Source organism: Micromys minutus (genome assembly GCF_963924665.1).
Source record: "Micromys minutus genome assembly, chromosome: 28".
In the NCBI taxonomy this organism is placed as follows: Eukaryota; Metazoa; Chordata; class Mammalia; order Rodentia; family Muridae; genus Micromys; species Micromys minutus.
The window spans coordinates 30,617,339-30,678,986 of NC_137963.1; the positions used below are offsets into that span (position 1 = coordinate 30,617,339).

General features: G+C 38.7%; 1 pseudogene across 1 annotated transcript; it reads right to left on the reverse strand.

Moving 5' to 3' along the window:
- Positions 1–31,876: 31,876 nt before the first annotated feature.
- LOC308438721 (coiled-coil-helix-coiled-coil-helix domain-containing protein 5-like) lies at positions 31,877–50,469 on the reverse strand (annotated as a pseudogene). Its single transcript has 2 exons — positions 50,330–50,469; positions 31,877–32,194 (listed from the first exon to the last, which is right to left on the reverse strand). The product of its transcript is annotated as a coiled-coil-helix-coiled-coil-helix domain-containing protein 5-like (transcript).
- Between the last annotated feature and the right edge of the window lie 11,179 nt (positions 50,470–61,648).

Sequence of the window (61,648 nt, forward strand, 5' to 3'; positions counted from 1 at the left end):
GAAATGCTGAAATGCTCAAATATGGGGAGAGGCTTCCTCCAGTAGATAGACAAGCCCCACCCCCAGTGGAGGTATGGGGTCACCAACTTACCTTCAAATTTTCTGACCCAGAATCATCCCTGTCTAAAAGGAATACATGGACAACAATGGAGCATAGACTGAAGGAAAGGTCATCCAGTGACCAGCCCAACTTGGGATCCATCCCATAGGCAGGCACCAAACCCTGACACTATTACTAATGCTATATTTTGCTTGTAGACAGGAGCGTAACATGGCTGTCCTCTGAGAGGCTCTGCCAGCAACTAACTGAGAGAGATGCAGATACTTACAGCCAACCATTGACTAAGATTGGGGACCCCTATAGAAGAGATAGAGGAACAATTTAAGAAGCTGAAGTGGATGGCAACCCCCTAGGAAGAACAAGTATTAACTAGATGGAATTCTGGGAGCTCCCAGAAACTAAGTTACCAAACAAAGGTCATACATGGGCTGGTCTGAAGCCCCTGGCAAATATGTATCTCAGGACTGCCTTTATGGCCTCAGATGGAGAGGATGTGCCTAATCCTCTAGAGACTTGATGCCCCAAGGATGAGGGATGTGGGGGTGGAGGTTAGGGGGTGGGGAGGAGCACTCTCTCAGAGGCAAAGAAGAGGGAGGAGGAGATGAAGGACTCTGGGAGAGGAAATCTGAAAGGGGAGGCATATTTGCAATGTAAATAAATACATTAATTAAAAGAGAAAAACAATATCATTTGAAACAACCATTTTTAGATTTATTGTGGAATCTGGACAGAAATTATAAAGAAAGTTAGCTGTCTTGCAACAATACAAACTCATCACAATATCCACGTAGCAAGTTCTTTTTTGTTATCTACTTTACTTGTGCAATACTTCATTGTGTCAGTTATTTTTATGTCCTGCCCTTCATAAGGTTCTCCTGTCTTGGCTTTCCTCACTAGACTGTGAATCAGAATATGTAAACGAAATAAGCCCTTTCCTCCCTAAGTTGCATTGTGTTTCAGCAGCAACAATAATTGCCCCCAAACAATACACCCAATTCAATATGTTAAACTCCCACTTTGATGAACAATAATCCTTCCCCTGTTTACTCTTATTTAGCCTACCTTATAGCTCAGAATACCTTCATCACATGTCAAACCATGTTTCTAGACAGAATAAACACTAAGAAGTCATAGATTCTCATATTCATCCCATATCACCCACAGAATTAGATCTAATTTCTTAAGCCTGATAGAAAGATCTTGGTATCTGCTTGCCTTTTATTACCAGATACATTATTGTTCATAGCTTGCTTGAACTTCAACATGGTGTGACCTGATACTCTGAACAGACAAAACCACATCGAAAAGAAATGAAGTCACAGGAGTAAACAATAGAATGACATTTAAAGTCAGTAAAAGAGAGACACTAGTAAAGTCCCTGATGATTGAGAAACAATGCACTGCAAAAACAATTTTTCAGCAGATGTCGTAGTAAACTAAATTAACATTACTCAGGTCTCCCAGCAAATGTAGTCTAGGATAGACCTCATGATACCAAGGAGGGAGAAAAAGAGGACTGACTCTGTGTCTGTCAAGAAGAGCTGTCAGTAAGATGTTGATTCTTTCCAAGGTATTATTTTTCTAGAACTTCTCTTTGGAAAACTTTTGATAAGATGAGAAAATTAAAACCCTTAGAAAATTATAATGATTGTTCTCTCTATGAAGAGATAATAGCTTTGTGTAAAATTTTACATTTTTCTAAAATTCTTGCATTAAAATAGATTGGCTCACCCAACGATATTAACTTGAAGGTATAATTTATAATAATTTAAAATAATTTTGTTAGAAATATAATTAATATGAGAAAGTATATAAGTTTCATTTAAATTAGCCATAAACAGTCAGCAATAGATTGAAATTTAAAAAAACTGTAATTTTCAATCTCAATAGCAAAGATCTAAATACAAACTTAGCAAGAAACATGAGTTTTATGAAGAAAACAATGTAACTCCCTTTAGTTTCATATGGGGGAATAAATGACTCTATGCCATCCTTGTAAATAACAGTAGTTCTTGAAATATTCTCAGTTCTTTCCACTGTGATTAATAAGTTCAATATAATTTTGCTGAAAATCTAAAGGAAACAGTTAAAGACCTTCACAAATCCATTTAAGTGTTCATTTAGAAACCAAAGTGGAAAATAATGAATATGTAAATTTTGAAAGACAATTATTACAGGGATCCAAACTTTTCAAATATTTTTAAGTGTCTCATAAAGATAAAAACATGATTAAAACACCATGGAATTGAATGAAATATTAATGTACTAAAAATAGCCCAAAAGCATATACCCAAAAGTAGTCCAACATCTAACAAGAACACATGCTCAACAATGTTCGTAACAGCCTTATTTCTAATAGCCAGAAGCCGGAAAGAATCCAGATGTCCTTGAACAGAGAAATGGATACAGAAAGTGTAGTACATTTACAAAATGGAGTACTACTCAGCTATTAAAAACAGGTTCATGAACTTTCTAGGTAAATGGATGGAACTTGAAGCTATCATCCTGAGTGATGTAACTCAGTCACAAAAAAAGCACTCATGGTATGAACTCACTTATAAGCAGATACTAGACCCCCCCCCAAAAAAAAAGTTCTGAATACCCAAGAAATCACCCACAGAACTTAGGAAGCTCAAAAAGAAGGAAGACCAGAATGTGGATGCCTCAGTCTTTCTTAGAAGGGAAAACAAAACAGAGGAGAAAATACAAAGTCAAATACAGGAGCAGGGATTGAAGAAAAGATCTACAGAGACTGCCTCAGCTGGAGAACCACCCCATTGGCAGCAACCAAACCCAAGGACTATTGCTGATGCCAAGAAGTGTTTACTGGCAGGAACCAGTTAGGGATGTCTTCTCAGAGGCTTTCCTAGAGTCATACAGATACAGATGAGAATGCTTGCAGCCAAATGTAAGACTGAACATGGGGACCCCAATGAAAGAGCTAGAGAAAGGACTAAAAGAGCTGAAAGGTTTGCAACCTCATGGAAAGAACAACATCATCAACCAGCCAAGGCACTGAGGTGGAGAGGGAGACTGGGAGAGGGAGCACCTTCATGAAAGCAAGTTGAGGGGGAGAAGGGAAGGGTATGGAGTGGGAAAGGGTATAACATTTGAAATGTAAATACAGAGAATATCTATAAAATTGAAGAAAAATGGGCACTGAAAAAAAAGTAGCCTCCAAAACTAAACTAAATAGAAGAAAAACAAAGCTGAAAAGAGCATTCCAAGTCAGTGGAACAAACACTTTATACCCAGCAGAAGCATCTTTACCGAGAAGCAAAATAAGGTGAGATTTGCTTTCATTCCTACCCAAATTTATCCCAAGCAGGTGAAAGGACTACACTTCTTTGAATACTCTAATTCAGTGGTTCTTAATTCAAAAACATTTTGAAACTGCTAAAGGTGCTAATTGTCAGGACAGCCCCTCACAGACTTCCCCAGTTCAACTTTCTTCCATGTAAGAAGTGTTGAACTAAGTAAAAAGACCAACGTTGATAATGGGTAACTATGCAAAATAATAGCATATTTCATGCTATAAGAACTCAGTTAATGGAGTAATTTTACCAAGTGACTGAGTTTTTTTTTTTTTTTAAGTGTAAGAAATATGACCTTAGTCTGGACTTTAGTTAAAATAGGGAATAGAATATGTCATTCAGGGCCCATTAGTAGATAAAGACCTTTAATATGAAACATTATTGAATATAATTGGACTTGGAATGCTGAGGTGTTAGTCTGCACAAAGTTAAAAATAATAAATATTATTTGTAATATAAACTAATAACTTTGAGGAACAGTCACTCTCCAGAGAGCTGAAACAGGAAAGTCTGGGAGGGAGTCTATTATATTGCTGATGTGAGCTTGCTGGGGAGGGGAAGGTACTGAGAAGTGTCTGAGTCAGCCATCCTCATGGAACTTGCTATAAATCTATCCTCTGGATTAAAACAAAAAAATTACACACAAACATCTGCAGATCCTAAATCACAGTGGTAACGTTTTCTCTCCAAACAGAAACTAGAAAGAAACTATGATTGGTTGGCTGTATCCTTGTTAGATATTCCCCATTGACAGGACCTGGTTTTCTGTTTATCTTTAACTCAAGACCCCTGTAATAATCAGGTTATTTGGGGATGATGAGCTGTATGAAATACATGTGTACTTTAAGGCCTCTGCCTTCTGTTTAAGGAGAGTGGAAGGAAAGGTCATTCAGACACTACCTCAGCTGGGGATTTATCCCATATACAGACACCAAACCCAGACACTATTGCAGATGCCAAGAAGCAGATGCTGACAGGATCCTGTTATAGCTTACTCTTGAGGCTATGCCAGAACTTGACAAATACAGAGGAGGTGGATACTCATAGCCAACCATTGGACTGAGCACAGGAACCTCAATGAAAGAGTTAGAGAAGAGACTGAAGGAGCTGAAGGGGTTTGCAACCCCATAGGAAGAACAACAATATCAACTAACCAGACTCCCCTCCTCCGAGCTCCCAGGGACTAAATAACCAACCAAAGAGTACACATGGAGGGACCCACAGCTCCAGCTATATATGTAGCAGAGGATGGCATTGTATGGCATCAATGGAAAGAGAGGCCCTTGGTCTTCTAAAGACTCAATTCCTGAGTGTAGGGAAATGTCAGAGCTGTGTGATGGGAGTAGGTGGGTAGAAGGGGGAACCCCCTTTATAGAAGCAGGGAGGTGGTGATGAGATAGGGTGCTTCCAGAGGGGAGACCAGAAAAGGGGATAACATTTGTAATGCAAATACATAAAATAACCAATAAAAATACAAATTAGTGGACAGTGAGCATAAAATAATTACTACCTTATACAATTATCATAAGATAGTAAAAATATTGTACATGAAAATTAAAGAACCTCAACTGGATAATAAATAAAAAAAAAAATCACCAAGCTTCTCAGTTTCTAACTCTGGGTAGTTTGTTTCTCTGTTGTTTGTGGGGCAGGAAGGAGCTAAGGTGAGGTTTGGATGGCCTTGAACTCACTCTATAACAAGAACGATGAGAAATGCCAGTGTCCTTGCCTCAATCTATTAAGGACTAGGTGTGTTCCAACATGCTCAATTTTTCATTTCTGATTCTTAGCACTATAATATTTCTGAGTGTTATACACACTTTAAGAAGTCATGCAGAGCTTGTTCAGATGATGTATGCACCATTTTCTGGCTTCCCATTTTTTATCTCAGTGAAGAAGACATTAGTGGTGTCCTGATGCTGGACAAAATGCTCTCATAGATGTAATTTTAGATTTATTCCTTCAGTCAATGATCTAGATGAATTAAGATGTTAGCAGCATTTTAGCAACAGGAAGTCACCAGGGAGCATAAAATTTAAAAATGCAAAATAAATTTTTTGTCTGCCTGAATTAATTGGTCTAATCAGAAGCATGTTGTGGCTGAAGCATGATTACTGTAACACACCCATGGGAAAGCAGAAGCCTTTGTTTGCATTGTGATAAACACTAACGTAGGATTTATTGTAAAATGGCTGACACATTTTCAAAACACTGCATCAAAATTAACAAAAAGCTGTAACCATAGAGTTGAAAAATGAAGATCAAATATTCAGCATACCAAATAGTTTCATGATATAGATTTAAGACCACAATGACCGAAGAGCTTAGAACGTATGAAATGACAGGTATGGTGGCCATGGATATATCATTTTCTTTTGAAAAGCTAGGGAGTCATTATCTCTTTTATGAATAAAAAAAGTATAAACAGAGGACAAGAAAAAATAATGTATTGCGGAATTTTCCTCCAGTATGGCATATATGTAACTGTATGCATATATCCATACTGAGATAAGATGACATTTGATAGTTAGAATCTATTTAAATTCCATACCTTTATGCTTATCCGTGTCAGATGGTAACCTGAGCCTTATAGAAAAAGCAAAGTTACAGAGTGCCTGGTGTTTTAGGTATGTAACTAAGTCAGTTCTATGTTTTATAGTTTATGATTCTTGAATTTCATACATGGTTATATGTATTATTATCTTTACTTCATCTGTAAATATCATTTTAGTAATTGATGGTAAAGTATAGCTCAGGAAAACATATGAACAATTAAACCTCAGAAAGACATATTTTCTTCTTTTGACACACACACACACACACACACACACACACCACACATATACACACACATACACACACATATGCCAGGCTCTCATGTATCCCAAGGAGGCCTAGATCCTTTAGGCATCCTTCAAGTGTGTTAGGCAAGCACTCTACCAACTGAATTACATCCTTGGCCAGACAGGACACTTAATAACTCTTGGGTATTACTTATTTTTAACATATAGAAAAGAGAAATGTGTGGTCTTCTTGCCTTACTTTTAATTTTTTCTTCTTTTTCGAGTTGTTGAGAATCTGGACAGGCCCTGGTTAACACAAAAGAACTTTAAAAAAAATAGTAGATAGCTTACAACTTTAAAAATACAACTAAGCAAGGCAGACTCAGCTTAAAGATGATGCTAGAAATTAAGGAAGCAGGAAGTAACAGAGAGTGTCTTCAGGTTCTTCTGCTTGATAAGCTTGGCCTAGACCCTTGTTTGCAGAATTTTGACTGTCCTACTGTCCAGACAGGTCCAGTTCCTGTAAGACTGTTTGTGGTAAGAATCGCTCCTCTAAACTAAAGTACTAGCCTAGAATAGCAGATGTATCTGTGGACTGCTAATGTCTCTTCCCCTAGATTAGCAGATGTGTCTGTGGACTGCTAATGTCTCTTCTCTCTTCCTTGCTGTTGTCCTCAACTACGAACTGTCCTTTTCTTGTATCATATCTTTTTTTTCTTCTTTTCTGTTGTTTTAAGAACCTGCCTAATAATCTATCCACACTTACTTGCACAGTCACCATCTTTGGCATTACTGTCTGTATGTATGTTCCTGTGGTTTAATTTGCTTTGCCCTTTGCCTGTGTCTTACTGTTCACTGCTAGTCCTACTGCTTTCTTGTCTTCTAATTGCATCAACAAGGTCCTTGACATCTTCTGTTGTAAGATACTACATATGCAGTCATTCACAGTCTTCTTTTGGGTAGTTTGTTGCTTAATATTTATAGAAACTTATGGGATCTTGGTAACATCTCATGTTCTCTAAGGCCATGTTGTCAGCCCATGAACACAAAATGCTGTTTTAAAATCTACACTATTTTCCCATACCCTCATTTGGTCTTTACTGCTTCCTTCCAATGAAGATTTGACTCCATCTCTGCTCTCCTTGGCAGAAGTTGTGGGGCAACAGAAGGAGACAGTACATGTCATGACTGCTCTTTGATGAATCAAAAATAGAATTTAAATACTTAATACATTGAGTAGATACAAATGACAAGTCTTAAAAGAACTCAGTTTTAACCTCTTACAAATGAAATATTCAAACAACTACAAAAGCAGAAAATAAGTCTGTTTAATGTTTCAATAATTAGCAGGCTACTTTAAAGTACTTAAAGATCAACATATACAAACAGAATACTTCACAATCAGCATTTCCCTGAGAAGTGCTTCCAACAATCTGTTTTGGAAAGACCTTCCTCAATGCTACAGATCTCATGCTGCTAAGAACAGCGGTTTAACTCTCCCTGTCATCCATCAATATCTATTCAGCACTGTGGGAGATATGAAGATAAATGAGATACGTGTACATCTAGAATTAAGAACGATAGCTGAACAATGTAAAAGGACTGAGTTAACTTTCAGCCATTTTTGGATAATCTGTCTTTGGATATGTTAAAGCTGGAATGTTAAGATTTCTTCTTAAAGAGTGGGAGAAACAGTATTGCCCTGGAAAGAACACACCAAGAGAATTATCTGTCATCTATGGTCAGCCCTAAAAATAAGCATATGGCTAACATTATACTGACTGGGCAGGTTGTCTATATAAATATTTAGGAACACATACAGCAGCAGTGAAATAAAAGGGAGGTCATGAATTTTAAAGAGCAAGGAAGGATAGAAGACTATAAGACAGGTTTTGGAGGGAGAAAATAGAAGGGCAACATGATATATTATATTATAATGTCAAAAACTGAGATAGTCCAAAGATGATTTCATCTTAAAATTCAAAGAAAATGAAAGTTTTACATGGGTCACACAATGCCCTATTATATTTAACAAATGTACCTTTCTTACCCAAAACATTAATTATATCTAAATGTAAGATTTACAGAACTCACAGCTGGAGTGAGCTCAGTTGGTAGTCACTTACCTTGCAAGCATAAAGATCTGAGTGCAGATAGTCAGGACCCATGTAAAAATCTATGTGGTATCATGCTGTGCTTGTAATTCCAGAAGGCAAGGCCAGAGGAGGAAATAGAATCCTGGATTCAGATAGGACAGCTAGCTTTGGTCAATAAGGTGAAATTCTAGGCCAATATGAGACCCTGTCTCAGTCAAAAAGTAGAGGGTGCCTGAGGACCAACACTAGCCTTTGTCCTTTGACATCCACACCATGTATGAGATGCATACATGTGCACAACATTTTTTTAAATTACAGAATTTGCCTGTTATCAACTTCAAGCTAACCATGTCAAGTTTTTAGTCACAATACATAATGCCAACTTTTAAAACAATCTTACTTTTATCAGTGTGTGTGTGTGTGTGTGTGTGTGTGTGTGTGTAAGGTTGAAGCTAAGTTCAAAATATAAGTTCTCAAATCAAACCTGAAGGAAATTTATCTGAAGTGCACTCTGAGTATTTTCTCTCACAAACATCTATGTGATATTAGGTGATGGTAAGAGTGAGAATCCAGAGAAGACTAGCCAAGAAATACTTCACGTAGAAAAATCACAAACAGACAAGGATTAGGTTCCAATGTAGGCAGAGGAGCACAGTCAACAAACATTTTTTTCATTCAGCAAAACTAGAGAAAGCGTTTCATGTCCAATCTAAAGAAAAGTATCTGCTATGTTACAAGAAAAGATTAAAGTGAACAAACAAAAACCATTTAATATTTCTATTGGGTGCTTGAAATATCTACATCATTAATATTTGGGTTTTCAGGACTTCACGGCAGTATGTGCATAAAAATCTGTATCATGCACATCAAGCTCTTAAAACACAACATAAAACCACATAAACCATAACCAACTATATAGAATACTGGGGCTTTTATCTTGTTTAGTTTTTGTTGATTTTGGATATAAAGCAACAGGATAGGAACAAAGGAAGCAGCTAGTATACTAAGATGATGAGAATCTCCTGTCTTCCTCTTTGAATTTCCTTGATGTTTAAAGCTGTGCAATAAAGTTAAGAAATAAGAGTATTTAAGAACACAGTGAGGCTGAGTCACATCACATTCTATTGGCTAGGCCTGACTCTCACTAAAAGGCTCCAGTGAGTATAGTCTCCAGTAAAAATGCCAGGGTTATTTCTTGAGCTGACTTTTTTTTTTCTTGCATTACTGTGTAGAGGGTAGAGCCAGAGTTTAACTATTTTAAAAAAAAGTCATGCAGCTGGTACTGGGAAATGAGAGATTTGTTTTGGAGACAGACTGATATTGGTTAATCATTTTTTTTCAATATGTGACTAGAATGACTGTTATTGGTCGGGATTTTGACCATTAAACCTACTTAGCTCAGAGCTAGGGCCATCCCACTGCCATCGGTACCCACAGCCTGCCCACAGAGAACTGATGACCCAGGAGTGCTCTTACTCCTGAACCCACAGGTGAGACCCTACTTTCTCTACACTGATTTTCCCAGGAGGGGCGTGCAGGGAACTCTCAGGGTGCAGGAGTCACGGGGATGCCTGGGACTGGAGCCTTCCAGTCTCCATCTGCACTGAGAGCTGGGACCGATCCACTTCCATTGGGATCCACAACCTGCCCGCAGAGAGCTAATCACCAAGGAGCACTCATACTCGTAAGCCCACAGGATCACAGACCCACAGGAGAAACATACTCCAGTAAGAGACAGCAAGACCAATTAACATCACAGATAACAAGAAGGCAAGAGGCAAGTGCAAGAATTTAAGCAACAGAAACCAAGACAACCTGGCAACATCAGAACTCAGTTTTCCCACCACAGCAAGTAGTGGATATCCCAACACTCCAGAAACACAAATCTGTACTAAAAACCATAGCTCATGATGATGATAGAGGACTTTAAGAAGGGCATGAATAACTCCTTTAAAGAAATACAGGGGAACACAGGTAAACAAGTAGAAGAAGAAATACAAAAAAAAAAAATCACTTAAAGAGTTATAGAAAAACACAACCAAACAGGTGAAGGAATTGAACAAAACCATCTGGGATCTAAAAAAAAAAAAAAAAAAAAAAAAAAGGAGGAATAATAAAGAAAACAAAAAAAAAGACAGAACCCTGGAGATAGAATACCTAAAAAAGAGATTGTGTGTCATAGATGTAAGCATCACCAAGAGAATACAAGAGATAGAAGAGAGAATCTCAGGTGCAGAAGATACCATAGAAAACATTGACCCACTAGTCAAAGAAAATGTAAAATGCAAAAAGATCCTTACCCAAAACATCCAGGAAATTCAAGACACAGTGAGAAGATCAAACCTGAGGATAATAGGTATAGAAGAGAGCAAAGATTTTCAACTTAAAGGCCCAGTAAATATTTTCAACAAAATTATTGAGTAAAATGTCCCTAACCTAAAGAAAGATATGGCCATAAACATACAAGAAGCCTACACAACACCAAATAGATTAGACCAGAAAAGAAATACCCCATGTCACATAATAGTCAAAACACCAAATACACAAAGCAAAGAAAGAATGTTAAAAGCAGTAAGGGGAAAAGGTCAAACAACATATTAAGGCAGACTTATCAGAATTACACCAAACTTTTCAACAAAGACTATGAAAGCTAGAAGATCCTGGACAGACAATAGGAGAATACAAATGCTAAGGCTACTATGTCCAGCAAAACTCTCAATCACCATAGATGGAGAAACCAAGATATTCTATGAGAAATCCAAATTTACATAATATCTATCCACAAACACAGCCCTATAAAAGATAATAGATGAAAACCTCCAACAGAAGGAGGGAAACTGTGCCCTAGGGAAAGCAAGAAACTAATCTTACAACAAACCCAAAAGGAGATAGTCACACAAAGATAATTCTAACTCTAATAACAAAAATAACAGGAGCTAGAGAAAAGCTTTGGTCCAGTGAAGGCTCGTTTTCCCAGTGCAGGAGAATGCCAAGTTGATGAGGTGGGAGTGAGTCAGTGATTGGGAGAGGGAGTGCCTTCATAAAAGCAAAGGGAAGGGGGAGAAAAAAAATGAGAGAAGAAGGGGATAACTTTTGAAATGTAAATACAGAGAATATTTAATAAAAATAATAAAGAAAATTGCCAGTCTATGTTTTAAAAGGAATAAAAAAGAAAATAAATGTACTTAGCTGTTACCTCGGACCTCTTACTTCTTAGCCTTCCATTCTTTTAAGGTGCAGTTTTCATTATCATCATCGAAGAAGGAGAAGTTGACCACATAGATATTGCTAAAGTCTGTGGATATTTCTTGATTAATAATTGATATGGGAGGGTTCAGACATCTATGGGTGGCGCCACTCCTCTACAGTGGTCCTGGATTATATAAGAAAGCAGCAAGATAAACCATGTAGAATGCAAGCCAGGAAGCTTGCCCCTGAATGCCTCCATGAGCTCTCCTGCCTCCAGGTTCCTGCCCTGTTTAAGTTCCTGCCTTAATCTCCCTCAGTGGTGAACTGTGGGCAGGGATAGTAACCTTTCCTTTCAAACTTGCTTTTGGTCTTGGTATTTATCAGATCAGAAAGCAAACTAGGAGACCCAATAATTGTCATCACATTCAGGGAGCCAAGTTTGAAGAAATCCATTGGTGGTTAAGAAGACATTTGAAGGTTGAATAATACTTCCTACCTTGTTGGAATCAGGTACTCTTTACATATGAATATATCCAGTTTATAGTAAGTGTTGATTTTATCATCTTGATACATATTAAAGACAGAAAAATTTAATTAGAAGACAATCGATGTCAAATTACCATTTGAGTTTTAGTTTGGAAATAAATATGTGGATGAACCACAAATTTAAAAATGTGATGCAGTTTGATATTTTAAGAAAATGTTTGCACTATTTCCGTATTCATTTGCTTCACCTAGAAATATGATATCGTAGTCAGAATGCGAAGTGACATTAATCAGGAAGGGTGACTCCAGAAATGAAAGAAAAATGTTAAGCAGAGAGAACTGTATTTGTACCTTTCTAATAAATTTGGGCATTATACAAATAAAATATTCATAGGTCTGGCATAAAGTTTCTAACAAATGAATTCTGTACCGTGATAAAGCAGTTTCCAGTGTAGTGTACTTTGGAATTCATTTTTCATTGCCCAAAATTTTGCATCCTGAAATAAGAGTGAAAGTATATCTTTCCCCATGAAGGATTGTGACAATATCTTAATTATAATTGAGGAGCTTTCTAAAAATGAGTGAGTGGGTCATAAGTTATATAACTCTATATTCACCTTCAGGATAAGGGAACAGGTCTTTAGCTGTATATAGATGGGGGGAGAGATTGAAGGTGGTGCTTTACACAGTAAGCCTTCTACCATGGAGGGTCACACTATTGTTAAAGCTGGAAGCTTTAGAGGGGGCTAACTTCTAAAACAAAGACTCAAACTTTCAGAAACATTGTTTCTCTCACATATATAGCAGTGTAATTCTGGTTAGAGGAACATCCTCTGGGAATATTTGGGAAACCAGGCTAAGAACTTCTCATGTTGAGATCTGTCTCCCATGCTTTAACCATTCTTCTGACCAAAGAACAAGATCAGTGAAGGAAAACAAAGGGAACATGCAAAATACAAACACCCTGTGAGGTTTGAACCCTGGCCTGCAGGAGGATTTATATTTGATCATTTGTGTTTCCTTAGTCTGGGAAATGAGAAAGTATCCCAAGACCAGCTATTTACACAATACTGGCCTTATTTTCTATATCATAAGGTCCCTTGCTTAATGTAAACTACTGTGTTACAATATATTACCCCAAAGTTCTTCCCTTGATGTTTTTCAGGGCTACTGGACCTCAATAAAGTTAGTTAACTATGAATAGAAAAAATAAAAAGCACAAGAGAGTGACATAGGATTCAGCACCACTTAAGTTTCTTATTACCACTCATTGGCTTTAGGTGTCAGAAGTATTAACCGCTTATGGTGAGGTTCAAATGCTACTTAGTGGTGGAGCTGAAATCACCCAGTCACATGATGTTGCCTTCGGTGTTCTATCTATACACTGGGTGATCTTATTAAGGGATTTACTTGTAGTACAAATACCTTACTAAATTCGGTATAAATTTAGAAGTCAAATGGAAAAGCAAGTGTTTGAAGATAATAGAAGTGACTTATTTTTATACAATATAAGATGTCCCCGCCAAAGAAAAAAAGTGCTACTTACTAGTAATGAATTTACCATTAATGGCTTATATGGTGAAAAACTCATGGCCAATTCTAAGAATGTTACTGAAGTGAAGATTTTTATCATCAGGTAATCTCTAGAGTTTGACTAAAACAAAACATCATAAAAACATTGTCTGTTTTAATTTTTCCAGCCATAAATTTTAGGTGTATGTGTGTGTGTGTGTGTGTGTACATATTACTATTCTTTACTAATAATCTCACCATGTAAAATGCTATTTTGTTTTTGTTTTCAAAAAACAAGTTCTTAGGACTAGTGAACACTCATGAGTTCAGTCCATAGAATCTAATATCAAGTCTAACAAGATGGGAGCCAAAAAACAGGCTGTACAATAAGGAAGGACGTAGAGATAGAAATATTCCCGAGTCTCACTGGCCAGACAGCCTAACCCACTAGGACAATCCAGGGTAATAAGAAAAGTTCTTAAAACAAAGGTAGATGGGACCTGGGAAACTGCACGCGCGCACACACACACACACACACACACACAGAGAGAGAGAGAGAGAGTTATTAGACCATTCATATCCCTCTCTTTCTCTCTCAAAATTTGATGAACAGCGTAATAAAAATCAAAGCTAAACATGAACATGGTCACATGCTGGTCTGCCTGTCTGCCAGCACTTTGCTCAGGGGAGGCAGAATGCTGCCCGTAATGCTGTCCTTGTTTCCCCAGGTGGAAAACAGAGGAGTCTGGGGTGGTTGTTGTGGTTTCCAGTCTCCTGTGTACCTGCTGAGAGTTGGGAATAGAGTCCTGACTTCCCTTCAGGGGGGTCCATTAGCCAGGCAGGAAGGGGAAAGCAGTATCCTTAATGAAGAAATGGCCCTTGTTTGTCCAAACTGCTTCATCTGATGATGGATGTAAATGTATACACCTTATTCAGGGTGAACCAGGGATTGAATACCTTTTGCAGGAAGGAATATTCAGGAAGGGAAGCTCATACGCTGAACAGCTGGGGCTTAACTAGATAGTTCGTTAACATGGAGAACTTCAGGTTTTCATGCTACATTACTGATTGCTATAATCCGCTCAGAGAGGTGTTGTGATTATAAATTCCAGAGCAGGTAGTTTGGCAGGAGATGGCCCTACGCCTACCTAACTTGATTCTGAGTGTCATGGTGTTTGGACTCACTCAACCTTACCAGTTTCTCTGTCTGGTGGTGTGGTTCATTGGCCCCACAAGATGCAGAAAAAGAAAAAGAAAACAAACAAACAAACAAAACAGGGGGAAAAAAACCTCATTTGGCCTTCCCCAACCCTAAAGAAAATATTATACAAGATACTTGGTGTCATTAGCCCTACCAACAACAATGGTCCATGAAAAAGGAATCAATGGATGTTCTGACCCTTGTCTCTAACTCCGGATGACCATCACTGGACTTCTGAGTCATTTTCTTTCCTTGAGATGTGTTAATGTGCTTAGTGCAACATAAACACAGAAAAGAAGTTGATTTGACAAACTGAATCTAGACACCTGGTGTATCTTAAAGAATAAGTCACAATTTCCTCTATGCTTTCCAATATCTCACTAAGGATGTGTTTGTAGGGAAAAGCAAACAAACTCTGATGCAATAATATATTCCATGGTAGATTTTCTGAAGAGGAAAAGTACTGCATTTAAGCAACAATAGATGTCAAATTCATTTCAAGATTATTCTCTGGGCCAAGGTCTTATTTTCCCACAATATTCTAATCTGACTTCTTCAGTGTCACAAATTAACAAACATTTCAATGTACTGAGAAACCATATGTAACTTCAGTAGGATGCCCTTTGTTACAAGTGTAGCTATGACAGCAAGACCCTCTCTCATGAATAGAAGTGTGCAGTGACACATAATGAAATTAGCATTTTGAATCATTTTCTCTGTCACAAAGTAGCTTTCTGTTCTTTAACTTTGCAATGCCTCTTGATTATGTCTCTGCTCTCTAGTAAAAATGGAAATGCCCTATACTTGCTTGCAGTGTTTAAATGCATTTAACTTTCCTATTATCCTTTGACAATCATTTTTGTAGAGACATGAAGGTGGAACTTTTATAGACAGTAAAAAATAAGCCTAAGATATTAATGTAGATATAGCTGACTCCAAAGACCCATCTTTATAATGTTCAAATGCAAGAAACGTTTGTGAAACTGAATTATCGCATTCTCTCCTTTAAATTTCATCACAAAAACAAACCTGTTATGGAAAGCCATCTTAATCTATTCTCCCCATGAACTCTCCAGAAGACACAGAGCTCAACAAGGACAAATAAAACTACCCCTACATGTGCAGCTTAATTAAAAGACAAAGGACACTAGAGACAATTTATATGCATACAGACATTTAAAAATGGCATACATAAGACAATCCTTCACATGAGGACATGGTGTTTTATGTGAGACACAGCTAAAACTTAGTGAAGAAAGATAAAATTTGTTAACTTTAGGCAACAGGAAAAGAAAGTCTATGCAGCAAGAAGATATGGTGGGATGAGGGCTCATTTTTGTTGTTGTTGTTGGCTATTGGTATTTTTGAAGAAAACTCAGCCATGTATATAATTTGTTTAAAGTAGTTTGTTCTATTTAAGAATCATGATATATAAATGCATGTTTTGTAATTTTATAAAGGACTCTAAGAATAGGAAAGTGCCACATTTTTTAGCATATTCTATTCAGACTCTGGCTTTAAGCAAATTGAGGAAAAGCACAAGTATTCCTTAATTATACAGTACTTAAAGCTGCCTTGCTTACATGTTTGGAAATTCTTCAAATCTCAAAAAACATAGCAGTTTAGATGCTTTTATCTATGCACATTGGTGGGCTATTTCATCTTTGCCAAATACTGAAGACATTAGGATATTCCTGAAATTTTAATAATGTGCTATTAAACAAGATTTACATATTTTGTGGAAATCACTAACATTCAGTTTTTATATTGCATGTTCTAGGAGCTGCAAGGTGCATCTCTGAAAAGCACTGATGCTTGTCACAATCCTTTTTAATCAGGATGTCATGGAGGATTTTTTCAAAGTTTATTGTAATGATGTGTGTTTTCATATATTTTTATATAAATCATAATATAATTACAAATAACTCTCTTAGTTGTATAGGTTTACAAATTGTGGTTTTGTACATTAACAATGGAGAAACCCCTGAATATTTGTTGTTTGTAAAATGAGCTTAATTATTCTCAGGATTTTATTGAAACATTACTCTCTGAGAGTTAATGAAGAACTAACTGCAAATCAGGTAAGAATGGCTAGAAAGAGATGACCAGGGCAAAGAGTATACTTGTAAATGTCCTGCTAAGGGAACTTTAGAATGCAGTAAATAAATTTTGCATAGGCTTGAAAGGATAACATAGCTAAAAGTCTGTCCATATGCCTCTGCAGGTCACCCGAGGTCCTCATGTCTCTGTATGTAACCTGAGGTTCCCAGGTCTCCTAGAGAAGTCCCTTTTACACAGAGGTCCTGAAAGCTGTGCTGTCCTTTGGGTTAATTTTTCTTTTTTTGAATAGGTGTTTTGGCCTGTATGTATCCCTGCAATCCATCTGTATGTAGAGCCCTCAGTAGTCAAAGGAGCGCAGGGGATACCATGAAATTGCAGTTTCAGATGGCTTTGAACTTCCATGTTAGTGTAGGGAATCAAACCAGGTCCTCTGGAAGATCAGCTAATGCTCATAAACAGTGAATCATTGCTCCGATTCCCAAAGATTGTTTAATCTATGTTTGGCCAACTTATGCTTTCTTTCTTTTTTCTTTTCTTGGATATTTTCTTTATTTACATTTCAAATGCTATCCCCTTTCCTAGTTTCTCCTCCAGAAATCCCCCATCTCATCCCATCTCTTCCTGCTTCTATGAGGCTAATCTATTGCAAGCCAAGGCAAAATCTGTCAGAATGATTAGCTATGGAAACACAGAGTCAATGGCGCCTAAAGAGTACAGATTATCAAGTCTGAGGACAGAAGCAAAGTCACAGAGCATCTCAACCATTAGTTGCAATATTGACTGTGGAGCTGAACACATAAGGGAAAGTAGGCAGCCTTGAGAAAGAAATGCATAGAGCAGGAAGCAAAACTGACAGATTAAAGGATAGATTGAAGAAGACACTTGAGAGATTCACAAGTTTATCCAGGATAAGGGTCTTTCTCAACACATTCCACACAGGTAGTGAGTCTTTTGTGCTGAGTAATTATTTTGAGTGAGATAAATATATAAGGCAGACATTAAGCATTATACAACCTGAGCCACCATATATAAGCTCTGACTTGTGTTAGATAGGGTCTGTGTGGTTTTCATATGTGAAATTTAAAGAGCAGAACTTGTGTGGGAAACATAGAACGGTGCTGAAGGGTGGAGAAATGAGGAAATGTTGGCAAAGGGGCATAGAGTTTCAACTATAAGACAGTAAATTCTACACATCTATAATATAGTGTCATGACTAAAGTCAATGTATTGTATACTTGAAATTTGTCAGCAGAGTGATTCTCATGTGTTCCTACAACACACAGAGAAATACTAACTATAGGAAATGCTGGATATGCTAACTAGTTAAATTTAGGTGGCCATTTTATAATATATGCATTTGCCCAAGAATCAAGTATATGTAATTTATATTAGGCAATTATTTTCCAGTAAAGCTGCATAAATAAATAGATAAATAAATAAATGGAATAAAATTGGGGTGTTGTTCTTTCTCTTTGTTTTTTCTGAAGCTTTGAGCTCAGAACTCATATTATTTTCTTTATATCTAAAGAACTTCTCTTAACATTTCTTCTAAGCCATGTCTCCTGACAACAAATTCCTCAAATTTGTCTGAAAAGTATTTTTGCTTTCACTTTTGGAGGGTAATTCCACAGGGTACAAACTTCTAGGTTGATGGTTTTTTCTATCAGCACAGTAAATATTTCATTCCACTCTCCTCTTGCTTACACAGCTTCTGAGAGAAATGAGCGTAATTCTTCTGTGTGCTCTTCTGAAAGCGAGGTGATTTTTTCTATGGTTACATTCAGAAAATGCCCTTTTCTATTTCAGATTTTCTATAACTTAAAAATGCTATGACTATGTGCAGCTTCCTGATGTGTAGTTCACTGTTCTAGATCATTGGATCTGTGTTTTCATGTGTAACATTTAATTGAGGATACCCTAACCATTTTCTTTCAGTGGTCTCTTGTTCCTTATCTTTTCTCCATTGCTATTTCCAGTATGTGTGAGTGCATTCCAAAATTTTTTACCTGATCTACAATGCTTACATTTGTTTTGTTGCAGGCTGTATTAGGGTTTTACTGCTGTGGACAGACACCATGACCAAGGCAACTCTGATAAGGACAACATTTAATTAGGGCTGACTTACAGGATTGGAAGTTCAGTCCACTAACATCAAGGCAGGGACATGGCAGCATCCAGGCAGGCATGATGCAGGAGGAGCTGAGGGTTCAACATTTTCATCTGAAGGCTACTAGTGGAAGAATGGCTTCCAGAGGGCTAAGATGTGGGTCTTAAAGCCCACACTCACAGTGACACACCTATTCCAACAAGGTCACACCTACTTTGTACTAGCTGATTTTGTGTGTAAACTTGACAGAAGCTAGAGATAATCACAGAGAAAGGAGTCTCAGTTGAGGAAATGCCTCCATGAGATCTGTCTGTAAGGCATTTTCTCAACTAGTGGTCAAGGGGGGAAGACCCAGCCCATTGTGGGTGGTGCCATCCCTGGGCTGGTAGTCTTGGGTTTTATAAAAGAGCAACCTGAGCAAGCCAGGGGAAGCAAGCCAGTAAGTAACATCTCTCCATGGACTCTGCATCAGCTCCTGCTTCCTGACCTGCTTGATTTCTAGTCCTGACTTCCTCTGGTGATGAACAGAAATATGAAAGCTGAATAAACCCTTTTTCTCCCCAACTTGATTCTTGGTTTTAATGTTTTGTGCAAGAATAGAAACCATGACTAAGGCATACTTCAGCAGGGTGACACCTTCTAATAGTGCCACTCACTGGGCAGAGAGTATACAAACCATCACACATGCAGTTCATTATCTCTTCTCATTGCTTTTCAGTTGTGAGCTTTTCCACAAGTGCAACAATACTTTCTTCAGTTGTGTTCACTCTCATATAAGCCCATCAAGATACTTCAGTGATATATATCACAAATAGGATATATGTTTTATATGTGTGCGAGTGTATGAAATATCATGATACAGGAGTGATACAAGTTGCACTGAATCAATAGAACTACTTTAGTTAAATATTCATATTTAAATGCACAACTCTGGCCTCATTAAATCGCTTTATTATATTTACTTTACATTTATCTCAGGTGAGAAGTTCACTGTTACATATAGATATGAAAATGCCTGAACGATGCAGGTACAGTACAGAAACACTCCTGCACTCCGATGGAAGCTAGATTGCTAACCCTGTCTGTTAGCAATCTAACAAGCAGCAACATGCCCTCTTCTGACTGTCCAAATCTCCCTCGCACATGTCACCTAGAGGTGGTGTATCCATTTCTTGTAGAAACACTGAAGGCACCTCCTATACTGAGAAGTAAACATCTCTGTTCTACAGCACTGGATCAAAGACATGACAGTCCCTTCATTTTCTATATTATTTCCTCTTAAAGTCTTTTCTTTCCCGAATGGCACTGACATGCTAGGTACCTTTAGATGTGTACCTAGAAATATGTTGAATTACCCTGACTGGCTAGTTTTCACAGTACTGAAGGGTGCTATGCTAGCAGCTGGGGAGAAAACTGTCAATGGTCTTTCACTCTTTTCATGTTAGAACACTGGCTAATGGGCAATGGGGTTAACCAACTGCCTTCCTGCTTGGCTTTGGACCTCGCTCTATAGGAGAGAATTCTAGCTGTACTGTAATATAAACAGGATTAAAACCATGGCAAGAACAGTTTTAGGCAGAAGAGCGGCATCTACTAATGTTGCTCTGATAAATAGTCCCATATCAAACTGCCTTCTAAGAGGTTTTGTTTCCATTCACAGATGTTTTGCTGTTCTAACTTGTATCATAGAAGCTTTTGATAGCAGTTGGTAATGAATGAGTACTTAGCTTTATTTAGATTATGTTAATCCACTACCCAAGGCCCAGAGAACAGCAAGTAGAGGTGGGGGGGGGCATCAAAAATAATTTAAGAGATAGAGCATGCGGGAGAGTGCTGTTAAATTCTGTCCTCTGGACCGAATGGATGGTGCTCATACGAACTCATAGTAGCTATAATTACATGCACAAGATCAATCTAGTTAAAAATTCCAGTAATGAGCTAGAAAGGGCTCCTAAGATCCTACCCCCAGCTGAGGAACTGTTAGCAGTTGGTGGATGCCTGGGAAGGATGAGTCACTTTTCTTGCAGGGAGGGTGGCCTCTGGTAGGCATGACACCCATGTGCATATGGGCAGCCCTAATTGTATTCCATGTGTTATTCTAAGGGGATATTTGAGCACAGGGTGAAATGAAGTTAGTCAGGGGAAAATCCAGTTATATGGAGCATAAATTTCAATGCAGAAGTGAAATTCCCCAAGGCTGAGACAAGTTTTCTGTACTGAGGAATAACTCCTTGAAATGATGTCTGGTTACAAATGAGAGCTCGGCCACAGCAGAATTAGAGGGAGAGGAACTGAGATCAGAGGAGTCCTGAGCCCTCAACTGTCGTGGAAGCTCCTGGGAGGGTTCTCTCAACAACCATTGAAGTCAGATCAACAGCTACAGCAAGAGCTGGGCTGAGTCAAGGATTTCTTTCAACCCAGTAAAAGCTCTCCAGGGACTATGTCAGTGCTTCTCGGAGATTAATGCCATGTGAACTGCTTGAGGATCATTACAGCTCAGATCACGTAGGTCTGGTGTGAAGTCTGAAGCAGAACATGCCCTTGTACGAATAGCTGCTGCTCCTGTCTGAAATGATATCCTCAAGTCGGGGTCACTCTCATGCTCAGGTCTAACCTCCTTTACACATCCCGAAGAGCTTTTGGCTTTATCTCTTGTTTCCTGCTCCTACCACCCATCTTCTTGCCAATGTGCTCCAGGTATGTAGCTTTGTTTATTACCCAAAAGAGTTCTTATCCCTTGGCCTTCATACAGTCAGAGACTTTGCCTAGAGCAAACATCTCTGTATTTATTAGGCTTTTACTTGTTTGCCTGTTCCCAACTTGACTCTTAATTCCCTAACATGCGGGTTAGCTGCCTTCCCACAAGGTATCAAAGTACCCCACATCTTCCACAGCACAACCTTCATTTTTTTTTCTTGGACTTTATCTCATTTAGTCTTGTCCATGGGGAGGGAAAGGAAAAATCATGACTCTATCTCATTTTTATAATCCTAGTAAATGTAAAGTTTAAAACAAAAGTTCCCAACACAAATTTAGTGGGCAAATGTCTGACTGAAAGAGTTAACTCAACCACCCTGTATCAATCTATAGAGAAACAGTATTTTTCTAAAACATGGCAGACTCTAACAATTATGTAGGCTAAAAATATAATGAATAATTTTTCAGTAAACAATTCAGCATCTTGACAATATTTCACTGTTAACTAGATGAATTAACCTCATTAAATTGAATGATACATTGTGAATCACTTTTACATTTTAGTAAAATATGATAAATAACAAGAAGTACTAATGCGTTATTTAAAAAAAAACTACTCAAATGTCTTCTTTGCAAATGAAATCACCACTCCATAAATATATTCCATTGTTTTTATAGTTGACTTAATGAAATTGCCAAGACAGTGAGTCCAAAATAAGAGATCAAGTAGAAAATCAGACAGAAGTTAATGTAGTCTTGATTTGAATCACCTACAAATGGAGGAGAATCTGACCCTGATGTCTATTAAAGAATTTCTTCCTCAAATCACAATTTTTATATCTCAAGTCTTTTGGTGATTAGACAAAGGCTACTTCATCATGAGAATGAATCTTTACTTAAAAAAACAACTGGTTATGACTGCTAATCACATCTACAAAGTGCTGTCATAACAATGTTTACACAATTTTTGATTAAGTAACTATAGAGTACATTCTAGGAGTACTGACAAGTGAAAATAATTGTCAGTCTGAATAACAGTTGGCAAGTATCTACAAATAAGAGACACAGAAATTAATAATGACCTAAAGTACCAGCCATCAGCCTACTCCTTATATCAATGTAGTAATGTAGCCCTGTAAGTGGGAGGACAGCCAAGAACTGGTTACCTGGGAAGAATCTAGCCTCTAATGTAGGAACTCGGAAACACAAATGGCAAACACTAAGTAATGGAACACTTAGCGAATGGCAAATACTGTGACAGGATGCTTGCTATAAAGAGGATACAAATGAAATGATGAGATTTAGAGTCAGAGATCATGAACATAACAAGTTATATCTGTAATCCAGACACCTGTATCAGAAGAACTGGGAGATGGCTACACAACAAGTTTGAGGAATAATATAAAATATATATTTAAGATAGTTTTCATAACAAATTTTCATCGGTTTTTAAATTATTAGTTATTTTATTCATTTACATTTCAAATGTTATTGTCCTTCCCAATTTCCCCTCTGGAAACCCCCTATCCCACCCCTCCTCTCACTGCTTTTATGAGGGTGATTCTCTGCCCACCCACCCACTCTTGCCTCATCACCCAAGTATGATTCTCCTGCACTGGGACATCGAGCCTTCACTGGACCAAGGACCTACCTTGATACCAGACAAGGCCATCATCTGCTACATATGCAGCTGGAGCCATGGGTCCCCCCATGTGTACTCTTAGGTAGGTGGTTTAGTCCCTGGGAGCTCTGGGAGGTCTGGTTAATTGATATCTTCAACTTTTAAAAACCTCCTTTCCTCCTGATTTTGAAGAGAACAACGTGAGCCTGGAGCAACTGAGGTCCCACGTAAAATCAGAACCAATGACAATTGTTCTCAACTCTAACCTGATATAATGAAGGATCTTCTTCGCCTCCCCATTTTCATTTTTCCGAGAATCTGCAGCTGTTTCTCAGTAAAGGCAAGGTATAGCCCTGTCTCAGTAATAAAGAGGAAGCTGAAAATTTCTTATAGTTTAAAAATTCATAGTATCACTAAATAACCCTATAACACCTAAAGAAATAGAAGAAGTCATCAAAAGCCTCCCAACCAAAAAAACCCCAGGTCCAGACGGGTTCAGTGCAGAATTTTATCAGATATTTATTGGGGATATAATAACAATATTCGCCAAACTATTCCAAAAGATAGAATCAGATGGAATATTACCCAATTCATTTTTTGAGGCTACAATAACCCTCATACCTAAACCACACAAAGACCCTACAAGGAAAGAGAACTTCAGACCAATCTCACTTATGAAAATTGATGCAAAAATACTCAACAAAATCCTTGCAAACCGAATCCAAGAACACATCAAAACGATCATTCATCATGACCAAGTGGGCTTCATCCCTAGGATGCAGGGATGGTTTAACATAAGGAAATCCATCAACGTAATCCACCATATAAACAAACTCAAAGACCAAAATCACATTGTCATCTCACTAGACGCTGAGAAAGCATTCGACAAAATCCAACAACCCTTCATGTTAAAAGTCCTGGAAAGAACAGGAATCCAAGGTCAATACTTAAACATAATAAAAGCAATATACAGCAAACCAACAGCCAACATCAAACTTAATGGCGAGAAACTTGAAGCAATCCCACTAAAATCAGGAACTCTACAAGGCTGCCCACTCTCCCCCTACCTATTCAACATAGTACTGGAAGTCCTGGCTGGAGCAATTAGACAGGAAATGGAGATCAAGGGATACAAATCGGAAAGGAAGAGATAAAAACATCACTCTTTGCCGATGACATGATAGTGTACTTGAGTGACCCCAAAAATTCCACCAGAGAACTCCTACAGCTGATAAACAAATTCAGCAAAGTGGCTGGATACAAAATTAACTCAAACAAATCAGTAGCCTTCCTATGCTCAAAGTACAAACATGTGGAGAAAGAAATTAGGGAAATGATACCCTTCACAATCGTCACAAAAACTATGAAATACCTTGGTGTGACTCTAACTAAGCAAGTGAAGGACCTGTATGACAAAAACTTCAAACCTCTAAAGAAAGAAATTGAGGAGGATCTCAGAAAATGGAAAGATCTCCCATGCTCATGGATTGGAAAAACCAACATCTTAAAAATGGCCATCCTACCAAAAGCAATCTACAGATTCAATGCAATTCTCATCAAAATTCCAACCCAGTTCTTCATGGAATTGGAAAAATCAATGTGCAATTTCATTTGGAATAACAAAAGACTTAGAATAGCGAAATCCATCCTCAACAACAAAAAAACATCTGCGGGAATCACTATCCCTGACCTCAAGCTATATCACAGGGCAATTGTGCTGAAAAGTGCATGGTAGTGGTACAGAAATAGGCATGTGGATCAATGGAATAGAATAGAAGATCCAGAAATGAGCCCTCATGTATATGGTCACCTGATTTTTGACAAAGGAGCAGTAAACATTCAATGGAAAAAGGACAGCCTATTCAACAAATGGTGCTGGTCCAACTGGCACTCAGCATGCAAAAGAATGAAAATAGACCCGTTCTTATCTCCTTGTACAAAGCTCAAGTGTAAGTGGATCAAAGATCTCCACATTAAACCAGATACACTGAAACTATTAGATGAGAAAGTAGGGAAAACCTTAGAACACATAGGCACAGGAGAAAATTTCCTGAACAAAACACCAATGGCTCAAGCTCTAAGGTCAAAGATTAATAAATGGGACTTAATGAGATTGCAAAGTTTCTGTAAGGCTAAGGACATCGTCAAGAAAATAAAACGGCAACCAACAGAATGGGAAAAGATCTTTACCAACACCACATGAGATAGAGGCCTAATATCCAAGGTGTACAAGGAACTAAAAAAGCTAGACACCAGAGAATCAAATAACCCTATTAAAAAATGGGGTACAGAGCTAAACAAAACGTTTTCAGTTGAGGAACACCGAATGGCCGAGAAACATCTGAGGAAGTGCTCAACATCCTTAGCCATCAGGGAAATGCAAATCAAAACAACCCTGAGATTCCACCTCACACCAGTCAGATTGGCCAAGATCCAAAACTCAGATGACAACAGATGCTGGCGAGGCTTCGGAGAAAGAGGAACACTTCTCCACTGTTGGTGGGGTTGCAAGCTAATACAACCACTCTGGAAATATGTCTGGCGATACCTCAGAAAATTGGATATAGTACTACCTGAAGACCCAGCTATTCCACTTCTGGGCATATACCCCAGAGACACTTTAATACACAACAAAGATATATGCACCACAATGTTCATAGCAGCTCTATTTATAATAGCCAGAAGCTGGAAGGAACCCAGATGTCCTTCAGAAGATGAATGGATACAAAAATTGTGGTACATATACACAATGGAATACTACTCAGCCACCAGAAACAATGACTTAACCAAATTCTTAAGAAAATGGCTGCATCTAGAGAATATCATCCTGAGATAAGCCAGTCAGAAAAGAACAGACATAATATGCAGTCACTGATAGTTGGATGCTAACCCCAGAGGCTTGCACTTTCCCAGAAACAACTCACAGACTGTATGAAGTCCAAGAAATAAAGAAAACAAAACAAAACAAAAAAAATATTTACAAAACAAGAAAACTTTGACTATTTCCATGTTACATTCTGTTTTACATGTACTTTAGCTCATTGTAACTATTAAGTTTTCAAGGCATACAACCAAACCTTGAAAAAAATCAAGTACTGACTAAAAAATATATTCATATAGTTTTATGTAAAACTTATGTTAAAATCTGAAAAAAATACTGACAAAAATGTATAATTTTAGGCAAAAAATGTTTAAAATCTGTACATTTTTCCTTGTTTTGTAAAATAAAGTTGTTTTATAAATAAATAAATAAATAAAATGCTTTGCAAAAAAAATTCATAATATCAAATTTGAGTTGATAGCATGAATCCCATATGTCTCCCAGTCAGAAGCTTCTAGATTCTAATTCAGTACTTACTGAGCAGGGCGGTAATTCCTGTAACATCATCATGATATGGACCCAGGTGGGGATCTAAGAACTAACATTGTAACTGTAAGACTCATTTCAAGGATGAACACACTGGAGTTCTGAAGGGTTATCTAAGAGAAATAATTCCTTCAACTTGTTATCCAGGTTGGCCATATGGTCCAAACTCTCTGAGATAATTCTCCCACGAGGGAATGGTCCAGGGTCATTTCACATCATTCATGAGAGCCACCTGGAGGCACAAAGTGTACCTGACTCATCACAGTATTAAAGTTGGGAACAAAGAGAAATTCCGGAAAAAACATCAAAGGAGATAAGGTGGCTTTGCTGTTTGGACACAGGCCTTTTACCAGTTATTAAGATATGTATAAAAACGTGAGAGCAAACGAAGGCATCTGCATCATCCCACTCTGTACATCCCTAACAACTTCCCAAAAGAATATGCAGCAAAACAAGCCATACGACAACCAGAAAGCCATGAGCACAAGTGCACTGCTGTCATACTACTGCCAATGGCTGCAGGAAGCTGTGAGGATTCTACGTGTATATCGACCGGGATGCAGAACACGCGGTTCCGTGAGAAGCACTCCAGCTCTGTGTGGTTGACTTCCGTAAACATTAAGGAAGGTGAGGTGGAAAGAGCCATAACCACCTTTCATATACCGTTCATCTGTCACAATTTCCATCTAAGTGTTTGGCTTCGTACTTCATGTTTTAGAGTTGTAATCATTGGTTGACATTTCATTCTCTGATAATTTAAACACAGTGATTTTTCACTTTAACAAAGGTTTAAAATTGTTACATGTCTTGTTAGTAATGCCTTTTGTTGCATTTTATAATTCTCCAGATTATAGAAGATAAGTCTTTCCTTAATACATACAGAAAACTAATAGGAATCTGACTGTCAGTGGCACAGAGGGACATCTGCTGCAAATGGAAAAGGAGTCATTGCAATGGAGACGGTCCAATGCCGCCCAGGCTCCTAGTGTAATGGGTACAGACTGTTTTATGCACAGGGATGATACATGGACAAGATAGCCCTTTCTGGGAATTTTTAAACTTTATAGATCTTTTATTTATAAATTATGTTTTCCAGTTTTATTGGGGTTTTTGTGTGTGCAAGAGTGTAAATCTCTGAATCAGTGTGTCTCTACATCTATCTCTGCATCAGTGTATGTCTCTGCATCATCTGTCTCTGCATCAGTGTGTGTCTCTGCATCAGTATGTGTCTCTGCATCATCTATCTCTGCATCAGTGTATGTCTCTGCATCATCTGTCTCTGCATCAGTGTGTGTCTCTGCATCAGTGTGTGTCTCTGCATCATCTATCTCTGCATCAGTGTATGTCTCTGCATCAGTGTGTGTCTCTGCATCAGTGTATGTCTCTGCATCAGTGTGTGTCTCTGCATCAGTGTGTGTCTCTGCATCATCTATCTCTGCATCAGTGTGTGTCTCTGCATCAGTGTTTGTCTCTGCATCAGTGTGTGTCTCTGCATCAGTGTGTGTCTCTGCATCAGTGTGTGTCTCTGCATCAGTGTTTGTCTCTGCATCATCTATCTCTGCATCAGTGTATGTCTCTGCATCAGTGTGTGTCTCTGCATCAGTGTGTATCTCTGCATCAGTGTTTGTCTCTGCATCATCTATCTCTACATCAGTGTTTTTCTCTTATCTCTTCTTCAGCTCTTTCTTCCGTTTGTTTTGCCCTCATCTGGTTTGTTGTAGTTGTTTGCTTGTTTGCTTGTATTTTCTTCTTGGTTTCTTGATTGTCTCTAGTTGCCTGATTGTTTTCTAATGAGAGAAAGAGAGAAATATATGGTGTGAATTTGGGTGTGTGGAAGGGTGAGGATAATCAGAAAGCATCTGGAAAACAGTGATCAGAATATACTGTACGAGAAAAACCTAGTTTCAATAGAGATTAAAATTATATAGAAAAGCAAGTTAATAATTAAATCTGATGATTTCTTTTTATTGCCTGAAACTTATATGGCTTTTGAGTGTAGTTTTTGGTAGCTTTCAATGTAAAATGCTTTCATAAGATTTGTTTAAGTTAACAAATCACTTTATTAGAAACCTAATATATTGCTTGCTTGTTCGTCTGACTCCTTCTTCTCTCTCGGATCATCATAGACGTTCCTAACCTTCCACTTTCCCATTTCTTAACTCCTGCCATTGACTCAGCTCTTGTTTTCTTCTGCACATTGAAGAATAGTGAGCGCTGTATGAATCAATGTGACTTTCTACTGTCCTTTATACACCTTCTTGGGAATAAACATGACAAAATCAATCAGCTTAGTGAGCACAGAAGATAATGTTCTTAGATGTGTATGACTTAGAAAACACCACCTACAATCACAGAGTCAGAAAACAAATAAATCAGATGATTTTTCAATCACAACTATTAGTATAAGCCAAAATTTATGTAGGCATAAGCCAGAACTATATGTTGTTATAAAGAATAACCACAGAAAGATGAAAGGGCTTTTTTTATTTGGAAAAGCTTCTTTGAGAATGTGATACCTAAGGTACCTGAAATAGAAGCCTGTCCTGAATAGGATAGGGCAAGGAGTGTTCCATGTGGAGATGACAGCAAAGAGGGCAATCCATCTTGAAAAGTTTGACAAAGAGGAAGGTGCCCAGTGAGTCTACAGATGACAGTAACAGAGATAACTGCAAAACAAATCTGGAAGGTACACAGAGGCAAAGTTACTTATTGAAGCATGGAAAGCCAGGTTAAATAGAACAACAGTATTTTATTTGATCTTGAAACTATCATTCTTTCTTTAAAGAAAATGGCTCAGAATGAGGCCAGTAGAAATAAAGCACCAATTAGAAAAATGTTTGTCTTCATGTGAGAAAAATATGGTGATTAAAAACAAAAAACAAAACAGGTCTCGTTCCCTTGCTCTTGCTATCTTGCTCTCTTGGTCTCTCGCCCTTGCTTTCCGCACCCCCCACCGCCCCTCCTTCCCCTCCTCTCCATATTCCCTTCCTTCCCTCTCCACATGCTCATGGCGGGCCTCCACTTCTCTACTCCTCTCTTCTCTCTCTCTGCCCCTGAAAGGAAAATGAGATATCTGGTCCTAAGGAAATCTAATCTCCTCACACAGGGCACCAATGTTGTTAAAAGATGTTGTCCCAGGTTTTGGTACCAATGTTAGGAAAAGGATGAAGAGAGTGGGGGGGCGCATAGGGAAGGACATGGCTCATGGAGGTGTGGCAAGGCCTGGAGGCAAGGTAACTGACTCTGGGGGGCCCATGTTGGGAATCCCTTCTTTTTGAGGAACCAGCCACACGATGGTATAGTATACAATAGAGTTTATTTAGGTCATGGGGGAGTTAAAAAGGTAGTATAGGCAGAGAGAGAGAGAGAGAGAGAGAGACAGACAGACAGAGAGAGAGAGAGAGAGAGAGAGAGAAATAGAGGAATATAGGCCGGCCATGAGCACGTGGATGAAGAAGGGGGAATGGAAGGAGAAGAGCAGGGGTAAGGAGGGAGAGTAAGAGCAAGAGAACAAGAGAGGCAAGAGAGGGAGGAGGGGGCAAGAATCCCCTTTTATAATGTCAGGTCACTGGAGCAAGCACACCTGACTATTGCAAGGTAACTGAGGGGTGGGGTTTACAGAATCCCAACAGCCCCTACTACCCTCTTAACTCCCTTCCCCACACCCTGAATAAACTCTATTCTATCCTAAAACAAAAATCAACAAGAAAGAAAACAAAAACAAAAACAGAAATCATTTGGAAGCCTAGGAGATATTTCATGCATATTCTGTGCACATTTTCACTAACGGGAGTTAATGATATGTTGGTCATGACATGAGGAGGAAAAGAAAGGAATCAAAGGTGATTCAATATTTTGACTCAAAAACGTAAGGCAGCTTGCAATTGGCTGAAAGCAGGGAGATGTTTAGTTGTTGGCTGAATCTTTAGAGCTTCTCTTGGGGCACATTAAGTTTCAAATGTTTATTACAATTCTGGGTGAAGATGACAGTTGATTCATCTAAATTTAGACACAGAAAAAGGCTACTGTATATGTTAGGAAGTTATCAGAGTGGAGATGCAAACAATGAGATGTGAGATTTAAACCCCCCCCCCAAAAAAAAAAGAAAAAAGAGAAAAAGAAAATAAAGAGGCGAAAAAGATGAGAGTCAGCCTACAGTGATGGCTGGAACCCATCAACATTACAGGACTACTAAAAAAGAAGGCAACCGAGAGAACTGGAAAGAGACATCAGATGAAGGTGGAGGGAGGGCTGCATCAAAGATGCAAAGAAAGAAGCACTAAAATGAATGGTTTTAACAGCTGACAAAGACTGTGGTAATGTAGGGACTACCAGATGGGGCAAGCTGAAACCCACAGGTGGTGGTAGCACTGTGGCTTCTGGGAGCTGGACAGCTTGAGGCAATGTCACTGTTATTCAGAGTAGGTCATACAATTAGTCAATACTTCCACAGTTCTGCCAGCTACTTGACATTTACTCTGTTAGTATAATGCAAACTTACAAGATAATTAAGAAACAGTCCCTGCCATTGAAAATGTATTTTAGATAACTCAGAATGGCCAGGAATATACCATTCTGGTGTGCAGGGCTTTGTTTTGTTTTATAATGCCCTTATTCAGTTTTGTTTCTACCAAAAAAAAAAAAAAAAAAAAAAAAAAAAAAGACTTAACATGTAACATCTCCCACACACTTTATTCAATGAAGACTGGGACTAATGCTTGACTTACTCACTCAGCTTTGTATGTTTGTGTGTGTGTGTGTGTGTGTGTGTGTGTGCCTATCTGATCTTGAAGACCATGGGTAGGGGGGGTCTTAGGAATTAAGAGTCTTGGTCTATCATTGTACATTAAACTACATTAAGTGCCATACTGAGCAGATCTCCAACATGTTTAAGGGCTAGTACCTACCCAGTATATCTGAGTTAAACAATCTGTCTATTTTTAATTATCTGGTTTACATTTTACTTTGCAAACATAAAACAGGAGACTAAATAAAGCTTGATCTTGAAATTAAATGTTTCAGTTCTTAGTATGAATATATATAGATATAGATATAGAGATAGAGATAGAGATAGATATAGATATCTTAGCATGAATATACATCATATTAAAGGATTTGATCATTTATAAGGTTACTGACTATAAACTTGCATTTCCTAATTATAGTAGCTTTCATGAGACTAGGACTTTAGGTTCCATTCCTTAAAGGTTTGAGTCTTTTTCCCCCCAGTACTCAGTCTTTATTTATTTATCGTCCTGATGTCCAGGAGAGACACACCCACAGCAGGGTCCTCAAGACTCCAAAACTCTTGTCACTCTTTTAGACGAAGACATCAAGTGTGATAGTCATCCATATCCATTTTCTCAAAGTGGAAGGTGTTGTCAGGAGGCAGGCAGGAGCTGTGCCTCTCCAGTTCTGGGTGAGCTTGGTGGCTGCACCTGCTCGGCACTCTGCATGTGTTCCGGCACAATTGCCAACTGCTGCCTCATTCAAACGAAGACACTCTTCAAAGGCTTCAAACGGTTCACCACCGGTCTGCCTGATCTGGTAAATGATGGGGTGGGAGGACATGGCGAGCAATGCTCATCTTAAGATAGTGACAATCTAGATGCCACGACTCTGGCTTGACTGCCACACGTTGGCCATACTGATCCGGCTCCCGGCTGCAGTATGGAGCAGTGACTTCCAGGGCTGCCTGCCTGTGGAACAGGGTAAGCTGAAGATAATCGCAGGAGTAAGCAAGACAGAGCTCTGATTTTGGTATGTGATTCGACTAGGGATCCAGTCTGGACTGGAAATTATAAAAATCCTGTGATAGGGACAACCAATGAGGGGAAGAAATAAGCCCAATCCCTGGGCGCTGTGGAACAAGGTGGGATTTCCCAGGAGACAGTGTAAGTTCTAAGACAATGTCTGCTACTGTGAGGCAGGCTTGCAGTATCTCCCAAGAGTCTTGAGTACAGTCATTTCACGTTGGGGACCATACAGCCTGACAAGTATGATCAGAGTTCCCGAGTTGTAACTCACATCTCCAGGTGAGTTCAGGCGCCGATCTGTCAGGCAAAGGTTTGAGTCTGAAATATCATGATTTTGAATTGAAGATACTCCAGAATCAAAATAAAACTGTTCAATCCATAACCATAGTCCATATAGAGAATGGAAACTTTTCTGATCTATATATGAAATGTCAATATGGAACATACCAGTTTTCCCTGTAATTAAGCTTAAATAAATGTTTGAATGATTAAGTTAAGCTGTAGGTAGTGTCAGGACAGAAAAGACTTAACAAGTTGGGAAAATGGCAAGGACCTTCGATGAGGAAGCTGTTATCAGACGGTCATCGATTGTAGCTTATTTTGTAAAAATTAGCTTTAGGAAAAGAGGAGCAGATGTACACTGGACTGAGAAGAGGGGTCTGCTGGAGCCTTGCTCAGGAAAACTAAAAGAGAGGGGTTAGAATTTCAGGAGCCATTGATTCTTAGCAATTTAAATAGTGTTAACCTCTACATTGTTTTAATCTCTGAATTGTTTTATTTGCTTGTTTGTTTGTTTATTGGATATTTTATTTATTTCAAATGTTATCCCCTTCCCAGTGTCCCCTCTGAAAATCCCCTATCCCATTTCCCTCCCCCTGCTTTTATGAGGGTGCACTCACACCCACCCATCCACTCCCACCTCCCTGGACTGGCATTTCCCTACTCTGGGGCATCAAGCAGGAACAAGGGCCTCTCCTCCAATTGATGCCCAACAAGGCATATGCAGGTGGTGCCATGGGTCCCTTCATGTGTACTCTTTGGTTGGTGGTTTAGTCTCTGGAAGGTCTGGGGGGGTCTTGTTGACTGATATTGTTGTTCTTCCTATGGGGTTGCAAAGCCCTTCAGCTCTTTCAGTTCTTTCTCTAACTCCTCCATTGGGGACACCCTACTCAGTCCAGTGGTTGACTACATGCATCTTCCTCTGTATTTGTCTCAGGAGAGAGTTATACAAGGCTCCTGTAAGCAAGAACTTAGTATCCTCAATAGTGCATTTTGTGTCTGTATATGGGATAGATTCCCCAGGTTGAACAATCCCCAGGTAGGCTTTTCCTTCAGTCTCTACTCCAAACTTTGTCTCCATATTTCCTTTAGAAAGAAGCAATTCTGGGTTAAAAATTTGGAGATGAGTGGGAGGCTCCATCCCCCAACCAGGGGCCTTGCCTAACCTCAGGATATGGTCTCTGCAGGTTCTCCTTCCCCTTTCTTGAGAATTTCAGCTAATGTCATCCCCATTAGGTCCTGGGAGCCTCTTACTTTCTTGGCACCTGGGACTTGCTAGTGGGTACCCCCAGTTCCCCATCCCCCATTGCTACACACCTGGCCCTCTGTATATCATCCCCATCTCTTTCCATACCTGATCCTGTACCCCTTTTCCCTCCTCATCCTCCACTCTTCCTCCCATGTCCCTCCCACCCTCTACCTCCTTTGATTATCTTTTTCCCCTTCTATGAAGGACTCAGGCGTCCACACTTTGGCCTTTATTTTTGAGCTTCATGTTGTCTATGAATTATATCTTGGGTATTTTGACCTTTTGGGCTAGTATCTGTTTATCAGTGAGTGTATACCATGTGTGTTCTTGTGACTGGGTTACCTCACTCAGGATGATATTTTCTAGTTCTGTCCATTTGCCTAAAAATTTCATTAAGTCATTGTTTTAATAGCTGAGTAGTACTTCATTGTGTAAATGTACCACATTTTCTGTATCCATTCCTCTGTTGAAGGACATCTGGGTTTTTTCAAGCTTCTGGTTATTATAAATAAGGCTGCTATAAAGATGGTGGAACATGTGTCTTTCCTATAGATCAGAGCATCTTTTGGATATATTCCCCACAGTGGTATAACTGGATCCTCGGGTAGTACTATATCAAAGTTTCTGAGGAACTACCAGACTGATATCCAGAGTGGTTGTACCAACTTGCAATCCCACCAGTAGTGAAGGAGTGTTCCTATTTCACCGCATCCTCACCAGCATCTGCTGTCACCTGAGGCTTTGATCTTAGCCATTCAGACTGGAGTGAGGTGGAAACTCAGGTTGTTGCGATTTGCATTTTCCTGATGACTTAGGATATTGAACATTTCTTTAGGTGCATCTCAGCCACTCAATATTCCTCAGTTGAGAATTCTTTGTTAAGGTCTTTTTTTAAACGACTTTATTGTGCAAAACAAAGATAAATGTAAAGATTTTAAACATTTTTTGCTTAAAATTATACATTTTTGTCAGTACTGTTTTTTCAGACATTAAAATAAATTTTACATAAAACCATGTGAATATGTTTTTTAGTCAGTACTTGATTTTTTTCAAGGGCTTGACAGTATGCATTGAAAACGTACTAGTTGCAATAAGCTTAAAGTACGTGCAAAACAAAACGCAACATGAAAATAGTCATAGTCTTCTTGTTTTGTGAATATATGTATATTTTTTGTTTTCTTTATTTCTTGGACTTCATACAGTCTGTGAGTTGTTTCTGGGGGAGTGCAAGCCTCTGGCGTTAGCATCCCACTATCAGTGACTGCATATTATGTCTGTTCTTTTCTGACTGGGTTATCTCACTCAGGATGATCTTCTCTAGATGCAGCCATTTTCTTAAGAATTTGGTTAAGTCATTGTTTCTGGTGGCTGAGTAGTATTCTATTGTGTATATGTACCACAATTTTTGTATCCATTCGTCTTCTGAAGGACATCTGGGTTCCTTCCAGCTTCTGGCTATTATAAATAGAGCTGCAATGAACATTGTGGTGCATATATCTTTGTTGTGTATTAAAGTGTCTCTGGGGTATATGCCCAGAAGTGGAATAGCTGGGTCTTCAGGTAGTACTATATCCAATTTTCTGAGGTATCGCCAGACAGATTTCCAGAGTGGTTGTATTAGCTTGCAACCCCACCAACAGTGGAGAAGTGTTCCTCTATCTCCGCAGCCTCGCCAGCATCTGCTGTCATCTGAGTTTTGGATCTTGGCCAATCTGACTGGTGTGAGGTGGAATCTTAGGGTTATTTTGATTTGCATTTCCCTGATGGCTAAGGATGTCGAGCACTTCCTCAGATGTTTTTCGGCTATTCGGTGTTCCTCAACTGAAAATGAATTGTTTAGCTCTGTACCCCATCATTTAATAGGGTTATTTGATTCTCTGGTGTCTAGCATTTTGAGTTCCTTGTACACCTTGGATATTAGGCCTCTATCTGATGTGGTGTTGGTAAAGATCTTTTCCCATTCTGTTGGTGGCCGTTTTGTTTTCTTGACGATGTCCTTAGCCTTACAGAAACTTTGCAATCTCATTAAGTCCCATTTGTTAATCTTTGACCTTAGAGCTTGAGCCATTGGTGTTTTGTTCAGGAAATTTTCTCCTGTGCCTATGTGTTCTAAGGTTTCCCTACTTTCTCATCTAATAGTTCCAGTGTATCTGGTTTAATGTGGAGATCTTTAATCCACTTACACTTGAGCTTTGTACAAGGAGATAAGAACGGGTCTATTTTCATTCTTTTGCATGTTGAGTGCCAGTTGGACCAGCACCATTTGTTGAATAGGCTGTCCTTTTTCCATTGAATGTTTACTGCTCCTTTGTCAAAAATCAGGTGACCATATACATGAGGGCTCATTTCTGGATCTTCTATTCTATTCCATTGATCCACTTTCCTATTTCTGTACCAGTACCATGCAGTTTTCAGCACAATTGCCTTGTAATATAGCTTGAGGTCAGGGATAGTGATTCCCGCAGATGTTTTTTTGAAGTTGAGGGTGGATTTCGCTATTCTAGGTCTTTTGTTATTCCATATGAAATTGCACATTGATCTTTCCAATTCCATAAAGAACTGGGTTGGAATTTTGATGGGGATTGCATTGAATTTGTAGATTGCTTTTAGTAGGATGGCCATTTTTAAAATGTTGATCTTTCCAATCCATGATCATGGGAGATCTTTCCATTTTCTGAGATCCTCCTCAATTTCTTTCTTTAGAGGTTTGAAGTTCTTGTCATACAGGTCCTTCACTTGCTTAGTTAGAGTCACACCAAGATATTTCATAGTTTTTGTAACTATTGTGAAGGGTACCTTTTCCCTAATTTCTTTCTCCACATGTTTGTCCTTTGAGTATAGGAAGGCTACTGATTTGTTTGAGTTAATTTTGTATCCGGCCACTTTGCTGACCTTGTTTATCAGCTGTAGGAGTTCTCTGGTGGAATTTTTGGGGTCATTCAAGTACACTATCATGTCATCGGCAAAGAGTGATGTTTTTATCTCTTCCTTTCCGATTTGTATACCCTTGATCTCCTTTTGCTGTCTAATTGCTCCAGCCAGGACTTCCAGTACTATGTTGAATAGGTAGGGAGAGAGTGGGCAGCCTTGTCGAGTCCCTGATTTTAGTGGGATTGCTTCAAGTTTCTCGCCATTAAGTTTGATGTTGGCTGTTTGTTTGCTCTATATTGCTTTTATTATGTTTAAATATGGGCCTTGGATTCCTGTTCTTTCCAGGACTTTTAACATGAAGGGGTGTTGGATTTTGTCGAATGCTTTCTCAGCGTCTAGTGAGATGACCATGTGATTTTGGTCATTAAGTTTGTTTATATGGTGGATTACATTGATGGATTTCCTTATGTTAAACCATCCCTGCATCCCAGGGATGAAGCCTACTTGGTCATGATGAATGATGGTTTTGATGTGTTCTTGGATTCGGTTTGCAAGAATTTTGTTGAGTATTTTTGCATCAATGTTCATAAGTGAGATTGGTCTGAAGTTCTCTTTCCTTGTAGGGTCTTTGTGTGGCTTAGGTATGAGGGTTATTGTAGCCTCAAAAAATGAGTTGGGTAATATTCCATCTGATTCTATCTTTTGGAATAGTTTGGCGAATATTGGTGTTATATCCCCAATAAATGTCTGATAAAATTCTGCACTGAACCCGTCTGGACCTGGGCTTTTTTTGGTTGGGAGGCTTTTGATGACTTCTTCTATTTCTTTAGGTGTTATAGGGTTATTTAGATGGTTTACTTGGTCCTGGTTAAACTTTGGGACCTTTTATCTGTCTAGGAATTCGTCCATTTCCTCCAGATTTTCCAATTTTGTGGAGTATAAGTTTTTGTAGTAGGATCTGATGATTTCTTGAATTTCCTTAGTTTCAGTTGTTATGTCACCACTTTCCTTTCTGATTTTGTTAATTTGGATACTCTCTCTTTGCCCTTTAGTTAGTCTGGCTAGGGGTTTATCAATCTTGTTGATTTTCTCAAAGAACCAACTCTTTGTTTTGTTTCTTTTTGTTTCTATTTGGTCTATTTCTGCCCTAATTTTGATTATTTATTGCTGTCTACTCTTTTTGGGTATATCTGCTTCCTTTTGTTCTAGGGCTTTTAGCTGTGCTGTCAGGTTGCTGATGTGAGCTCTCTCCAGTTTTTTCTTGGAAGCACTTAGGGCAATGAGTTTTCCTCTTAATACTGCTTTCATCGCATCCCATAGGTTTTGGTATGTTGTGTTATCATTTTCGTTGAATTCTAGAAAGTCCTTAATTTCTTTCTTTATTTCTTCTTTGACCCTGCTATCCTTTAACAGAGTGTTGTTTAGTTTCCATGTTTATGTGGGCATTTTGTTGTCTTTGTTGTTGTTAAAGACCAGCCGTAGACCATGGTGATCTGAGAGGATGCATGGGAGCATTTCAATCTTCTTATATCGATGAAGGCTCGTTCTGTGTCCAATTATGTGGTCAATTTTCGAGAAGGTGCCATGGGGTGGTGAGAAGAAGGTGAATTCTTTTACTTTGGGATAGTATGTTCTGTATATATCTATTAATTCTAGTTGGTTCAAAGTCTCTGCTAGGTTTGCAGTGTTCTTGTTCAGTTTCTGTTTCCCTGATCTGTCCATTGGTGAGAGTGGGGTGTTAAAGTCTTTCACTATTATTGTGTGGGGTGAAATGTATTTTTTGAGCTTTAGTAGAGTTTCTTTTATGAATGTGGGTGATTTTTTATTTGGAGCATATATGTTAAGGATTGAGAGTTCCTCCTGACAGATATACCCGGTAATGAGTAAAAAGTGTCCTTCTTTATCTTTTTTGATAACTTTTGGTTGGAAATTTACTTTATTCGATATTAGAATAGCCACTCCAGCTTGCTTCTTGGAGGTGTTTGCTTGGAAGTTTTTTTCCCACCCTTTTACTCTGAGATAGTGTCTGTCTCTGTCTCTGAGATGAGTTTCCTGTATGCAGCAAAAGGCTGGATTTTGTTTATGTATCCAGTCTGATAGTCTATGTCTCTTTATTGGGGAGTTGAGACCATTTATGTTAATAGATATCAAGGAATAATTGTTTCTGTTTCCTGCCATTTTTGCTTTTTTGGGTTGAGTTGTGTCTGTGTTTTTTTCTTCTTTTAGTTTTCTTGTTTAGGAGTTTTCTTGTTTTTACTAGGCTGTATTTTCCCTCCTTGTATTGGGTTTTCCACCTATAATTCGTTGTAGTGCTGGGTTTGTGGTCAGATATTGTGTGAATTTTGATTTGTCTTGAAATATCTTCATCTCTCCATCGATGGTGATTGATAGTTTTTCTGGGTATAGCAGCTTGGGCTGGCACTTGTGCTCTCTTAAGAAGTACATGATGTCTGTCCAGGCTCTTCTAGCTTTCATAGTCTCTGTTGAGAAATCGGGTTTGAGTCTGATTGGTCTGCCTTTATATGTTACCTGACCTTTTTCCCTTACTGCTTTTAGTATTCTTTCTTTACTTTGGGCACTTGATGTTTTTACTATTATGTGTCGGGAGGTATTTCTTTTCTGGTCCAACCTATTTGGAGTTCTGAAGGCTTCTTTTATGCTCGTGGTCATCTCATTCTTGAGGGTAGGGAAGTTTTCTTCTATGATTTTGTTGAAGATATTTACTGTGCCTCTTAGTTGATACTCTTCTCCCTCTTCTATTCCTATTATCCTTAGGTTCGGTCTTCTCATTGTGTCTTGTATTTCCTGGACATTTTGGGTTAGGAGCTTTTTGTTTTTTGCATCTTCTCTGGCTGTTTTGTCTATGTTTGCAATGTTGTCTTCTGCCCCCGAGATTCTCTTATCGATCTCTTGTAATCTGTTGGAAATGCTTGCTTCTGTGACTCCTGATTTCTTTTTTTGGTGTTCTGACTCTAGGGTTATCTCTTTTAGCGCTTTCTTTATTGTGTCAATTTCTGTTTTAATTTACCTCTTCCATTCCTTTATTTCGTTGGTTCTGTTTTCGTCTCGTTCTTTGAGTTCTTTGAGTGTTTTTCTTGTTTCTTCTTTAAAAGCTTCTGAATCTTTTTGCTTTTCCTCCCTTTCTTGTTTAAGTAACTCTATCAGCATCTTGAGGCATGATTTCAGGTCTGTGTCTTCTTTCTCTGGAGTGTTTGGCATTCCAATGTTTGCTGTTATGGGAGAGCTGTGTTCTGGTGTTGCTAGATTGTCTTGGTTTCCTTGGGATATACTCTTTCTCTTTCCTCTTGCCATTTTGTTGTCAGTGATATGTTCTTTCCTTTTCCTTGTATCTAGTCTGTGTCCCTGGTACATTTTCCGTGTGCACTCCGCAGAGATCTCTCTACTCCCCGGCAGCCCAGGTTCCAGGTGGCAGCTGGGCCAGGCTCCGCTCTGCGTACTGAAGTCGCCTCGGGTGGGAACAGACGTTCCTAAGATCTGTTCCTGATCACAGATGCTCAGCCTCTCCGAGCCACCTTTCTGGCTGGCAGGTGGGCCAGGCTCTGCTCTGTGTCCTGAAGTCGTCTCCGGGTGGCAACAGAAGTTCCTAAGATCTGTTCCCGGTCACAGTTGCTCAGCCTGTTCAAGCCGCCTTTCCGGCTGGCTGTTGGGCCAGGCTCTGCTCTGTGTCCTGAAGTCGTCTCTGGGTGGGAACAGAAGTTCCTAAGATCTGTTCCCGGTCACTGGATCGGGGAGGACAGGGCAGGTCAGGGCAGGGGGTGCCCTTTCCGTGTGCACTCCGCAGAGATCCCTCTGCTCCCCCACAGCCTAGGTCTCCCACTCACCAGTTGCTCAGCCTGTACGAGCCGCCTTTCCGGCTGGCAGTTGGGCCAGGCTCCGCTCTGCGTCCTGAAATCATCTCCGGGTGGGAACAGAAGTTCCTAAGATCTGTTCCAGGTCACAGTTGCTCAGCCTGTACGAGCCGCCTTTCCGGCTGGCAGTTGGGACAGGCTCCGCTCTGCGTCCTGAAGTCGTCTCCGGGTGGGAACAGAAGTTCCTAAGATCTGTTCCCGGTCACAGTTGCTCAGCCTGTACAAGCCGCCTTTCTGGCTGGCAGTTGGGCCAGGCTCTGCTCTGTGTCCTGAAGTCGTCTCCGGGTGGTAACAGAAGTTCCTAAGATCTGTTCCAGGTCACAGTTGCTCAGCCTGTACGAGCCGCCTTTTCGGCTGGCAGTTGGGACAGGCCAAGGTTAATTTTTAATCGGGTTATTTGGTTCTGTGGAGTCTAATTTCTTTATATATATTGGATATTAGCCCTCTATCAGATGTAATATTGGTAAAAATCTTTTCCCAAAGTATTGTTGCCATTTTGTCTTATTGACAGTGACCTTTGCCTAGTGTCTGTCTTCAGCAATTTGAAGTTCTTCTCATAGAGATCTTTAACATGCTTTGTTAGTCACACCAAGGTATTTTCTATTATTTGTGACTATTGTGAAGGGTGTTATTTTCCTAATTTCTTTCTCATCCTGTTTATCCTTTGAGTAGAGGAAGTCTAGTGATTTGTTTGAGTTAATTTTATATCCAGCTATAAATCTTCAAAGACATAATATCAATACTTTTCAAACTATTCCACAAAATATAAACAGAAGAAACATTACCCAATTAGTTCTAAGAAGCCATAATTACGCTTATACTTAAACCACACAAAGACCCAACAAAGAAAAAGAATGTCAGAGTAATTTTCTTTACTAACATGATGCAAAAATACTCAAGAAAATCCTTGCAAACTGAATCCAAGAACACTTCAAAACGATCATCCATCATGATCAAGTAGGCTTCATCCCAGGGATTCAGGGATAGCTCAAAAAAAAAAAAAAAAAAAAAAAACCAAAAAAACAAAAACAAAAACAGAAATTTATCAATGTAATCCCCTATATAAATAAACTCAAAGAAAAAAAAAACACATGATCATGTCATTAGATGCTGAGAGAGCATTTGACAAAATTCAACACCCATTCATGTTAAAAGTCTTGGAAAGATCAGGAATTCAAGGCCCATACCTAAACATAGTAAAAGCAATATACAGCAAGCCAGTAGCCAACATCAAACTAAATTGTGAGAAACTTAAAGCAATCCCACTAAAATCAGGGAGTAGACAAGGTTGCCCACTCTCCTCCTACCTATTCAATATAGTACTGGAAGTACTAGCCAGAGCAATTAGATAACAAAAGAAGGTCAAAAAGATACAAATTGGGAGGGCAGAATCCAAAATATCACTATTTGCAGATGATATGACAGTAAACTTAAGTGACCTAAAAAATTGCACCAGAGAACTTCTCCACTTGATAAACAATTTTGCTCACCTTTTAAATTCTTTGCCTTTGAGAATTTTTATTCATTATTTTTTTCATGGCTAATATACATTTAAAATATCCTCTTGTGGACTGAAGTTAAATATAAGAAGGCTATTTACACAAAGTCTTTCTCTAACAAGTTATCTTCATTTGCTCTGGATCTTGTCCTAAATGCCTTGGCAGTTTGGGGTCAATAACTGACTATGAATAGATAATGTAATTAAATCCCCTACTTTTTCAGTAACACCAGAGAATTCATTATAATAAATGAGACTTTCTTAGTACAGTAATTAGAGCATTTGACAATGATTTCCTATGCTTTGACAATTGCTGGCATTTCTGTGATAAAAATAACTATCATATTTTGAGAATGTTTTAATAATAGAAAAATATACAAGATTGAAACATAGATGTTTCAACTATTTTGTTAGAAGTTGTTAACTATTTTCTCTATCACTTGAAGCTATAGAGGTGTTCTTTTCCTTCCTTCCTTTAGTGAAGGTAGAATACATTTTCAAAGATGATTACTTTTAATTTAAAGATGTTGTGTATTGTTTTTACTGATACTAGGCAAAACTCAAAAATTTTGACCAGATAGAATCAATTTGTATAATATTCTACTATGCATAGACCTGGATCCCACCACCCAACACAAGAAAAACCTAAGTTTTGTGGTATACTTCTTTAATCCCAGGATTTCAAGGTCGATTTTAGATTCATAGTAATTTTTAGACAACTCTGGAATACATGTGACTCCTGCCTCAATAAAGATTTTTTTAAAGCATCCAATGGCCTCATCAGAAATAATTACTTTTAAAAATGTTTTATATATGACTTCTTATAAAAATGGTATGCTTATGACTTTAAGTTTCAAAGCTAAGCAAAAGCAGACCTAGCTTAATAAAATAGCACTTAGTGTTTTTCTTTGATTGCACTATTTTTTGTAAGAAATCCAAATTCGTAAAGAAGCCTCTCGACATCTATCTTGTCACTGTTATCTTTTACAAGAGCATCCTTCCAGGATTTTGCATTCTTAGTTATGACACTTTATAATGGAGTGAAGATATAGTACGGTCTTTCCATGGCTAAAACTTGTCATTTAGTCCATTAGTGTAGAGCATTTAAGTTCTTTTCTGTGACTTTTGGTGTTTAAATTGCAGGGAACAATCTTATATTCATATCTCATCAGATTATCAACTGTTTTTTTCTTTTATATCAAAATAACTCTTCAATTATGGTTCAGCTGCTTTTAAGATGCAGATGATGGTGGCAGTAAATATTTGTGATATTAACATTTTCTCATAGGGTATCTTGGTTCTTACCTCTCCTTAGTTTTCTTTCCTAAGGATGTGTGAGCACGGCCATAATGACCATGGTATTGAAACATTAAGGATGAGTAAGAGGGGACCTTGTGTTGTTGATAAATGAGTAAGAACTTACTAATTTCTTGTATATAAATTGCTGCAAATGCAAATAAGTCTGTAGAGGCAGGAGCCTTGTTTTGGTAGGACCTAAGGGAGGAGGGGAATTATGGATGTGAGAGACTTTTGGGGGTGATGACTATAGTAAGCAGTGCTACAAGTTAATCATCTGTACATTGTACATCATGTGTCAATCATATCTTCATATATCTGTTTAAAAAGCTAAGAAGAAACATTAGTAATTTTCAGTGACTTTTCAAGTAGAAGATGAATTATTATCCACTACATTTTATTTTTCAGCATATAATGTTATTTTCATCACAATTTTCCCTTTTTTGTCATACTGACAGCTTGGTGGAATGTTAAGCAGAAATCTTATTCACATACACAGATGAGAAACTGAGATTTAGGAAAATGAAATTTCCCTAACACAGTAAGGGCTTAAAGACAAGCAGGATGGCTCATCAGGAAACAGACCTGGCTGGCAAACTTGACAGTTGCAGTCTGATCCCCCAAAGACCATATGAGGAAAGAGATAACAGACTTCTGAACAGTTGTGTCCTGAGCTCCATTCCTCCAACATAATACCTACTTTCTCTAAGTACGTGAATAATAGATGCAAAAAGGGCCTTTTTAAGCATTTGCTTTAACTTTTACACTGTAGTGACCTTACATTCTGGGTAGTTTTCTACCACACACTGTCACTAAACGAACACATCTTGGTTCTCCTTGTGGTCTCTAATCCCAGCTATTAGGCTGTATTTGAATTTGGAGTTTTTAGCCAGGTGTGGAATCACATATTGATAATTCCAGCACTAAAGGAATTGGAGGAGGAAGATTGTGAGTTCAAGACCAGCCTAGAAGAGTTTGAGCTGCATAGGAGAAACAAAGGGAAGAAAAAGCCCCAGAACTGAAAAAAAAAATCATTACCAAAGCTTACAAAGTTTTTATCTATAATAACTAAAACATGTGCTTTAAAAATAAGTACCTTTCACCTATATTCACAGCATCCATATTAGCTAAAATACCAACAGACAGAAGCAACCCAACTGTTGAGTGTGACAACCATGGTTGAACAGCTGAAATGTGGTATTTGCATGACTGGAATGAAATCCAGCCTTGAAGACGCTCACTATGGAGACCAACATGACATTTTACTAAGTAAGATAAGCCAGTTACAAAAAAGTAAACGTTATTCTGCTTTTACAGGAGATGCTTAAAAATTCCAGAATATTGGGGAGAGAAAGTAGGACTTTGGTGTCCAGGAATAAGGAAGCAAGAAATGGGCACTGAGTTTCAGTTTGGTAAGATAAACAGAATTTTGGAGATAGATAGTGGTGACAGTTGCATGGCAGTGACATGCCATGAACTGAGCACTTGGAATAGTTAAAATGACAAATTTTGTGTGTTTTACAATAATTAATTTTTTAATATGTGAGCTGCATGTGAACTGGGATATTTTGTAAGCATGTTGGTCTCACTACAAAATAGATACAAAGCCTTAATTATTATTATTTTTCTCTCCATATGCACTTCTGAACCATGATAGAACCCTCTAAACACCTCAGGCTATGGTGGTGGCAGGTAGAATGGGGCAGCATGCGCGTGCCCTCTGCTTGGTGTGAAGAATCTCGTGATTTGGAGCCTTGTTCAATGGCAAAAGTCAAAGTCAGTTGCTTCATCAATCCTACCACAGGCTTTAACTGAAAAATACCCATAATATTCATCCATTTCTCTGTGTCACTTGCTGTCACACCAAGCCAGTTCATCATCATGTCTCATGTAGACACAGCCACAGTTCTTACTTTACCTTCTCAGCCTCCTTTTGTCTAAGTTCTTCATACAGCTGGACGTTCTCTTATATCACCTTCTGCTTCCTGTCTTTTAAACTCATGGAGGCTAAGGTTAGAGTTCCTCTTGCTGCCAGTCTTAGCACCTTATGCAGCTGGCCATGTTTCATCTTTTCCAACTCCACAGGCTCCTCCCACAGGACATTGTAGATGCTAGCATTGTCAGAGAAGCTCTGTCCTCCATGTTTCTGATAAGGTATCTGTGTGTTTGGATCTCAAATATTTACTCTAATCAAGGTTTTACTGAACACTCCCTGTAACTTCAGATCTCTTGTTATTCTCTGTCTCTTCCTGTTTATTTCATAACATTTAACAGAAGTAGATTAACTTTGTTTTCTGTTCCTACTGTTGGAGGTCTGGAAATATATTTGTTTTATCCTCATTCTGTGCCAAACAGAAAAAAAGTACATAATAGAGAATTTGTGAGCTCATTATATAAATCAATCAATCAACAACAATAAAGTGACACTTAAGTGGACATTAGTGAAGACATGCTTTGTCTACTAACAATTAATTATTAAATGAGTGAGAAATGTTTCTGTGTTCTATTGTCAAAAAGAAAGTTTACACTACAGTGTACTACAGCAACATTTTTATAAAGTTTGAACAAGCATGTATAAATATATATACATATACATATACCTAAATATATACTTACATATGTATAAGTGAGGAGGCAGATAATACTAACACTAGTTATAGTCAGAAAAAAGAATTATTTCAGAGAAGTTAGGAATTGGATGATAGCAGATTGCAACTTTTTATTTTATTTATTTTTATTACATATTTACTCCAGTAATATTTAGTTTTGTGTGTTTGTAAGTCAGTTATCTGTTTTGCAAAAAAATTACATAAATTAAGTAATCAAAAGCAGGAAAACATTATCCAAATCAACATATGGTGTAAAACAGGGTTGTTATATTTAGTAACTAAGGCTTTAACCTGAGATTGTTAGATAATAATAAATTTTTAAAATAATTTTCACAGTTTTACTGCTTCAAAGAAAAACCAAACTGTTTGTCACTGTCCAGAGTTTTAAAGCCTGAAATATTGATTTTTTTTATTCCAACAGAAAATAATTTGTGAGTTTTTACATTTATTCAGCAACACTACCATTGATGACAGGCAGACATGAGAAGATTCTACAGTCAGGCAAAGACAATCTGGCCTGTCACATTTACTGAACTTCTAAAGCAAACTATCACATAAAACTTTTACCTATGTATTTAGGATGTTGGCTCAGTTTGGCAATAACACATACAACCTTTACATAACTATGAATTCAAATAGAAAAGATGATTGAGGAAATTCAGTGTGGGTTTCCTGAAAGCATGTTAAAGGTCATCACAACATATGAATTGGCGTTATCTTTATGTATTTTACTATGGATTCCCCATCCCACAAACATCACAAGCTATTGCCAAAGCCATTGGTTATTCTCCACAACTTGATGATTAGGATCTTAGGGCCTATTGCTAATACTAACACTTACTTATATCAGGGAACATGGAGAAGTTAGCTGGTACCCAACCAGAAGTTTCACCAACTACTGACTAGTATTTATGGTACTAGAAGGTACACTGCATGCTACCTGAGGAGACAGGTAATCATCAGTGTCACCAAGCTTGCAAACCTTGCAACCTAAAATCTACAGTATCCTGCCTGCAAGATAAACTGGTGCGATAATGGTACAAATGTATTGTGAGTAGATAACCCCTTTCTACAATGGAATTTAAGGCTCACTCTGCAAGGTGTGCTTGATACTGCTAAGTAGCCAAAAACTTGAAACTAGATGAGTTATAGACTTAGGGAAAACCCCAATACTCTTATTCTGCTACAGAGACATGTCAACAAAGTGGCTTCAAATAACATGTTGCTATACTGATCAATTAAAATTACTTCTAAGTGCCCAGAGGCATTGCAGGTGTGGCTGTTGTGCCACCTGTGCATCAGAAGGTGGGAGAGAGGAGTGAGAATATTTCTACACTCAGTGTCCTGACCTGTAAACAGCTGAATGATAAGCAGTCTAACACTTCCTGAAAAAATCAAGCCTGAGAAGCCCTCCAGTCGAGTGCTATGCAAATACAAAGGAAACAAACCAGAGAGTAGAAAAACACCAGTGGAGTGAGCACAAGTTGACCACCAGTCTGGATAGGGAGCTAGCCTGAGATGATCATCTCAAAGGGCGAGACCATGCCTGAGAATACCTCTGATCAAGTGGGGCATAACACTTCTGAAACCACTCCTCAAATGACCCTAGATTCTTAGAGACCCTGGGCACCACTAAGAGAAAGAAGCAAGTAGGTGGTGGAGAAATGGACAGAACAAGGGAAGAATGTGGACACAACAAAAAAGAGGCAAAACTGGAGGCTAGTGAGGAAGAGCCTGATGTGAGGAGCCAGTGACACCATCTGGGACCATGGTGGAGTCCTGGCCTGTGATGCCACTGGGGGCCACATCTGGGTTCTTATCCCTGAAGCAACAGGGTTCTATTACCATCAAAGGGCAGGCAGATGTGCTGATCTAGGTTGCCACCCAGGGACAAGTTGATATCTCCAAGCTATGCAGAACTGGCCCTACCTATCTCCTGGGCATGCTGGGAGAGCTGGTCTTGCAAAGCATGAGAGCAGGAAAGATGAGTCCTACCTCAAGCCAGCTGTAGTACTCTGCACATGGCCCAGAACCACCCCCTGGGCAGCACAGTAGAGCTGGCCCTAATGGCATGAGCATGGACAAGCCAGCCCTGAGGGCATAGGAGCAGGAGAACTTGCTCGGATGACCAGGCTCAGATCCAGGGCTTTAAATTGGCCCACCCCAATACCTACCCCATTGATGAGCTGCTTGAATGCATAATGGGGCTGGCTTTACAAATTCAAAACTACAGGATCTGCATGACTCGGGCAACAACAGGATATCTGAGAGGAGTTCCAGTACTGATAATGTAGCAGAAGCCAGAGGCCTTGAACCAAACCAAAGACTCATCACAATGAACATTTGCAAGCAAAGAAGGTAGGTGAAAGGGTGAATTGTGGGACACACTGTGCCACACTGCAGCTTCCACAGGATTTTTTTTTTTTTCTTTTCTGGGACAGGCGAGTTGGTTGGGCACATGATGTGAAAATCACAAACAACCAATAAAAAGTTTTAAAAGCGTATCTTAAAAATAAAATTAGACAGCCAACTCATCAGTCAATCCCTTCAATTTAGTATAATTATTATCTAGTTATGTCTTTTTAAAGAGAACTCCACTTTATTGACAGAATTTGAAATGTTCACTTTCTCATCTAGAACAGGTACCTGTTTAAACCTCAGTGCTTGAGCAAGATCATCAGGCTGCCCTGGGGACTTCTTCAGTGATAATCTGCAGGCAGCTTCATTTGCCTTTATCTACCCCCCTGTCCCCCAGGAACAGAGTCTCTCTTTAGTCCTTTTCATTTTTTCAAGTTTATTTGAAGTCCTTTTCATTTTAATTGTTGTGAGCAACAGCTCTGCCCACTTATGTGTCTAACTAGCCTATTTGAAGAGAAGGACAAGCTTCCTACTATCCCTTTAATGTGCTGAAAAGAGGATCAGACCCTGATGTTAGGGGAAGGATGAAGAGAGTGGGGGGCATATGGCCCATGGAGGTGCGGCGAGGCCTGAGGGCAGGGGAGATGCCTCTGGGAGGTCCATGTTGGGAATCCCTTCCCTGAGGGACCAGCCACACAACAGTATAGTACGGAATAGAGTTTATTCAGGTCATGGGAGAGTTAAGAGGGTGGTAGAGGCAGAGAGAGAGAGAAGTAGAGGAGTAGAGGCCGGCCATGAGCACGTGGGAGAGAGGGGGGAAGGGAAATGGGAGAGCAAGACTGCAAGAGCACAAGGGCAGGAGAGGCCAAGAGAGAGAGGAGGGGTCAAGCAGCTCCTTTTATAGTGTCAGGTCACTGGGGCGGAGCATACCTGGCCACTGCTGGGTAATTGAGGGGTGGGGTATACCTGGCTGTTGCTAGGTAGCTGAGGGGTGGGGTTTACAGAATCCCAACACCTGAGACTAGAGACACAACATAGCTCATAAATAGTGAGTGCTTCGTAGTCCCAGGCTAAGTGACAGTGGTAGGAAAGGACAGTTTAATGGTGCACTAGAAGAACTGTCTAAAACCAAGCTACACCATTTCCAGCCTTCATCAGAGCTGAACAGACTCCAGCACCGTGTAGCTCACTGGTACCTTTAAGAACTTGGGTTTGTAAAGAGTGCTTTCTAATTGAGACAGAAGGCAAATGAAATCTATATCCTCCAATTGCTGACTGTAGGAACAGGAATCCTCCCATGAGTCCTCCAGCCAACTCTTAGCCAGCAGATACTACTTTCTTGAACATATTAGAAAAAATTCTCTGCCTCTCCCCACCTCTTGCTCATGCAACTTACAGAAAGAAGGTCTTAACAATGCAAGAATGTTACCAAGAGGTGGGCTGCCACCCTTCTCTAAGAACTTGCTGCCACTAAAGTTATATACACCCATTCCCTTCTTTTTAGAGGACACAGGATTGTTCTAGTTGTTCTCTGCCTGAAAGGACAGCTAAATTCAATTTGGAGAGAAAACAACATGAGTTTCTTCAGACCTTGACTCCAGGCTACAGACATTTTCCCCATCCAAAGTAACATTGGTCAACATGGTAAATGCATCTTCTTATTTCTTTCGTATTACTTAATATTTCTTATTACTAACAGTGTAAAACCCCATGTGTTATGTGTAAAATAAACATTAGACTGGAAAGTCAAGAGAAGAAATGCAGACCTGCTAGAGTCCAAAAGACTCAAAGAACAAAATAATGGTGAATTTATATCTAGTATGATTGATTTGGAAATCTAGTAACACCAGTGAAGGCAAATAGTCAAAACACATAAGCCACATATCACCAGACGCAGAAGAATTTGAGACATCCCTACTCATTCATAAGCCAGTTGAAAGTGTAAGCTATAGTTAGCTATATGTCCCCAAGATTGACATGAAAGTCTTCAGCCCTCCAAAAAAAGACTAAATAGAGATCTGAGATTGTATCCCAGTAGCCATGAGCTACCTTTGCTTAATCACATCACTGGAGGCCATGTGGAGACCCTGCTCTCCCCTCCCTGGCTTGGTGGCAACAAAGCATCTCTTTCCTTCACTGCTGGTATCGGACAAGGTGGAGCTCCCATCACCCAGGGTTGGGAATGCCATCCTCACCCTCCCTTGCTAATCATTACAGGAGAATCAGAAATGCTGTGTCCATTTTTCTCTCAGCCATGGTGAGATCAGTAACAGTTTCACAGACAAAGCCTCAATCATTCACTAGCTGTAAGACAGCCCTGCCCTAGGCATAATGTGTCTCATAACATAGAGTACAAAATGCTCAGGCTTCAATAAAACTCACCCATTACACCAAGGACCAGAATTATCTCAACAACAAAAGAGAATCAATAGGCGTTAAGAGACAGGGCACAGATATTGCAGTTGTCTTGTTGGATTTTAAAGCTCATACTTCTGATAACTTTTCAGAACAGCTTGAAGGGGGAAATATAGTCCAGAATGATGGATAGGTCTGTGGTAGGCAGACCACACATTAATCAGGATGGCCATGTGATGCACACCTCTTGCCATCTCTTTAAACTTAAATCTCATTGCAGAACTTGGAAGATGGACTTAGAGGTTACTTTACTCTTTATTTTTCCTTTTTCCAATGTGGCCACACTGCAGAGATCTCTTCTTTCTGCTTTTCACTACTAATTGTATCTTTAATTGTTCTATGGAGGGCAGGTGGATGAGCCTAGGGCATTAGGGCTGCCAGAACCAGAGAAATCAGACTGCCAAGGGAGTTATGGTAATGTTGTGGGTAGGTGTCTGCCTTGAGGCACAGCAGATCTTAGAGGGAGGCAGAAAATTAAAAAGGCAACCACTGGACATGCTTAAGAATTATGTACATTTTCAAAACTTTCTTGTGAGATAGGAATAGCTTTTTTCATTTAAAAGTAAGAAGTGATATTTAAACAACTCATTCAACTCTATGATCTGATATACTGTGTATCTCTCCAAATATTTGCTTCAACAATTAAGTAATTGAATGTGGTCTATATTTGGTGTAATTAAGTATGCATTGTCTTTCCATATGTAAGTTAATTGACTACAGAAATTGTTTGCTAGTGCAAAAGAAATGACTTTTCTCTCCTGAGATGCCAAAGGCTAATTAGGATTAGGAACTAAGTAAAGGACTGTTTAGGATTGGAGCTCAAGAGCTAAGTAAAAGGACAAGATTCCTTTTCCCAAGAGGCTGACAGTATGCTTCCCATCTGCCTTGGAAGAATGTTCTTCTGCCTTGATCTCTGTGGTTCAGACAGACAGTGTTATCTTGGTGTTCTGAGGATACAGCTCATGACCCTAAATTCCTGTTTTTGCACAAACTGCACTTGAACCAAGACTGCCTCGCCTTTCTGTCCACTTGATGTAAAAATCTAATACAAAGAACATGTCTTGCTTGCATGTGCTGTCTACACCTTACCGATGTCCTGGAACATACAAATCAGCTTGCAAATGAACTAAGCAGGGAGAATGAGAACTGGGCTATGGAGAGTACACTCTCCGAGGGTAGGGACTTGACACTGAACTAGGCTAAGTATTAGAGGCAGACCAAAAAGAAGTTCAGAATAAATATTGCTGACAAAAATGTGTGGTGTGCACCTCACAGAGATGGATTTGTCCCTTTGAGTTGCCCTTAACGCTGTAAACGGCACACGGAGCCATCCAAAGCCTCCTTTGTATTTGTTTTTATTTAATAATTTTGTCGGGTTCTTAAGCCATCTTACTTTTTGTGTTATTCCTCCTTTTTACCAATTTACAGTGAAAGTGCTCCAATCAATGACACTGATAATGAGGGAACATATATGAGTTTTTGCCTTAAAGAATGAATGCATTTATTTATTTTTCATGAGCTATTATTTGCTTAAAAAAACTGACTAGTCATAGAGTGCACATCAAAATGTGTTGTTCTCAACACTCCACCTTCTGGATCACACCCCATATTTATTTGGAGTCCCCTGCGTATGCTGCTAGCTAAGGCATTGTAACAGACATCGTAGAGGCTACGGAGATGAATAAATTATAGTTTCCAGCATGAGGAAGTTCTTAAAAGTACAGAAAGATAATAAAATAATACATATAAGACACCATGATAAAGTTATGTTGTAGAACAAAGAGTTTATTATGGGCTTAGGATTTCGGAGAAAACCTGTCCTGACAACAGGGCAGGGGTAGCCAGTCGCAGGTGGCTGGAGCAGCAGCTGACAGCTCACATTCTGAACAGGAAGCCCTAGGAATGGCAGAAGGCTTTTGAAGTCTCATAGCCTTCCTCCGGGTGCCACACCTCCTCTAAAAAGGCCACATCTCCTAATTTTTCTAAACACTTCCATCAACTGGGGACCAGTATTCATACATGGTCTATAGAGGCCATTCTCATTCAAACCACCACATAGTCAAATATAACAAAAAATTCTAAGTCCAAACCTAACTGCTCTCTGCTAAAGAGATGAGAAAACTCACTTCTGATTTAAAAAACAGTAAGAAGTCCTTTCTGATATTCTTTTTTATTGTTTTCCTATGAAATATCAATAGTAAATGTCTTCTATATATCAGCTCATATATTTCATAGTTATAATCTGTAAATAAAACTGGTCTACACCCCATAATCTTTGTGATACCACCTCAGTATGATGATTTTAAAGTAATATTTCATTTTGTATATAGCAAGACCTTTAAAAGGTGTCACAGTGTACAGTTCAGGGGGATGTGGTGGAGCAGTGGTTACTGTGGACTAGAGCCGCTCAGCTCAGAACTAGCTGGAGAGCTGTCTTGTACACTCACAGCTCTTCTGTAGACTTTTAAATACCAGTTGATTACTGTAGATTGGAATTTTTTACATACAAAGTATAAAGAAGGTTGCCACACTGCAAAAGAAATTCCTTCTTTAAAATACCAAGTATCTCCAGGGTGAGTTCTTCTTTTCCCCAGAGACAGCTGATTCCCTCCCACCAGGCCTTGTCTGGAGAAGCTTCAAGCTGTCTTCTGCAGAAAGGTAAAAGACACTCGAGTCATCTCTATGTTCAGGCTTTCTGTGTTGACAATATTTCAAGGCAGCCTTTATATTTCAGGGCAGCCTTTATATTTCAAGTATCCTACCCTCCTGAGTTCTCTAAGCATGGCTATTTCCCTTCATTCCTGACACTTGGCAGTCATTCCCTCTATCTCAGAGTTAGTAACTTCCTTCTTCATGATGATACACTGCAATAAACAGCCCAATCTCCCCATCTTCCACATTGTCTTTCCTTCTGTATCTGTTATGGTATGGCCATAAAGTATCTCACTAGAAGGCTCTTGGGTTGAAATCTTTGTTCTGTGCTGATGTATCAGTTATTGAGAAGAGAATACAGTTTGTTGAGGTCCAGCCTAACTTATGGGTTAACCTGCTGATAAATTCATAATTTGATGTCAATATTGGGGATTGACACCTTTGGAGGTGAGGCCTAATCAGAGGAAATCACTGGGGCTGTGTACTGGGGGGTTGCAAATACTGACACAGGTCTCTTGGCCTTTTTCTGATTCTTGGTTATCATGCAATAATATGCTTACCACCACAGACCCACAAACATGAGACTAAGCAAACATGGGTTTAAACTCCTGAAATCCAAGTCAAAACATTGCTTTCTCTTTTGAATTAATGCAGCAATGACAGTGTGGTTTGTCACACCAGAGCATATCTCGGCTAACAGCTCCATTGAGTTTCCATTGTTGATACACAAGTTTGTTCTTCCTCATGTGTGGTCTTTGCATTCCCAGGAGCAGTGTTAAAACAGCAAAACTGCTATTACACTATGCATTTAGGAGTTATGCTAAGCTCTATGAGCCTGATGATACTTTGCCATTTCGACCTGCAGACATGGCTGCTCTTGCTTATATTTCATTTTACCCTAAAACTACTACTCACAATTCTGTCAAAAAATATGAACCAAGGAGGGTGGAAACATGACCTAGTGAATAAAGTGCTTGCTTTGAAAGCACAAGCACCTCAGTTCAGCTCTCCTGGCACCCATGTGGAAGCCACGCATAGTGGTTCAGTCTGTAATTCCCAGATTGGGAGGGTGTAGGCACAGGTGGCTCTCCAAAACAGTGAGGTCCAGGTTCAGTGGAAGATGCTGTCTCAAGCAATAAGCTAGAGAGTGAGAGAGAAATACACCAAATGTCAACCTCTAGCTTCTACCCATTCATGTACTGTCAAGTATGTCCACAGACACACATGCAAAACCACACACAGACACACAGACACACAGACACACACACACACACACACGCATGCATACCACACATTTCACTAAGAGATACTCTGCTCACCAAATATTTTTGAACATTTATATTAGAAAATATAATTGTTAGAAACTCTATTGCCACTGGGTGATCACTTGTCTATAGGCAAATGGAAACATGCTATTTCATGTAAACATGAAAAGGACAGGGCTCTTGATAGTACAACGATAGATGGTGGAACTTTAGACTGGTCTTCTGATTATACAAGGAACCAAATTCTCATATCAATACATCATGTCTTAAAGAATGACTAAGGTGCTAATTTCAGCCTTACTTACATAGTCAGATTAAATAAGTTTGCAGAGGAACCAAAATCAAGGAAAGTAGAAAGGAAACACAATCCCATTTAATCCAATGCAAGAGCTGTGTCCTCCATGCTCTAAAACGATGCTACTTCCCTCCTAAGTTTCCATGTGGCTCATTTTTCAAGGTGACTTTGACTTCTCACCAGTTTGTGTGTGGGGTGGGAGATTGCACATGTGTGACTGTATAATTATTTTAGACTCTTTTCCCCACTGGTTTACTGTATTTGTAGGCATTTTTTTTAAATCATATTAATTTATGTGTGAAAAGATCCTCACTGCTAATAGCCAACAAGAAAGTGGAAATGGAGGTATAACATCTCACCCTTTAGGAAGGCCATGAGCAAGCACACAAAAGATGACATACATGGTAAAATTGTAATTGACAGTGAGAAAAAATGAGGGAACTGGAAACCTTATATTAAGAAGGTAACACAAGATCAGAAAGACAAATAGCATGTTCTCTCATGTGTGGAGTTTAACATCTGGACTGCTTAACATGTGTAACTAACTGGGAGAAAATGTCAGTTACGTCCAAAAACACTACAAAGAAGACCATGAGACCGGAAAGAGCAAGCACTGGGAAAGAAATGGGAAAGATAATAGTACAAAGAAGCAAAGGGGAGATGCTGGGAGAAAATGGGGGTCACAGAGAGGGAAAGGTAGATTGTTTAAAAATTAGGGTCCAGGCCCAATTTACCTTGCTTGGAATAGTCGTCTATTCATAAAGGATGATAGATGTTTTGTAGAACTAGAAAGGATATGCCTAATCTTCATTAGGTGATTGATATATGTAATGAATTTAATTAGAGATCCAGTTTGGTCCCACTTGGATATTTATGTACCTACAACAGGCATTCAGATATTAAAAACTCCTACTTCCAAGAAACAATCTACCAACATGGAAAATGTATAAAGATACACACAGAGAAATTTGCTTCTCTGGAAGCCAATGTAAAAGAAGAGACAAGAGATAGTATTAATGAGGGATTTCTTTAGTGTTTTGGCAGATGATAAAAGGTAGTAGCTAGGATAGAAAACAATATAGAAGTTCCTTGAAAACTAAAAGAATTGACATACAAACCTAGCAGTCTCACTTTGGGGTATATATTTTAAAATATGAAATCAGTATTTCAAAGAAGTAACTGCATTTTGCTATGTGATTGCAAAATTATCCCCAATTAAGAGATTTGAATCAATGTAATTGTTCAAGGACAAATGAATGGATAAAGATCACATGGGGGGGGGGTTAGTTACAGGAGAAATAGAGATGATAAATATCATCCAGCCATAAAAACATAAGCCATCCATTTGTGAGACCTTCGGTGGACTTTGGGAATATTATGCCAAGTAAATAGGTGGGCAAAGAATATTCTGTGTTATTCATTGATATGGACTCAAAACTCAGAGATCTCATGCAAGTGCAGGGAGAACTATGGCTGCTAAGAGGATGGAATTAAGAAAAATAGGGAGATGATGATCAGAGGGCACAAAGTTTCAGTTTTATAGTGAGCTCTGGTAGAATGCTATCCATCATGCCATATTTAATACTGCTACTAAAGTGTTTACTTGAAGTTCAACAGAAAGATTTTCTGCATCTTCAGAGCATACACAGAATATCTATGGGCAGCAGGTTACATCAAACAGTATTAACAATTCCTTTTCATCAGCTTTACAAACAGCATGATTCAGATAATGAAATAGAATAATCTCACTTTTTACATAAAATGTCTTCCTCCAGAATGAAAAGAACACTGTTATCAAAGTGAACATTCATTTTAAGAAGTGTGCATCTGGGAACCTGTTCTTTTTAGAAGACCTGAGTTCAGTTCCCAGCACTGGATCACAACTGCCTAATTCCAGTTTCAGCCTCACAGGATCAAATGCCCTCCGTGGTATCCACAGGCTACTGCATTCCTTCCCTCAAACACACACACACACACACACACACACACACACACACACACACACACACACACACAAATACACACACACATACACACACACACATACACACACACACACACACACACACACACACACACACACACACACACAACAGGCACACACGCAAGCCAGAGAGGACATTTGGAAGCTGCCAGCTTCTAAAACTAAGAAAATAAATGTTGGTTAAACAAGCAAACAAAATCTGTTGTCATCTGAACAATCAGACTCCACTGGAGTCTGCATTTACTATTCAGTCTGGTGATCTATAAATGCTCTTTTGTACATTTATAAATCACCAGGCTCTTGGTTTAGGTTAATTACAGAAAAATGTCTCAGTAGCAGTACAAATATAGAATCATTGTTCTGTAGATTAATGTTCTTGGGAATAGCTACTGGCCAAAGGTGGCAGTAGCTGACCCTCAATGAAAGCACTGGCCTATGCCAAGATCTAAATGCCTGAAAACCATTTCCTCGATCAATAAATATCTCTGAAGTCATATTTCAAATACAGAGTTTTCTAGCGAATTGATTAGTAAAACAGCAGGGTGAAGGCCAGACCATACCTACTTGCAAAATTTGTGTTTAAATACCCAGGGACTTTGTAATCAAAAGACATGAGGATTGGAAAATGGTTTGGATAGAATTATTTAACCTCATAAAGTCTAGGCTTCATCATTTCCAAGTTGAATAATTTCTCCCAACAATACTGTGAGGTTTAAATAAAAATATTTTGGAACACTTATAGATACCTGTTAAAACAGCAACAACAAAAACTACACTGGCAAAACCAGTAGCCAAAAATGGGAAAATATGCAAGTTCAGTGAGCCCTTGGATATCTTAATTTATAATATACTTCTATTTTTTATGACTTTTGCTTTTTATTGAGAGGGACATACACTGGAAAATAATACCATGGTAGAAATGAAAAGACACAGGCTTCTAGTCCAGCTGTGATGTGTAATAACCCTGTCTGGTTTATTACTTTAACTGAAAAGCAAGACAGTTATGACCTTATATTTTCTATTTCTAACACACAAACTTCATGATGAATCCAGCATGAACCAAGAACAGCATCCCTCACCAAGACTGCCTTTTCAGTCTTTAAGTATCCCTGCTGCAGGTCAGCAGCAAAGTCATGAAGGCTCCAGGAGAGAACTTGGAATGCTACAATGTAAATTTCAGCATAAACTGTTGCCCATAAGGCCACTGGCAAACACATCTGTCTCTTCCTCAATTTCCTTATCATGTACTGGGTGCTGAACTAATTGTGTCTGATTTACTAGATGTCTCTAGTGACATCCAGGTCACTGGCTAAGCTTTTACATTATCCTTAAAATCAGTAATCCTTAAGTCCCTCTGGTCTTCAGTCTGGGCCTTGGGTATCATATAAACATCATTCACCTTGATTATCTGAGCTGGTGACCCTTTTTTTGAACTCGTTAGAGCTTCTGGGATGTTTTCTTTTCATGCTCCCAAGTGAAATATCTTTCACAATTGAGATCTCAGTGCCTCAGATAAGAAACAATCTAAGGTACTTTAGGCTCATTTTTTTTTCTTCAAGAAGATATTATTCCCATAATATATTATTTTCTTTCAACAGAATTTCCCCCATGAGACCTCTGTGTATCTCTCGGTACCTTTCAGTAGAAGCATTTTAAATTTAATACAAAAGATCCACACTGACAGTCCATGCTAGAAGTCTAAGTTGCTTTGTAGATTATGTTTATAAATTTACCAGGTGCCTCTAAAATTGATTGAATGTTTCTTTTTTTGGCTATGAGGCCACTACATTAACTTTGTTTATTTCCTAACTGAAATTCTACAATTTATTTATGAGGCAACATGGTAAGGAGGAAATAGCCTATTATTTTTGACTTATGAGTTGAACACTGGGGTCTATATGTTCTAGAAAGTTTTCAGCAGAGAAAACCCAGATGAACTCTAACAGCAAAAGGCCCTGCTGCCAGCGAGGTTTCCATCATATGTGTGTTGACAGGATAAAGTCCAAAGTATAGGATTCCTATGAAAGAAAGAGCAGCTGCACACAACCTAAGACAAGGTTTCCGCTACACAGTCCGGTCTCTCCAGTTGCTGTGTGGAAAATAGCCCAGAAAATGGGTTTCTCCAAGAAGAGGCTGGAAGGTTTGACCAACTGGACAAACTGTGGCCTCTCAGTGTGGGTATGTGTGCATAATTTCCTGGCAGTATATGTATGTTGGTGAGTGAGGCCAGGAGAAGAGAACAAGGGATCTGTGAAATCCTGGAGGTGATGTGCTATCTGTGGGCACATGGATAACAGCACACACAACTTCTCATTGTGATGTTTGCAGTGCTACCCAGAGATGACATTTTTCCAGCCCTGTCTGGTCTAAACCTAAACAACGCAACCTGGAATAGAATACTCCTTCCTTCTATGGGTCTTGGTTGAGCAGAAGTGAATTCAAGGTCTAGTGTGACTGACTATAGACCAGAATAGTGGTCTACAGTGAATTAATTCCCTCTACTTTGTATCTCTTGGTTTTGATCAGGCAAAATAAACTAAGTCAAATAATAGTGGATTAGACAAAATAACAACGTAAGTAAGTGTGAGGATTAAATTGCATAGCATGTGTAACATACATACAGAAAACTGTAGTTTTTAAAAAATGATAGCTCAGTTGTAATACGGAAAAGACAGGGGTGAAAGATAATACTGAATTTGAAGATACTTGGCACAACATTCATTTTAGCCCTGTGGCTATTACCTCAAACCAAAATAATAGTATATACTGCTTACAGGCTTTTTCTCTAAAGCCCAAAAGAAAAAAATATTGCATATTTCACTTACAAAATTGTCAAAATAAGTTCTTCAAAATCTTCTCCTCACAAGACACCCTATTGTGTTTTGAGATAGGACATGAAATTGGAATTTAATATAGTTAAATTCATTTGGCACTATTGTTTGGAAATTCACAAACTCATGTTAGAGTTATCTTTCTCTGATATTCAAAGAACATTAATTGCACCCTTTATTACTTTTGCCTCCACTGAAATTATAATTAGTAGCTACCACCTGAGAACACTTACCATGAGTGGGTATACTATCTCATTTAATCCTTGCAAGTCCATAAAGTGATTACTATCACTATTCTCAATTTACAGATAAGTGTAATTTGGCTAATAATAATAATATGATAAATCTAGACATGTAGGCAATAGGGCAGAGTTAGGATTTAGATTTCTGAGTCTTATATCTTTTCTTATACTCATTAAGCCATTAAATCTCAGCAAAGATGGAAACTCTACCAAAGTTTATACTCTTAGTGAGCTATAAAATAATAAAAATTGAGTGCATCAAATGTCATCTTGTTCATTAAGACACAAAGTACAAACAATATAAAAATGATAAATCACAGTTGACTTCTTTTTACAACCTTGCTGTTCCGTGTGAAAACTAAACTCATCAATCTTCCTCCCAACTAATCTTTTCAACATTAATGATTTCCTAAAGTAAATTAGGAACTGGGAATTAATGAGATTTCCTTCTTAATGACACAGCTTCATATCATTCCATTTCCAAAACAAATTGCTGTTAAAGTTATCAAAGAGTGTGTGGATCACAGTCCTCTTTGGGCTTTAGTTAAATATACACATTAATAATTAAAATTTCTCACTAAAGTGGACACTTTTCATTCTTAAGAAAAATTATGAGCTTGAGCACAGAGGCCTCATTTCCTGAGCAGTGTGAGGATGTCTGTTTCTTGTCATGTGTAACTTGGTCCACAAACACATGCTTTCAATATAAAATATGACTTGAATACATTTTTAAATACACAATTATAATTTTCAATGAGCCATATGCAAGAGATGCATTGATTCCTGTCATCTTCCTGAAATGCCAGTCAAACTGGCAGCTTGTTCACCCTTTTGCTGTCCTTGAAGTTGAGCACAGAATGCCAAACTCCACACAGTCATTAGTGATGCCAGTCACAATAAGAACCACTTACTTTTAACTAGAGGAATGAAAAGTGAAATTGCCCCAGATTGGTCAAATCATCTCAGAAAGTAACAATACCAGTAATAAATCATGCAAGACCTACAGAGACCGGCATTCATAGGCAAGTCATTGTACTGAAGAAAGATGAGTAAATCAAAAGACTGGGAAGCTTTATGTAGTCCTTCAGAGGACTAGATAACTCAAAGTCTTATCTTTCTAGTTATTTTATGTATTTTTTTGTTTTGAAATTATACCTTTTCAAGAGAGTCAATACTAGTTAATATCCAAATAGTTAAAAGGTGTCCCTATGCTAAGGTATTCTAGAAAGTTCATAAAGGAGGTAGAAGAAGATGTTGAAAATGTTGAGACCCGAGAGGAATGGTTGAGGAAACTGAATTTACTTAGCATCAAGAAGACTCAGCAGAGGATATGCTTTTATTTTTATTTTTGGAAACTTTCATATGGGAATGAATTAATAAACAAAGGTAAATGTGTAGGAGACACATCAGGCAGGCTTCCCAGCAGCATCAGGAAAGGCAGTAAGCATGAGGGCCGTACTTAACCGAGTAACCTGGATACCTCTGAAAACTCCAACTAAAGGTTGAGAGGCAGAATGCCATAGAGAAAAACCACCACAGCACATCAGAAGAGAGCTGCACAAATGACCATCGATAATTCTTTCAGTCCTAAGTGTTTGTCTGCACTATGTTTGTCTACACTGTAAGAGTTTGTCTAAACTGGAGGAAAAGATGACTCCAGTGTAACTATGACTCAAGGACAATT